At 51.8% G+C, this 69,189-nt stretch overlaps 2 protein-coding genes across 6 annotated transcripts; one reads left to right on the top strand and one right to left on the bottom strand.

The window, feature by feature from the left end:
• Positions 1-3,540: 3,540 nt before the first annotated feature.
• DSTN (destrin, actin depolymerizing factor) lies at positions 3,541-15,089 on the top strand. Of its 4 annotated transcripts, none has more exons than XM_039717032.1 (4): positions 3,541-3,681; positions 12,029-12,336; positions 12,578-12,654; positions 13,739-15,089. In XM_039717032.1, the coding sequence occupies exons 1-4, from the start codon at positions 3,679-3,681 to the stop codon at positions 13,846-13,848; spliced, it is 498 nt and encodes a 165-aa protein (XP_039572966.1). In that variant the 5' UTR covers positions 3,541-3,678; the 3' UTR covers positions 13,849-15,089. The 4 variants fall into 4 exon arrangements, with proteins under 4 accessions (XP_039572966.1, XP_039572983.1, XP_039572976.1 ...); XM_039717049.1 differs by lacking the exon at positions 3,541-3,681 and adding an exon at positions 4,015-4,029; XM_039717042.1 differs by lacking the exon at positions 3,541-3,681 and adding an exon at positions 4,250-4,264.
• Positions 15,090-18,800: 3,711 nt separating this feature from the next.
• On the bottom strand, positions 18,801-41,662 carry RRBP1 (ribosome binding protein 1). Of its 2 annotated transcripts, XM_039717018.1 has the most exons (23): positions 41,535-41,662; positions 35,601-36,302; positions 32,689-32,837; positions 32,366-32,488; positions 31,435-31,587; positions 30,836-30,954; positions 29,933-30,086; positions 28,158-28,296; positions 27,628-27,815; positions 27,427-27,464; positions 26,207-26,297; positions 25,540-25,632; positions 25,108-25,200; positions 24,928-25,008; positions 24,741-24,830; positions 24,227-24,319; positions 23,274-23,345; positions 23,030-23,125; positions 22,480-22,563; positions 20,863-20,946; positions 20,303-20,401; positions 19,633-19,776; positions 18,801-19,352 (listed from the first exon to the last, which is right to left on the bottom strand). In XM_039717018.1, the coding sequence occupies exons 2-23, from the start codon at positions 36,280-36,282 to the stop codon at positions 19,314-19,316; spliced, it is 2,904 nt and encodes a 967-aa protein (XP_039572952.1). In that variant the 5' UTR covers positions 36,283-36,302; positions 41,535-41,662; the 3' UTR covers positions 18,801-19,313. The 2 variants fall into 2 exon arrangements, with proteins under 2 accessions (XP_039572952.1, XP_039572958.1); XM_039717024.1 differs by lacking the exon at positions 19,633-19,776.
• Between the last annotated feature and the right edge of the window lie 27,527 nt (positions 41,663-69,189).

Raw genomic sequence — 69,189 nt, forward strand, 5'->3', positions numbered from 1 at the left:
TGCCTCCCCGATTTCCAACAGCAAAGCAGCAATTTGCCGACCAGCACAGTCAGTAGCCAAGGCTGCCCCTCAGGACTGAAACTATCAGGGAAAACAAACGATTTCCATGGTGCAAAACCATGGCTTGCAGGGCTTTGATGTAGGAGTTTGCCTAAGTAAGGCATGGAGCATGCAGCTCAAAACAGACACTAAATACTTCAGAGCGAAAGGCTAAAAAAGGAAGGTTTTAGAGGAGGAAATGAGTCAGTAGCTTGGAGGACGGGAGGGGGAGTTCAAATAGCTGAGGCATATAAAGTAAGCAAGTAGTCACCATCTCAAAAGCTACAGAGTCAGCAAAGTGGATGTATTGATCTCAGGTTTATGTTGATGTAGGGTCTCATTCGGAAATGGAGACCACGGGTGACTTTTTATATTGAGCATGCTGGATTTTGAAGCGATCCTTCATTGGGCAGACATTTGCCAGCTGCAGCTCGCACTGGTGTTTCTGACGGGAACCTAAGTGGTCACCACCAGCTACAGGATTGCTGGAATCTCTTAGGGTCCCTTCCTGGCGGAGGGATGGATTTTTGGGGGGACGTTTCAGGCTGATTGCAAATACCATTTGCCTTAAAAGCAGGAGGGGAATTCACCTTTCATGATGGTTCATCCAAACGTACAGCCTGAGCTTGCAGCCTAGATTATTTATAGCACTAACAGTATGGAGAAAAAGGGCAAAGCTGGTTCACTGCTGAAAAGCAGAAGAGCTAGTAAAAAAAAACCCTTCTTCTCCACCATGCAATTCCTGTCTGTCATTGTGACTACCTCGTATTGCACTAAGAGGCTGGGGACAAAGGGGTCTCACCCCAAGGCAGCTTCAGCCTCGCTCTCCACACACCAGAGGGTGTAACAGCGTGTGCAACACACTAAGCCAGGGGTGTTGGTGTCAGTGTCAGCAGCTTCCTCACCTCTGCCCGGGTCCTGGTCCCATCCAAAGGCTGGCACTGATAGAGAGGGGAACTCAGAAATAGAAACAAAATTTCCTCCTGCCCTCCCCAAACCAGGGAGCTCCCCCTGGGTTCAGGCACCAAGGCAAGAGATGTGGAACAGCTCTGACAGGACCCTGCTGCAAGCCTGGGCTGGGGGAACCCCGCACTACAAAGGGTCAGGGTGATGCTTAAGGCTCATGAGGACAGGACTGTGAGGTCAGGGAGCAGCACGGGGCTGGAGGAGCAGGCTCCCTTTCCCTGCAGGACCAGCAGCACAGGACTGGCACACAGCAGGGGATCCCAGCCGTGCCATACACGCTGGTAATGCCCAGCAGGCAGCTCCAGGGCAGGGCTGGAGCTCCCAGTGCTGGAACAGCAGGGCTGTGGAGCCCTGTGCTGAGGCAGGCTGCTGCCACCATGACCACACACTTGTCCGGGTATTTTGGTGCACAGATCCTGCCTCAAAGCACCACATCTGCGTTGTCTATCCTCACTGGGCTATGCTGTTTTGTCTTCTGGGGAATTAAACACTGGTGAGTGAGTGCCCTTCCCAGAGCAGGCACATCTTTCTCATGAGGCAGGTTAACAGTGAGAGTTTTCTCTTACTCTCCTGGTGGAGGAGTTCCTGTCCCTGCTGAATTTCCTTTAACTGGTTAGATACTTTCTCAACCTACTGCAACGTTTCCAAAACCACCTCTCAGAGCAGGCTGAGCCAAGAGGCCAGTTCCACCTCATTTGCCCTTATAAGTACACAGCATGAAATAGCCCCAGCCCCGTTCTCATGGCCTTGCATCATCTCCTCCCCTCCTCCCCAGGATGTCTCACTTCTGCACCCCCCTGTCAGAGTGAAACCCATCCACCAAGAGCGAGCCTGGAACAGCAACAGGCCAATTACCCACATCAATTACGACTGGAAAGCCCCAGGTTTCTGCTGCCCACCTCCAGGGATGGAGGTCTGCCGTGGCACTGCCACACGGCTCTGACCACCAGCGCCTTGGTTTCCTCTGCAAGCCACAATCACAGCAGGGAGGCAGGACCAGAAGTTGTCCAGAGAAACTTGCTGACAGGAATGAAGATCTCCCTGCTGCAAAGGCACTTTATCTGACTTGTTTCAGAACTTTCAAAAGGGGAAAAAAAAATCAGACACGTCACTGTTTATTTGTTGTTAATACTTCCAAAGTGAGTCAAGATTTGGGCAAAATTTAAGCATTCCTTGACTAAATGCATCAGAAAGGGGCCTAGGGAAGAATTGTCCTCTTAGGCCAGTTAAAGTATGAGTCGTGCTGGTAGGCCTTTCTGCTAATTTAATTACAAATCTGATGCAAGAGCTTTTGCAAAAAAGGAACCTCTGGCAGGAGTAAGTCACGCAGCACCAGAGCCTGATGAAACAGGATGGCTTTTTCAATGCACCCATCTTCAGCAGGGGGTCCTTCAGCAACTTCTCCCTCACGTGAGCAGGCCTAAAAACATCTACAAAGATCATCTACCGTGGTAGCCTCAAAAGAGGGGATAAATCAGATAAAAATTACACCCTTTTAACTGGAACAGCAATATGGATGAAAACTGTAAGGTGTGTAAGCATTGCCCACACCTTTAACAGTGGTTTCACAATAGTTGTAATGAAGTATTGTTCCCTCACACCCCAACCCTGAAAACGCCACCATCAAGTCTTGTTTTTGTTTCTTTCTAACAGGAAGGCACAGACTCAACAAATAAGCTTTTGACGCTGGGGGCTTTTTGCTCATCCACTCAAGCCGGGAGCATCACTGCAGCCAGGATTCGGTGATAAAACCCTAACTTTCTATACATTTTGTACCATCAGCAGATGCCTTTGTACTCTGATCACAAGCAGCCCGAACCTCGCCATAAACGCTAAGGAATGAGTATTTTGGTCAGGGCGAGCAGGACGGCCATGCACACGGAGCAGCAGCTGCTCGGAGCGGCGCGGCCCCGGCAGCAGGGTTTCCCGAGGGCCGCCTTTGTTCCCAGGACAAGCCCGCCCGTTGTTTGCGCCGCCGGGATCCGGGAGCCGCGGCTGCCGGCGGGAAGCGCCGGGCTCTGCCGCAGCAGCCCGAGCCAATCAGCACCGCCCGCCCGAGATCGCACCAAAGTAGGTAGTGAAAAACCCTCGGAGGAAGAAAAAAAAAAAAAAAGAAAAAAAAAAGAAAACTCCCACACTTCCGCCCGGCTGCCCGCCCCTCGCCGCTCCGGCCGCCTCCTCCCGCCCCACGGCCGCTCCCCGCTCCCCTCACGCCCGCCCCGGTCCGTTCCAGCCGCGCTCCCAGCAGCCCCGACCCTGCTCGCGCCCCCCGCGCTCTCCCTCAGGATCCCCGAGCCCCCCAGCTCTGCCCTCACGATCGGCCCCGCACCCCGCCCGCCGCACCTTGGTGCAGGTAGCCCCGCCCACCCGGCTGAGCGAGCGCGCCATTGGCCGGCTGGCACATCAATCACCCCGAGTCTCCCTGTGATTGGTGAGCTCGTCAGGGGCGGGGCCCCGCGTGGCGCCGCGGTTCCCGCCCCCCCGCCCCGCCGGCGCGTGCGCACGGAGCTGGGGCGTCGCCGCGCGGGGCTCCCGCCATAGCAACCGCTTCCTCCTCCTCCGGGCACGGCGGCCGTGACGTCGGCAGCGCTTCCGCCCGGCTCGCGCCCTCGCAGCTGCTCTTCCTGCCGCCGGAGCCCGCGCCGCGCCCAGACAGCCGAGCGCGCCGACGCCATGGTAGGCACCGCGCGCCGCCCGGGGCGCCTCCGGCTCCTCCGTCTCCCGCCTCCGCCTTCATCCCTGGGGGGAAAAAAGGGGGGAGGGGGGCGGCGGTACCGCCCGCCGCATCCCGGCCGGCGCTCTGGCTGGCAGCGCCGCTGTGCCCGGCAATACCGTGCCCCCCTTTTTCTCCTCTTTCCCTTTCTCCCGGTCCTTCCCGTTCGCCTTTGAACTTGACGCGGCGGATCCGTTCTCCTCCCTTCCCCCCCGCCCCCATCCCGCCATGAGGCGACGGAAGGTTACTCCCACCCCGCCTCGGAGCGATGGAACTGTCCTCCCTCCTTTCCCTCCCCCCCCCACCGTAAGGTAGTGGTGCGCTCCGCGCCGCACACAGGCGCTGGGGGCGGGCGCGTCCATTGGGCCCTGGGAGGGGGGGTTGGCGAGGAGCGAGGGCGCGGCGGGAAAGGGCCGTGTGGGGGGGCCGTGCGCGGCGCCGCAGGGCGCGGCCGGGAGGGGACGGGGCGGCGGCGGCTCCGCCGCTCCCCGCCCGGGGCTGGCCCGGAGGGGCCGCAGCCTCGCTGGAAGGCACCGGGCGCTGTTGGTGAGAGGCTCGGGGGCTGCCCTGCCCGGGAGGAAGCGCGGCCGCCGCCTCGGTCCCGGCGGGAGCCATCTTCCCGCGGCCCGGGGGTTCGGGCCTGGCCTAGAAACCGGCGGCGGCTCCGGGGCCGGCACGGGCCCCCCGCCGGCCGGAGCCCGCAGCGCTGGTGCGGACAAAAGGGGGAAGTGGAACCCGGTAAAAAAACCAGGGTGCCGCAGCGGCCGCCCCAGGAAGCTGAAATTTTGGGGTAGTTGCTGCAAGGACTTGGTTTTTTTTTTTCTGTTTTGCTTCTCTGGACAATGCTGAAAACGTTTATCCAAAGCGTAACGCTGGAAGCAAAGAAACAAAAAAGTATTAAGGATCCGCACCGGTTTGCTTGTGTTTCCTGGCTTTTAAAATAAAAAACAAGTGTTAGGGCTCTTCTTGTGTAAATGGGGCAGAAAAGACCAAACGCGTGTTCAGTTTCATGGTGGCTCATTCTGCTTGCTTTGCCCGTGCTCAGAGTTTGCCTCCCGGTTTAACTCAGGAGATGGAGGTTGGCAAATTTGCCTCAGTTATTAGCTCATGCAGTTTTAACTGCTGCCCTGTTTTTGCTTGAGTCATGCACAAGCACTTGTCCAGCAGCACACACTTGCCTGGGTTGTTTACCTGTATTAGAGGTGTTGAATATTGAGGCCTTCCCTTGGCATTTACCAGTAGTTCATTGAACACGTGGTGTATCCGGGAAATGGATTTTTGGTCAGTAGGGCTGGCAGACAGGATGTACCACTAATGTCCCTGCGTTCTCCAGCACCCAAGCTGGAGCATCTGTGGCTGCTCTGCAGCGTGGAGTTGCAGATGAAGCTGCTAAAAATCTGATGAGACTCGCAGCTCTTGTTTAAAAGAGGCTTGTCTCAACAAGCCAGCTACCACCTCTGCAGTATGCAAACCTAGTTACGTGTGACTACTCAGCATGTCAGGCTTCATCCTGCTTTGGAACCAGGGAATTCCCAAGTCAGTCAAAAACTACTGTTTCTCATAGTGATCTCCTTTTTGCAACAGGGTTTAGGTTGGCTTTTTTGAGAGGCTGCAAATGAACTGGGTTTTGGGCAGAGTGGAAGCCTTCTGGCAAAGTATGGTAGTGCCAGCAGGAGGGCATCCTTGCTATCAAAAGAGCTTGGATTTTCAGCTTTTGTGTCTGGCCACAATGTTCAGTTTCTTTTCTGCTGGATTAAATGAGTCCAAGGTCTTTGGAGTACCGTGCAAATGATTTTTCTTGGTTGTTAGTCAGTGCTATTCCCAGATCTGTGTAATTACAAGGTACATATGCCTCATATACAAGATAACAGCCTGATGACAATTGGTGCTGGTGATGTCTGGCGTGTTCCTACTCGCCTTGGCAGAATCTCTATCAAGAGGCTCCTGCTGGGTGCAAGGGCTGACCTAAGCAATCCCGAGTGAGAGAGCCTGACTGCAACCAGGACTTGCCTGTGAAGCTGTTCTGGGCCTTTGCCTCACCTGGTTGTTCAGTATTCACTGCAGTCTCCTCAGGAGAGGAGGATCCCTCAGGAACAAGTATCAGGGATGCCCGGAGCTGGCCTTCAGAGCCTGATTTTGAGGGTGGCATTTAAGATTTAGGTTGCTCTAGGTGCCTGGAGGGCCACAAGAAAATTCTTACAGGCATTTAGGCTCATAACAGCTGATTTGTGTGCTGAATGTGTTTCTGAGAAGCTTTGATTTTCTGCAAGAGTCCTGTTACACACCAGCTTCCACCTGCATTACCTTAAAAACTTCTATTTCAACACAGGAATGGGTGCTGCTCAAAACTTCTGCCCTGCTGCTACTGGCCACTGCAGTTCCTGTTTTTCAGTACTGTTGCTGGGATTGCCTTTTGTGGGTATTGCATGTTCTGCCTACCTTGATAATTTGGGAGTGAACTTCATAGTGGCTCAGAGAAGGAGATAATTTCCTCTTTGGCTAAAAGCTGAAGAAATGACCTTCAGGAATTCAAAGGATAGGTTTTTTTTCTTGATTGTTTGGGTTTTTTTTTTTAATAATTGCTTTCCTACTCCTCTTTTCTTGTCTTGTCAATAACATTTCTTCTTGGGGGTGGGGGAATAAAAGCTGAATAGAGTTTCACTTCTTTCCTGCACACCTTCTCCCTGCCAAAAGAGACCAAATAATGCAAAATAAAAACTTGAGTCTAGCTGGCAAGAGATTTCTACAAGTGATACGCAGATGACTCTGTACTTCTTGCTGGTTTATGGTGTGCAAATAATGGCCTCTTATACAACAGTAGTAAAAGCTGTTAGTTCTGTTTCCTGTCAGGCTTCAGATCCGAGTTGAAACCTTGGCCTTTCAGATGTACAGGCTGTACTCTGTAAACGGAGGTGTCTCTCTGTCCAGCTGTAGGTAAGCAGGGAATGTGGGCTTTTCCAGACTCCTGAAGTCACTGGTGTTCCCACTCTGCTGCTGGTCCCTGGGATGAAGTTAAAGTAGCTGCTCCTTGCATGTCCTCCTTGCATTGCTGCCATTCCTGCTCAGTTCAGTGGGGATGTTAACATCAGATGTGTTTTCTTGAGTGCTCAGATAACAGATTGAAAGCCAAGCAGTATTTAATATCTTTATGGTTTTGACTGCCTGCATTTTCAGTTGACTTGTTGGCCTTAGGTGACACCTTTCCAGAGGCCTCATTCGGCAAAACTTTCTTTCAGCCAGGCCTGTTGCTCTCCCTTTCTGCCAAGTGCTCCCACATCTACCTTGGCTTAGTTTTCACCTCAGGTTGCTGGTGGTGGCCCAGGACATTCCATTGTGTGGCAGTGCAGGGTTCCTGAAGGGTGCTGTCCTGTACCAATTGGGTGGAAATAGGTTTAATTGAAGAAGTATTTATTGCAGAGATGTGCATTCCATTGTGTGGCAGTGCAGGGGACAGCTCTGTTCCTGAAGGGTTCCATTGGGTGGAAATAGGTTTAATTGAAGAAGTATTTATTGCAGAGATGTACTATGACACATTAGTGAGTCAGAGGGAAATGCCACATGGCTCCACAGGCAGCTCTGGCGGTGGCAGGGAATTTCAGAGGCAGATAGGAGGGAGGGTAAGGCAGGCATGAGGGAAACAGGGTTTGCTGCAGAAATAAGAACCAAATACATGCCAGTAATGTGACCAGCAAACACGGGAGCACAGTGTTCTCACATCTGCCCTTGCAATTAAACAAGGCATGCTTTAATACATTCTTGGTGTCAGATTCTGGAAAAAATTGATGATGCTTTTCCAAGAAGCAAAAGTTTCCACTTGAGTAGCTGTGGATAGTTCACCCTGATGTGTACAATGTTTGTGAGTGGTTCCCAGACAAAACAAGTCAAGAACTGTATCTTGGAATGTCTCTGGAGATAATGCATGCCCAGGCACCACTACGGAGAGTTCTTGGGCTCTAATCACAGGAGGGAAAACCAACAGTCTGAAATTCTCAAGACATAAACTCAAATTTAGCCCTTCAAACTTGTCTTGAGGCAAACTAAGTCATTAGTTTAAGGTCTTTGCTATCTTAGAGTTGAGGAAAACAAAGACTCTTCTTAGGTAAAATGTTTTAAGTATTCAAGAAAAACACTGGTGCTCACAGTATTCACTTCCTAACAAAAGAGGAGTTGAATTTCATTGTGTCAAAGTTGTGTTTTAGTTTATCAGGAGTCTGTCATGTCTCTCACTCCTGAAATGGCTGTTCTGTTTGTGGGGATTTCCTTGAGAAAGCTTTGGCTTATTCTTCAGCCTTCCCCAATTTAGATTAAATTTCAGTTTGGCTACTTGGCAATGGAAGCAAAATGTTGGGAGCTCTTGGTGGAGGCAGCTGGGTCTGGTTCCTGCAGTTGGAAGCTTGCTGAACAGAAGGCTCCCTCTTGGGCTGCGTGGTGGAGGGAGGGCATTGTGCTCTCTCTCCCAGGACTCGTGCAGAGCTTTGCACTTCAGGCAAGAGCGAGGCTCTGAACAAGAGCTGCTGTGTTCCTGCAGAGCCTGCTGACAAGGCAGTGAATGCAGTCCCTGCCTCAGGTGCCTGCAGCAGGCTGTGTGACAGCCAGTGGGACACTGCCAGAAGTGCCACGGGGTAATGGGTGAGGGGCTCAGCCCCCAGCATGTTCTGTGTCTGCAGCAGCTGCATGGACGTGCTGGGGGACAACTCAGTTGTGCCGATTGCCTCAGAGAAACTGGTTCTGTCTCTTCTTTCCTGAATGTGCTATCCTGGCATCATTTTCCCAGCTGGTAATTAGGTGGCTTGCCTGCTTGCTGCTGCCTTGTTGCAGTTAAGGGTCTGTCCCCTGCAGTGAAATGTCACCAGCTGGCTGATGGTCACGATCCCACAAGTGCCTGCAGTATGTGCTGCTCACTGAACCAGCCCCCATGTGCCAGCCCAGAGCTGGGTAACTCTTCCATCCTGGAAAAGAAACAGGACCAGGCTGGCTGCTGGAGCTCTGCTGCGTTCAAGCCACAATGCACAAAATAATAACCAATGTGCTGTATTGAATCCTCTGAGCAGAGCCATATCTGGCCAAAGAGGGAAAATCCAGACTAACAAGTGTTTACTCTGTCATTACTGGGAGGGTGGAGGCTTCTCACCAGCTCTTCTTCTGGACAAGGCAGCAGACACGAGGTTAAAATGTCGCTTGAGGACATGTATTTAGAGTCTGGAATTTCTCCTTGTTCCAGTGCTCTTAGCAGTCATAGTGTTGCTGTTCTGCACAGAGTGGTTGCAGCTACCTCAAAACAAAAGCTGCCTGGGGTTTGAGTTTTTTTCCTTTTTAAGTATGTTTGTGAAGCCATTTGTGGCTGGTACAGGCCCAGGGTTGAAGAGGGAGCCCTGCAGTTAGGACAGTAGATCCTGTTTTCAGAGGGAATTGGTTTGTTGCACTGTCTCATCTCAGCCCATACTGTAACACAGCTATAGGGTGTTCTCAGATGGAACAAATCTGCATTGTCCCTGGCAACACAATGGCTGCTAAGGTCAGCTTGTGGGATGAATCCAGGGGTTGTACAGCAGCTGTGAAAAGGAGTAGCACCAGCTACTAACAGCCTTTTGCTTTAGAAAGCTTAAAAAATACAGTTGCCACTATTGTCCCTTCAGCTTCTGGTCAGTCCCAGTTACCGGCTGAAGTTTTACAGTGAATTTTGAGTTTTCAGTCTAAATACTTTCTGCTTTTTTGGAATCTGAACTGATTTGCCAGCAGTGTTCAGATTCTTTTTAAAGAAACAACTTGTCTCCTGACTTGGAGACGTGTTTCTGGCTGTGTAGTAGCACAAGCAAATGCACATGACTGCACAGTTTGCATCAACCTGCAGCTCTGTGGCTGCTGCTTCTGGCTCCAAGCTGAGCATTAACCTGTGCTTTCAAAGTTAACATGACTTGGTGCAGGGAAATTATTTGTTGTAGTGTTCGAGCAAAGCTCAGGAATTGACAGAGGTAGAGGTAGGTGACATGTACTGCTTTTTCATTATAAATAGCCTCATTTCCATGGCAGTTCAGACTTTTCTGTGCATTTTCTAAGACCCTTGGAGGACTTTGTGACTAAAACCTGAGTATTGCTACCCATTGCCAGCTACTGATGAAATTGCTGTAGTTGCTGCACTATTTGCTTTATTAGGTTAACTGTGTTATTTAGAGTCTTCTCAAAGAGCCTCTTGCCCGCACCTAACACAGGGACAGGAGGAGAAGGACCTTTATTCCTCATTAGTGCTCAGTCACACTCTGACAAAGTGCAGCATCTGTATGGAGGAGGTGACACTGGAATGAGTCACTTTGAGTCCATGTTTGCACTGTAGCTTGAATTTGTCCTGAAATAGGCTTTCTCCATGTACTTTCCTCACCTTATTGGTGACAGGCAGAGGGGATGGCTGCCTGCCACACAGCTGAGGCACGGTGACTGAATTGCTCTTCTGTCCCCCAGGAACTGCAAGCAGTCCTGCATAGGTTACCACTTACAGACTGACCATGCATTGTAAATCTAGAGGGAGATCCCACTGTGTTTAGGTAAACCTGAGAAAGCACTGCTCTCCACCCTAAAGAAAAGCTGTCTCAGATTGCTGATGTATGAGATTGTCCTGGTTTTCTGTGACCAGCACTTGGGAGCTCTAGATGCCAAACTCCATGGCAATAGATTGTGCCAGCTGTGCCACCTCTCCTCAGTGGGTTAGCTGGCTATGGCAGCCACCCAGGGTTACAGGAGGAGGGATGTTGGTAGAAAGAGGAGAATCTGGGCTTATCTGAGGTCCTCTGTGGTAGGCACTAATCAAGGCTTTAAAAACCCCCACACATTAAAGCAGGTGTCCATTCCATAACCATCTCTCAAGGACAGCCTGAGCACTGAGCAGGTCCCCTGCACCTCTGTCTTAATGGTTTTGCAGCTGAACTCTGCTGTTCCTTCAAAATGCAAAAGAAATCCCTTGAGCTCACATTTTGGGGCTGAAGAGGAGTTTAAAAAAACTACGAGCAGCCTTCACTCTTTTCAGTTGAGAGTCTCACCTGCTGTACCCGACTGTTGGTGCTGCTGACTGTGCTCACAGCAGTGACGTGTCGTGGTTTGCACAGAGGGAGGAAGGCAGTTTTCCTTCTGATAGATGGATATGAGTAATGTCATTTCAACTTGGAAGGCAAAATAGCAGTGAGGGAGGAAGTGGGATTCTAAAGGAATCTCATTGTTTATCCTGTGTGTAGCATTTTGAACAGATAGAGTTGTTCAGTACTGGACAGGCTTCAATTTGGTCTTTACTGCTGTGGCCATGATGTCCTTCCAGCAGTGCCTGCTGGCTTCCACATTTGCAGTATTCACTCTTGCACAGCTGCTTTTAAACTTTCCAGCTTGGTGCAGTCTCAGAACAAAACTCAAATGTAAATGTTTCTACTTCCCACTTTTATTTTCTGTCTTATTCCCAGGAAAGCATCAGACTGAAAATGCAGTTCAGGCTTTTGTCATTCTTGCTAGGTCTTGTCCTCTTTATTCTGTGCAGCTGCCTTTAACATCAGGTTGATAATGCTGCATGTGCACCTCTTGTTCCAGCTTACACAGGGGAATACGATACCACTCACTACAATTTCCCAGCTGACTCCAAGGTGGGGGAGAAATGTTGAGAAGGGTTGAGCTTGCTTTAAAAACTGCTGGAATAGGGGCTGAGAAGAAGAGACTTCAGCTGTTAAGAGTTGCAAATTCTGTTTGAAATACTGAATTCAGAGCAACTTCCCAAAGTTGGTTTGTTCAGCTAAAAAAACTACCATTGCAATCCCAGTACCCCACTACTTTTCCCTTGCTCTCTAAACTAAGTCCATGTGACAGATACGGAATTTGGCCAGTTTTACCTCTATTCCTAAAGCTCCTAGCAGGCATGCTGGAAATGGCTGGAAAACTTTGAACAGAAGATCCTTGTGGGCTTGTCCAGCCAGCCTGAAACGGGGAAGAAAATGAAGCTCCTGTAATGTCAAAGGATCTGCCACAAATGAATCTCAGAGAACAAGGGGTTGGCTTGCCTGTAAAACTCCCCCAAAACAATGTTCTGGTGTAAGTGGGATTGTGCCTTCTTTGGAATAGTTTTTGGGTTGGCAGCCAGCTGTGGGCAGCAGCGAGACTCCAGATTCTTTCCTTGGCTTTGGAAAAGAGAGGGGCTGCAGCCTTCTCTGATGAGACTCTCATGCCACAAGTGGCTATTGCAATAATCTGTTGTCTTCTAGCCTTGGATTTAAGGCAGTGCCACAATGTAGCTGGGAGAAGGAGGGGTGGAAGGGCTGAAGGTGTTTGCTGTGTCTGCAGGCCTCCGGAGTACAAGTGGCCGATGAGGTGTGCCGTATCTTCTACGACATGAAAGTGCGGAAGTGCTCCACGCCGGAGGAAATCAAGAAGAGGAAGAAGGCTGTCATCTTCTGCCTCAGTCCAGACAAAAAGTGCATTATTGTGGAGGAAGGCAAAGAGATTCTGGTGGGAGATGTCGGAGTGACAGTCACCGACCCTTTCAAGCACTTTGTGCAGATGCTTCCCGAGAAGGATTGCCGCTATGCCTTGTATGATGCAAGCTTCGAGACCAAGGAATCCAAAAAAGAAGAGCTGATGTTTTTCTTGTGGTAAGCCACCTTCCCAACTCTCTCATTCCTAGCACGCAGTCCAGGCTCTGTGGGTGAGGTCTCTGGGCATTTGTATTGCCCAGCCTGGGAAAATGGCAGTCTTGAAGTGAGCTGGGCAGCCTGATGGCTGTATTCTGGAGCCATGAGATGTTCCACTTGTCCATGGTGGGTAGGATACTGCTTCTGTCTGGGGTGGATAAGCAGTGTCACTAATTTCACTCTCTGTGGTGTCTCCCACTAGGGCACCAGAACAAGCACCTCTCAAAAGTAAGATGATCTACGCAAGCTCCAAGGATGCAATCAAAAAGAAGTTTCAAGGTATGTAATACAACTAATGTTCCTAACTCTGCTGTGTCCCTGGAGTACACAGCAAGGCTTAATTAGTTCAGGTTTTGGGGATTTTTTTTGTTGTTGTTGTTTTTTTGAGATACTAGTGAGACGTGAAATGTCATGTGACAGAGCTAAAATGAGCTCTAGAACAAATTTACATTATCTGGCAAAATTTCAGAGGCACTAGGACAGTGCTCAGGACAAGAGCAGGTTTTGCAATGTGTGATGGACCATATGGAGCAGCACATCTGCACCATACAGGCTAGAAACCATAAGGTTCATAACACAGCACTGGATTTTGTGCAGAGCTGCCTCAGTGGCAGAGCACTTTTATCCCTGTGTCTGTTAAAATGCAGTCTCACAAACTCACTATGCTGTAGTAAGCCAGTCTGGCTGATAGCCAGGTAGCACTCTTCAGCTCCTCAGGCTGCACTGGGCCAAAATCTTGCACTGTGCAAGACTGACAGGATCTTTGTGCAGCAGTGCCAGCCTTCACAGGATGGCTAACTGCCATGGGAAAATGTTGTGTGCTGCACATGTGGAATTTGAGAAAAAGAAATCCCGAGGAAATTCTGCTTTTCACCAATAAGGCAGACATGGGTTGGGCTTTCTAGCCTCAAAAATTAAAAGAAAGCACTGTTGGTTGGGTAGCCCAGCTCTCAGTCTCTGCCTCTCAGGTTTGCAGTGATGCTTTCAGCCACCTCTGCAGAGGCAGAGGGAGCTGGGTGAGCCTACTCCATGTGCTTGCCTGGAGCTCCCTCCCCTGCTGTATCCAGGGCAGCACAAGAAATGAGGGATTTGCTCTAAGAGCCTGCTGTGAAAGGCCAGCAGCCTGAGCACTGAGCTAGTGACAAATTTCTGCCTTCGTGTCCCTTCAGTGACATTTGGTGTGCAGCCAGATGTCTCCTGGGACCTGTCAGGGAAAAACCGTCAAATTCCCTAAGCTAAGGCAGGACTTGTCTGCTTGAGTGACTGGATTGCTTCTTCTAATATTACTACCAGGTATGTTTCTTTGATTGCTTATCAGCATGTTGAAATACTGCATTATTGAGTGTTTTGCCTCTTTTTTTAGGCATAAAGCATGAATGCCAAGCAAATGGGCCAGAGGACCTGAACCGAGCTTGCATTGCTGAGAAGCTAGGAGGCTCCCTAGTCGTAGCTTTTGAAGGAAGTCCCGTGTAGATGTCATACAGTGCCACAACTCTACAAGCATTCCATGTTTTAATAGATCAGTTATATAAAGCAACCATTCTAGGCAAGGGTTTCACTAACAGTAGGGAAGCTGTCTTGTAGAATAAAGTAGATTTTGGAGATGTAGCTCGTATGTAAAAATGACCCTAAATAAATCAAATTAAGGATTTATCTTGGTGTATTAATATTTGCATTGGTTGTCCAGCCCAGTACTATCCCCAATGGATTAACACTAAAGGTCTCTAAAAATTTGAGCAGTGTATCATGAAAGGTGGAGAGGTGAGAATGATCTGGTTCCTGTTCTTGCTTTTCCAAATAGTAACAAGCGAAATTAGAAAACTTTCCCCTGTAACTATTTAAGACAAAACTTAAGACCTGTAGTTTGACTTGAGCTGAAGCAACCTGTGAGCACCAAAACTAGGTTAAATTCTTGGTGCTTGCAGTTGCAGAGCTGTACTGAAAAAGCCTAATTATGAAGCTAGACATAAAACAGACACACTTTTTCTGGAGAAGTAGTCCTAATCCACTCTCTTGTAAACTCACAGTGCAGTAATAATATTTAAAGGTTCACTTGTTCTGTAGGTTCAATATTCTTGTTATGAAGTGTCTTGAGGTCTCTTTCCTCCTGAGTGATTCTATAGAAATTGCTTTTTCTGTTGACACAGTTTAATTTAGAACTGCCTTTCTCCAATATACACTTACTAGATGCTTCTGAGGCTTTTATAAATACAGATTCTTATAGCAGAGCTCTCCAGTTATGGGTAGTAAAATGAAAAGGAACCACAACTTTAAAAATGGTATTTTCAGCCCCAGTCTTTGGTCACTTGGTCCATTTGTCCATAATAACTATTGATTTAACTTAGTAGAACCAATCAGCCTGACTAATATGGCTTGATCTGGGCTTTTTGTCTGTTAGCTTCTTTAATTCTGTAGAAATGCATGGAGATATCACCTACTAGAAAGTTTGACCTGAAATGCCTTTTGTATGGGGGGTAGAGAACATTCCTGTGCCAGCTACAGAGATCTTAAAAGCTTCCATGTTTCATCAGTGGTTGATTAAAGCTGTTTCCTTTGTGTAATGTGTACATGGGAGTTGCATAGAGTTTTCTTGTATGTCTGTAGAGAAAAAGAAAAAAAAAAACCAAAACCCTTAGCCTCCAGTGCATTACTGTGATATGTTCTGTGCGTGCCAAATTTGAACAGCCTAAATAAATGGGCTTTCCCTCCCCTGGGTCAGTGACTGATTGCTCTCCAGCCTCGGGATCAGCCCTCCTGCAGGGGGCTGGCACTGCTGGATCTGGGTAAGCACTGAGGGAGCTGCTGGGCCTTCTGCAGCAACTGCCCTGCTCTGCTCTGGGGAGCAGGAATGGGGGGGAAAGAGGCTGGAAGGAAGAGCTGGTGAAGCTGGAGGGATCTGGGGGAAAGCAGGTTTGTCTCTGCAGTGTGTTCCCCTCTTTGGCTCTGCATCCCCCTGCTTGCTGCAGGCTCCAGCTCCCAAACAGCACCTCTTTCTGCCTTTAGGCTTTGGGCCCAAATTCCCACTGGCTGGGGGCTGTCCTGGGAGCCATCTCCCTGTCTGCAGGAGCAGACAGGAGCCCAGCCATGTGTTTTTGTTCTGCACTGCCTTCCCTGTGAGGACTGAGGGAGCTTTCTCTGGCCAGGCCCATGGAGCCGGGGCAGTCACACGATGGCCCTTCCTCCCAGCTGTGCAGGGACAGAAAGCTGCTGTGTCCCCCCAGCTCCTGGCAGAGCAGTGCCAGGGCAGTAATGGGCCATTACCTAACTCAGCATGTGCCCGCTCTGGCCAGGCTGAGTGGTTAAAACCCTTCATTAAAGACAGGCATTGACTGACTGCTCTGACTTGGCACCCACGCGGGTCACAGGGCTGCGAGCACAGGGTTTTCTGATGCAAAGGGACCCATTGGAGTGCAGCTTCCTGATACTGAGCAAAGCAAACTGGCCTGGATTCTGCTGGGGCTTCTAGCCTGTCTATCAGTCAACTGGGGCCTCACCCAAGTGTGTAATGATCCTCATAAACAGCTCCTCCTTGCCCAGGTGTCTGCAGTACTGATCTCTGTGCAAAGTCCACCGGGAGATAAGGAGACCAGTGTGACACACTGGGAGTGGTGCTGCCTGACAAACAGGCAACTCCTAGCCAAGATCCAGCTGATAGCTGGTGCCTCCAGGCTGCAGGCATCTTTATCTAGCCCAGGTGATGCTGTGGTCACTTCTGCCTGGGATTTCCTTTCTTGGTCAGAAAATGGAGCAGGAGACACTGCAAAAGAGGAAGGATCTCAGACCTGTACAGTAGGAGAGCATTTCCCACAATGTGAAAGCCCTTGGATCAAGGACTTGGGTTCAAAGTACCTTAGTCCCAGAGCTGAGTGATAAGAGGTGACACTTTGGGCCTTCGCTGGGTGTGGTGCTGTAGCTTCAGCCCGTTGGAGAGCTTTTAGGACCCTCACAAGAAGTCCCAAAGTATATTGATCCTTGTGCTCCTGAACTAACAGTAACTCTTAATCATCAGAGCTGCGGTGCTGTGGGTTTGCTGGCCAAACTTCCCCTCTCAGGGTTGTTCTGCTTTTCAAAGAGGTGAAACTCTTGTGACTGTTTTTAAGATTCCTCCCAAATCACCCAGACCTTCTGAGAAGGCAAGACAAGAAGGGAGAGACAACGTGGTGAATGCTTCCTGTAACTTGGCTGGTTGGTGGTGGGGGAAATCACTTCCTAACAGGGGCACATGAAGAAAAAGGTGAAGGAGTTGAGGTGAGGGAGGCAGCTCAGTCACACAAGCTCAGCAGTGACTTGCTCAATGAATTTTGAAGTACACATGCAGGCAATGGTTTCCCAAAAGCCATATTTTGTCCATTTGGCCTGTGAGAAGATGAGAACAGGAAATGGAGACTGATAATTCAAGCCTAAGTGTAAACAGCAGGCAGTGTAAATGTAATTTACGGGGAGGGTTAAATTGAATGTCTTCAACTGTGCCTTGATAAGCCCAGGAATCCAGGCTGAAAGGTAATTCCAGGCATGGCTGAATCAGCAGAAGGATCCAGTGTTCTTATTCCAAGTCACTCCAGCTGAGCAACTTCTTGATCTTTATCAATAAAGGTACCTGCCTGCAGTGCTGGGCTGCTCTGAGTCACGGCTTGGCAAGCACCAAGCCTGGGTGGCTCTCCCAGAGGAAAGGAGGTGACTCTGGGTGGGCATGTGGCAAAATCCCACCAGCTGTGGGCAAAGCAGGGGCTGGCCAGGCCTCAGCTCCGTGTGCTCTTGGGCAAGATGTGGCTTTCTCCTGGCCCCTCAGGATGTCCTTCCCCTTCCATCAAGCTGCCAAGGGAATTAAAACATGGCAATAGTACCATTCCAGGTGTAAAAAAGTCCAATGAATGTCTTTCCCCAAAAAGAGTTATTTTATTTCAGCTTTGCTTCACAAGAAGTTCTTTGCTGTGTTCCTGAAACAGCCAGCTGGGTGTTGTGTGCCAGAAGGGCATCGTGTGCCCTTGGGGCTGGGGACACTGGACCTGCTCTGGGGCAGCCTTTGGAGCCCCACTGGAGCCAACCTCCTCCGTGCTGCCCTTGGAGCACCGACTACTCTTCCTTCACTGGCTGTGCTGGGGTCTCCTGCTGCTTCTGTGGGCAGGCCTGGCTATCTGCTGTGTGCACAGCAGCTCACAATAAAGGAAAGAGTTGTTGCAAAAGCAAAAAAAAAAAACCTGCAAAACCAAAGGAACTGCGTCACTTCCCGGCACCTGCAGCTGCGGGGCCCTTCCTCCCGTGGCTCCTGGGGTGAGAGCCACCCTGCCATGCTGCACTGCTCCCTCCTGCCTCTGCGCTGGGTGGGGGTTTTGTGCAGTCCTGACACAAGGCAGGCATTCCCTCACTTCTGGGGAGCTTCCATCCAACAGGACAGGCGTGCTGGGCTGGGGCAGGTGACAGTGCTGACAGGCTGAGCTCACCAGTGGCCCTTGACTCATGTGTTCCTCTACATGTGCCACAAAGTCCAGCAAGATAAACCACAGGCTAACCCTGGCTGTGGGGCAAAGGTCTGCTTCCTGAGTTTGTCCCTCTAGGATGGGGAGAGAGCCCCCTCTGCCACCTGTGCTGGGACAGGGAGTGGGGACACACATCCAGGGGTGGCTCTCAGCTCCCCATTTTCTGGGCCCTTTTTCTTACCTGGTCCCGGCTGAGTCACACACAGCCCTCCCCCACCCAAAAGCCACAGTGCCGAGGGAGGGACAGGATGTCCCAGTCCTGTGGAGTCTCGGGGGTGCAGTGCAGGGCTTGGTCACGCACTGGCCTTCCCCAGGAACAAAATGGAAGCAGGTCTGCCCCTCATCCTCCTTCCTGGCCTTGGCTCTTTGCAGGCACTGGAGGGAGCGAGGGGCCTTTTTTCCTCCCCTCTCTCAAAGCCTGCTGATGTCAGCACTGGGCTCAGCAGCTTTATTGTGGGGAGACACGCACCAAGCTGTCACGTGGCCTCTGCCATTTCCTAAGAAACCAGCTGAAAATAAAAAAGAAAGGGAAAAAAAAGAATAATAAAAGAACAATTTTAAAAAAGGAAAAAAAAATAAAAAGGAAAGCAACAAGAAGGGAGAGCAGAGGGCTAGAGAGCCCGACAGTGACCAAGGGCCACCACCACCACACAGCACCCACAGGGACAGATTACAAAGGAGGTCTAAGGTTTAAAGCAAGTAGGAGGAATGGTCCTGTCCCCACCATGCCTCTACTGCCATGGCAAAAGTGTCAATCCCTCTGCCAAACCCCATACAGGGAGGCCAGCCCTGGCCCATCAGTGGGAAAGAATAGTTTCTCTCCTTTGCTTGTGAATAAAAATGGGATGGCTTCTGTGACACAGCTCCTGGCCAAAGCAAAGTCCTTCTTCAGTGACGCCACAGCCCACCAACACAAACCTCCAAGAAAAATAAAGCAAGAACAAGCTCTCTTCTCTATGTCATTTTAATTGCATCGACACCCAGAAGTACACGTGCCAAGAGCCACCCACCCGAGAGGGCATCCTTCCATGGTGGGTCTTACTTTCACACTCCTTTCACTCAAAAAAAAAAAAGAAAAAAAAATAAAAGAAAAAAGGAAAAAATATATAATTATAATTGCACTGGTTGATGTACAAGCACAGTCTTCCCTTTTCTCACTCTGGTGAGTTCTGCTGGAACAGGAGGGTGAAGCCCCAGGGTGTGCACGGCGTGGCCACAGCAGCTCCCCAGGAAACGAAGAGTTGTACAAAACAGTATGAAGATTTTCTTACAAACTGCAGTGTTTACTGGTTGGTTTTTTGGATTTTTTTTTTGTATGTTTTCTTGTAAGTTTCAAAACTAGGTTTTGGGTCACTAATGGCTTGTATCTTTTATCTACAGTAAATTTAGCATAAATTTTTATTTTTAGGAATGTGTAAGGCATTTTGGTAAGTTAACTGTAAGGTCCAAGGTGAAGACTCATCAAACTGAAGTCCCTTCCTTTGAACTGTCCTCTTTCCCCTGCAGAACAAAAAAAGAAGTGGGTTACCCAGCTGGGCCTCACCCTTATTCCCATGGCAGCTCAAGGCCCAAAGCATGTCACAGATGGGCCAGGTCCTGCCTGTGGGGCAGGGAGGACCTTGACCACCATCTCGTGTGGTCTCAGCGTTTCCCAAAAGCCACCCAAATGGTTTCTGGCAGCAAGGAATCACCTTGCCTCCACTATTAAACCCCTGCCTGCTGCACACTGCCCCAGGGCCTCCACCAGCATCAAAGGGAGGGACATGGCCACCACCAGTACCATTTCCTGAAGCTGTTCTTTCAACTTCTTCACCATTTCTCTCTCTTTGGCCAGTTGGTCCTGGGAAACCTTCAGTAGCTCCTGTAGTTTGGTTGCTGCCTGGCCCAGATCCTTTGTTAATTTTTTTTCTTTTTCAAGTCTTTCCTACATGGCAGTCAAAAGAAGGCACCTGCCTGAGCCTCCCTTTGCCAGCTGGTGACCTTCCCCCCTTGAAAACACCTCAGGCCACCTCAGGTCTGCATCAAGCTGTCTCAGTGACCACAGGCCAGGGGAACACCCAGTTCCTACCTCAACAAGGAGAACTGGCACCCCCAAAGCTCTCTCTGGCTCCCTGGAGATGCCGTGGGCTAGGACTGGATGGTTTCCCAGTGTGTGAAAAGCCCAGCCCGTGAGTGTTTGCTGAGGGCATCACACTGACCTCAGCCTGCAGGGATGCAGAGGCTGTGGCCCTGCTGTCCTTCAGCCCCACCAGAGCTCTCAGCCCTCTCCTGCAGGGGAACTGGGATGGGCTCACTCCCCCATCCTCCGAAATGATAACTCGTGCCCACAGTCCTGTGTTGTGGCACAGCCAACTCACCTTGAGATGCTGGGCCTCCTCCTTGTCTGAAATCCTCAGAAATGATAAATCGTGCCTGCAGTCCTGCTCTTTGTCATGGCACAGCCAACTCACCTTGAGATGCTGGGCCTCCTCCTTGTCTGAAGCTGCTGCATGTTCAGCCAGTCTCAGCTTTTCCAGCTCTGCCTGCAAGCTGCGTGCCAAGCTCTGGGCCTGGAAAGGACACACTCAGTGAGCACAGAGCCAATGGTGCCAGCATCTCCCACACATCCTGCTCCAGCCATCCCCGAGTGCCCTCTGCCTGTGTCCTGCTGAGGAGCTGGGTGGTGCAGACACACAGGGCATTGCTTCCACCAGGGAGATGGCATTTCTGGCTTGGAGCAGCAGGAAACCCAGCTCAAGCTCGTAACCCTCCAAGGAAAAAGCTGGCACAAGACACGGGGGGATTGGGAGAGCTGAGTTTGTGGGGCCAGAGATGCCACACGGCTTTAGCACAGCTGCTGTAAGAAGTCCTTCACATGTGGGAGGGCATGTCTCACAGTGATGTCTGAGGTGTGGACAGTGATGGGGAAAAGCCTTCAGATTAACTGTTCAAATTAATTGTTGGGCTTCATTAGCAGCCAAGAATCCAGGAGGGCTTTGCAGACCCTGGCATCCTCCTCGCCCACACCCACCTCCTCCAGCTCCCGCGCCAGCTTTTGCCGCAGCGTTTGCTCCTTCTCTGCCAGCGTTTCGTTCTGCTCCAGCTGGGTTTTCAACTGTGTTGAGAAGAGGGGAAAACACCCAGAAATAACATTTTAAAAAGATTCAAGAAATGAGCTAGCAGGGACATCACCAAGAGAGCTGGGCTGGACAGAAGAAATAAAAACAAGCTTTCCCCCCAGCACCGCAGGGCAATAGGTACAAGCATCCCCCCTCTGCAGGGAGATTGCTGATGGCAAGCCTGGGGCCTGGCTCAGCACTGCCCAATTCTGCTTGCTCCTCAAGCAGCACCAGCTGGGGTGTGGGTTGAGAGGCATTCCATAGAGAAAGATGTGCCTGGCAGGTCCCCATGACTGGGAGAAGGCTCCACAGTTAACAGGATTAAAGGGGAAAGACAGAGCAGTGCCACTGGTCAGAGGTGTCAGCCTGCAAGGGAACAGCTGCTGCTAATGCCCTCAGCCCAACTGCAGCAGCATTTATGGAGCCTCTGTAATCCTAATCCTCCCTGGTTGGGAGCATCCCGGCACAGCTCTGTCAGGGTGTTGTCCCCTTCCTCTGAGGAGACTGAACCCCACAGGGCAGTGCTGGCCCAAGGGCTCACAGCATCCCCCAAAGCTTGCCAGAGGGCTCCCAAGGGGAACAGCCTGCTGAAAGCCAACTGCTTTGGGAGAGGACACGTGGTTAATGCCTTCTCAGCATCCAGGATTCCAATAGGGGGTGCTGGGCTGGCTGCCCCCCAGCACAGGACAGGACACAACACAGCTGAGACAGCCCTGAGCAGAGTTGTGTGCAGCTCTCCATGCGGTGAGAGATGGTGACACAGGACATGAGACATGGTTAAGGGTCAGAGCCTCCCCAGGAGTGGCCTCAGCACCCTAACCCTGAGGGCTGCACTTGGCTCAGTTTATAACCCCACTACTCCTCCCTCCTGTACGTGGCTCTTTGCCTCACTCAGTGCTGCCTGACCTGAGGGATGAGCAGCAAGCCTGGCTCAGTGACACGTCCCTGTGCCACAGCTTTCCCACGAGCCACAGGGGCCTACAGAGAAAGCCTGCCAACTTTTTGGCTTGCACACGAGCTGGAATGCTTGGGAAACCACCTCAGTTTCTGCCAGAGCAGGACAGTGGTATCTGACCTGGGCAGCTGCAGGCTCAACAGCTCCCAGGGGTGCAGAGCAAATGATTCTACCTCATCTGCTCAGAGATGGATGGATGGATGGATGGATGGATGGATGGATGGATGGATGGATGGATGGATGGATACCCAAACCCCTGCCTCAGGGTGGTGTTGTGCTGACAAGTGTCCTGTGGTGGGGCAGCTGGGTGTTTCTGCTACACACCAGCTTGAGCAAGCCTTGCTGCTCTCCCTTCCTTCCCAACCCATCACAGACGAAAGAAAAGCAAATAAAAATCTCCTGCTGGGTCCCAGCAATCGCCTCTGAACGTGTGGTCCCCAGCAGCACCAGGTTAGCCTGTCAAAGGCTGTGCCTTCCTGCCCTCCCTCAGCCCACAGGAAGGGTGCTGGCCCCACAGATGCTGTGCAGGCCAGCCCCAAGGAGCCAGCAGGGCATTCCCAGGGTCCCTCCTTACCAGGGCCAGCTCCTTGCTCTGCTTCTGTGTTTCAGTCTTTGCTGCCTCCAGCTGCTCCTGGGACTCTGACAAGAGCTGCCTCAACTGCCAAGGAGGAAAAGAAAGAAAAAAAAAACAACTCCTTTTATGCACTTGGTTTAGGAACTCTTTGGCCCAAGGAAGCTTTTCTATGAAGCAACATCTTCCCAAAGAGGTCATGGTGTCATCACATGCTGATGTGCTTTCTGATGCCTGCTCAAGCAAATACAGCCGTGGGACAGGTCTGTGTCACCTGAGCCACAGAAACCACACAGGCCACCCAGGAGCAGCAGACAGCACCTCCACAGAGATCTCCCTGACCCATCACCTTGCCCTTGATTCTTGGCTTCAGGAGCCTACAACCCAGACTGGAGCAACCAGCTCCATTGTTTTCCTCTTCCTTTGCAAAGCTGCAGATCCCTGGGGCACTTCCCAGATGCCCAGGGCACTCCTCAAATCCTCAAAACATACATGGGTGGGAGTCAGGGTTAGAAAAAGCTGAAGAAGGCAGCAGCCTCCACTCCACACTTACAGCTTCAACTTCTTTTGTGTAGTTCTGGCGCTCGGAGCTGGCTGTCTCCAAGTGATTTTCCAGTTGTGTTTCCAGAAGAGAGGTGTATTCCTTTAGCTGCATTAAAAGAGAGAAAAGCAGGAGGGGGTTGATTGTGTGAGGTCCAAACATCCTATGGCTAAAGCCTGCCCTCCCCAAGGCAAGTCAGGAGAGGGGGCCTGACTCTGGCACCCGTGCAGAGACCTCCCCTCCCAAAAATCCTCACCTGATCTGTGCTCTGCACATCTGCTTTCAACTTCTCCACCATGCCTTCCAGGGATTTCAGCTGCAGGTGCGACTGAAGCAGAAGGATCAGAGAAGGACACTGAGCACCTCTGGCTCAATCAAAAACTGGCTGCTATTTGGCTCCCACCCTTCCCACTTCATCCTGTACCCATCCAAGGGGAGCTCCACGGAAGAGCTCTCCTTCCCAGGGAGGACAAATCTAACACACACAGGTCATAAATGGTGGAGCAAGGCAACAGCTGCTGTCTGCAGCATTTCAGGTGGCTGCAGTCAGGTTTCAACACCCGAGAAACCATCATGAGACTCAGCACAAGCTTCCTGCTGAAAGGTCTGGAAGCAGCAATTTTCCAATGAGGCGGCATGGACTTCATTATTAAGAGGCCAAGCTGCCAGAAAAAGCACTTAAACACTTCAGCATCTGAAGATGCTGAAGTTTTTGGAAAGGAGGAATTCACCTCCTCTCCACCGAGAGGCAGGATTGCTCTGGGAGCTGCCCTAGGCACCAGACGTTCTTCCCATCAGGAACAGCAGCAGCAGCCACGTCACCCTGTGCAATCCCACGCCAGCCCTCAGCAGTGCTGGCGCTGCAGGAGCCAGCAGTGGGCTGACAAATCAAACATCTCCATTACAACAGCTTCCCCCACCTCCCTGCAGTCCCAGTGAACTCCAAAACCCCACGTGATGATGGGGAGCAGCCAGACCATGGAAAACAGCTCCATCTCAGTTCTGCATTCAGGAGGGAAGATTCTACATGAGGTGGGCTTTTTGTCAGCTGGCTTGGGGACAGGAGGGGTAGACTTGGAGAGAAAAGGAAGTTCCTGGGTCTCAGCGTTCACAACTGAGGGCCACCAACCAATTTATAGCCAACAGATCCCCTTCTCCTGGAAGTCCAGCTGCAGGAGCACCAAACCCAGCTGTGTCAGCAACACCCACCTTTTGGAGCTCCTCCTCAGAGGCTGTGAGCTTTGCCTTCCACACCTGCTCCTCCTCCTCCACGCTCTTCTGCAGGTTTCTCAGCATCCCTTCCTGTGGGCAAAGCCTCAGCTGAGCCCAAACCTCCAGCAGGCTGAGCAGGGTAAGGGCTGGAAGCCTCAAAAGCCTCTCCAAGCATTTGGGCCAAACATCAGGTGACAGAATTAGAATCAGGTGGGGCTGGGGGCTCCTAATCCCTACTCTGGCTCAACCAGCCTGTTCATCAGAGCCCTTGCTGTGTCTCCTTCCATCACCACCAGCAAGGTTTCCAACACAATTAGGATGAAGAAGAGCTCTAGAAATTCACCTTTATCCTGTTCCTGTGTCTCACTGACAAACACTCCTCCACACAGCAGCTCCCCCAACACAGCAAGGGATGCCCACCCTGAACTAATGGGCAGTCTGGGCTGACAGGAGACCTCTCCAGAGGGGATTCCAGTGGGAAGCCAACACAGTGCAAAGGGCAGGAACTTACGGTCTCTGCGAGGATCGTTCTGTACTGCTCACACTCTGCCTGCAAAGTGCTTTGCGCTTCCTCTGCCTCTTTTAATTTAAGAGCTGAATCCTAAAAGGAGAGGGAAAGAAAGGAGGGAGAGATGAAAAGAAGAAACATGTGACCCTCCAGCACACCCTCACCCCTCCACCTTCCAGCCATCACTTACTGGTGGCTCTGTTGTGATCATCTGCTGCTTTAGCACACCCACGGTCTTCTCCTTAAACTCCTGTAGCCACGTGTCATAATCCTGAGTTTGGAATAAAAGAGAACGAGAAAGAAGGAGGATGCTTAGACCTCTCTCCCCACATGGAGAGGCTCTGGGGGGGTCTGAGGAAGCCTGTCCCACCTGCTGTGAGGACACGGTGACTCCTGGGAGGGCGGAGAGCAGCGTCTGCTTGGTTCGCGTCTGGAGCGCGTCCAGCTGCTGGGCCAGCTCTTCCTGAAAGAGGGACAAACTGCAATGGATGGACGTCTTGGGCACCTGCTGGCCAGGCTGACAACACTGGTCCTGCTTTTCTATGCCCACAGGGCTGGGGAAACCAGCCAACATAGAAAACTGCTGGTGCTGGGAACCACAAAAGCATCTCTTCCAGTTCAACCATGTCCCAGCCATGACCAGTGCCAGGGATGCACTGCCCTCAAGAAAAATTCTGGAGAAGCTTGCACGAGAGTTGGGCCAGCACTCTTCCTAAGCAGGCAGGCAACCCAGGGCAGGCCTCCCTGGTGGCTTGGGGAAGCTGAATGTTCCCTTCCAACACCAGGGCAATGCCAGGCTCACCTTTGCTTTCGTAGCAGCAAGCAGTTTCTCCTCACACGCCTTCTCCACCGTGGTCAGCGCTTCCATCGCCTTCCAGTTCTTTTCCCGAAGGTCCTGTGGAGACCACACAGAGAGGGCAATAAGCCACACGCCATGCCAAGGGCCACAAAGCTGCTCGATGGCACTGCAGGGGATTTCAAAGCCACTGCTTAGGGAACTGGGTTTGGTCAGGAGTCTTCCATCCCATGTCCATAAGCATTCCTTTCTCCCCAGTCTTTCCAGTGGCTCCACACACCCCACTGCTCTGGCAGTGCCCTGCATGGGACAGGAGCTCCAGGAGCAAGCTCAGGATGCCTGCAGGGGACACAGGCCTTGCAGGGATGCAAGGTGGCCTCCACACAGGTGACACCACCTTGCAGTGGAGGGATAAGGAGCGCAGGAAGTGTGAGGGAGCTTTCTCAGAGTTTGACTTGGCCCTGCCAGGGTAGGATCTCTCTGGCTTACCAGGTCCTAAACCTTCCAAGAGAACAAGGGACAGACATGTCACCTCAGGCAGCCCACCAGGGGTATTCCTGCTCTCTGGCAGATGAGGCAATGCCTCCAGGGCTCCGTGGGGCTGGAAGAGCCTCTGGCCACACCCTGGAGCCATCAGTAGGTGACCACGATGGGTTGTCTGTCACTCACTCACGTTGTTTTTCACCTTCTGTTGCTCCACTGCCTCCCGCAGCTGTGTGGCTTCCCTTTCCAAGGCTGAGAGCTGGTTTGTCTTCTCCTGGAGTCTGGAAGGGCAGGATGCAGGAGTGAGCCTGAGCAGCCACCTCCCTCACGGGCAGCAAGCTCCCGAGATGGAGACACAGCCCTTCCTATCCTGGTCTGCTCTGGGATCTACACACAGCAGGAGGAAGAGGGAGCAGGACTAAAAACCACAGCCACGGCAATGCTGGAGTGGGATCTGGTTTTCTGCCCCCTTACCAGCAATAAAAAGCAATCACTTAACTGGCTGGCTGCACACACACAAAAAGAGGAAGAAGCAACCTGATGCAAAGGCCAGGAATTCTGGCTTGCACAACTGGGGCTCATTAGGCTGAGAGAGCCCACAGCTCTGCATTTTGAAACTATCATCCCACTGCCTTGAGCAACCCTAAATCAGGGCTGCCAACCAGACAGCAGAAAGCTGCAGGTTCCCTCCACACCCTCAGATCGCCCATCTGCCCTGAAGGGACCCTCAGTGTGAGCAAACCAAGGTTCAGGTCCTTGAGAAGGACTACACACATCTCCTGGGGTCTCAGGACAACTCAACAGCTGCCTTCTTTAGAGGGATGCTGGATGCTTGCTGGCAATGGGGGCATCTGAGAAATCTTCCCCCCATGCAGTGCCTTCTTGGAGGTGCCCAGCACATGGACAAGGAACAACAGGCAGGACTCATGACATGGGAAACTCCAGTTAAATGCCAGGAAACCTTTCTGTGCTGTGGGGTGGGGGAAGAGGTTATCAAACACTGGAATAGGAACCCAGAGCGGTGGTGAATCTCCATCCCTGGAGATACCTGGAAACATCTTTAAAAAACTTCCTCTGGCTGGCCCAGCCTTGAGCAAGGACTTGCACCAGAGACATCCCACACCCAGCACCAACAGCAGCAGAACCTCCTGTTCTGCAGGAATGGTCAGACTCCACGTGCCTGCCAGCAACTCAGTCCTACTTCAGGCTGTTATATGGGGCCAGCACCAGAGCCAAACAATATTTTAAACAGCACTACTGGCCAGGATTGACCTTGACTTCCCAGCTGGACAGCCCCAAGCCTGCCTGGAAGGCAGGAAGCCCTCAGCCACAGGCTCAGTGCTCAAGGAAGCCTGGGACACATGGACAGCAAGCTGGAGGTGCCACTGCAAGATGTGCACCTGGACCCACCTTGACTGCAGCTGCTTCATTTCTGCTTCATTGGCTGCCTGGAAGAGAGAAAGCACTTTGACGACCTGCCCCAGGCATGTGATACAGGTCAGCCCTTCCTGTGGCATCCCAGAGAGGATCCCAGAGCAAGGACAACTCGGGGATTGAGTAAGCAGTGTCACCCACTCCCCTCCTCCCAGCCCAATTAAACGAGCACACGACCTGCAGGTCTCTGTCTTTTTCTGCCTCCCGCATCTGGCCTGCCTCCAGCAGAGCTTCGATGGACTTGATCCTCTCCAGGAGCTTTGCATTCTCCGAGCTGGCATCCTGCAGTTTCCCTTTCACACTGTCCAACTCCAGCAGCTTACTTTTAACCTCTGCCTCGGAGCTCAGCAGCTTGGCCTGCAGCTCTGGTGGAGGGAAGGGTGACAAACACAGTAGGGCAGGTGCAAACAAACCTGGAGACTCCACACCCTGCTCTGCCCACGCAGGATCTTAGCCAAAGAAGCCTTCCTTGGCCAAGGATGCTTTGAGGAGGCACAGAAAGGGAAGGCAGGCATGCAGGCCAGCACAGGAGAGAGGCCTTGGAGTAACACCCTGGGACAGAACCACGGACCAACCCATGCTCACAGCAACACCAGGCAGCCTAACTCATCCCTGGATCTATTTGGTCTGCCCCAACTGGTTCCTCCAAGCTCTCAAAGTCTCCAGTCGGCCCTAGAGCCCTGCCCATGCTGATCCCAGTTCCTCACCAGCAATGCTCTGCTGCTGCCCTTTGGTCTTTTCTGCATCTGCCAGCAGGCTCTTGTAGCTGCTCTGGGTTTTGCGGAGCTCGTCACTGACCTCATCCAGCCTCTTCTGCAGCATCACCTCTGCCTCCCGTTGGTAAGCCTGCAGGGCAGGAAGAGAAGGTTTCCTGGAGCCTGGCAGACACCCCAGCCAGTTTGAAGCAAGGCTTCATGTGTCACGTGACTTTATTTTTAAGCTGTGTTTCGGGGGATTAAAGTCATCCTCCCACCAAGCTCCCCCTGCACATGAAGCACCCCATGTTGTGCTCACACTTTATCCTGTGCCAGCCCTCACATTGGGAAGTAAACAATACCCAAATGCCTCGGTCCTGGGCCAATTCCATGGCCAACCTCTCCTCTGGAGAGCTCTGAAAAACCTCCCAGAGCCCCGGTTCAAACCATCCCAGCCCAGCAGGGAGAGGTGCTGGCACGGGGCTCTGCAGAACACAGACACCCAAGCACGTTTCCACAGGAGGAGGAACTGTCTGTGCAATTTGGGCCAGGGAATACTTTTTATTTTCCATCATGGAAAGCAGCAAGGAAGAGGTGGCAAGGGCAGACATTTTGAGGGGGAAGGCAAAGGAGGAGGAGGATGAGTTGCAGCTTTACAGGTAAAAGAGGCATTCTTGCAGAGGGAGAAAAATTGCTTTGCATGGTGGGGACAGGAAAAGGTAAACCAGCAGGCCTGTCTCTGTCCAAGGGATGCTTTCAGCACCACCAGGAGAGCAGAGCCACTCTGGTTTTTGAGGATTTGACTCAATATCCTCAGCTCAGAGCTCCAGGTGTTACTGTGGAACACAGTCTCCCTAGCACCTTAAGCACATCCCTGACTTTAGTGTGATTTATTTAATTAGCATTAAGGTGTGCAGTGAGCTGACAGCCCGGGAGTTCTCCCAAAAGTATGTCTAGGAGCTCCTGCTTTGAGTCAGAGAGGCAGCTCCTGCCTTCACACCAGCTGTGAGCTCACATCACCCTCCTTGCCCCTCACCTGCAAAAGCAGCAGGAGCCAAATGCAGCCCACCAAAATGAGAGCTACATCCTTAGGCACACAAAAAATTAAGAGCAAGGATATGGAAGGCCCCTTGCTCTAGGAATTCCTCTACAAAACTATTTTGGCATGTGCAGATAAAGGTCTCTTCCACCACAGCCCCTTCCTGAAGAGGCCAGAGCAATTCAGAGACATTCCTCACTCTGTCTGCTACACGGGGATTAATGCTCCCAGCACACAGCTTAGCAACATCCCAGCAGGATCCCAGCAGGAGCACTGCCAACATCCAAGAAGATGCTCTTCCCTGTGTGAGTACAGCCTGCCTGCCAGCAACACACCTCCGTGTGCTCAGAGGCTCTGCTAGGGAGGTGTCCTTTCAACACCCCTAAAACCCCAAACCCAGCCACTCCCTGCAGGCAACCCAAAAAGCCACAAGCTCCATCTCCTACACCAGAGAGAGAGAGAGCAGAAGCTTAAAACCATCTGAGCTTGAGAGAGAGAGGCCCTGCAGAAGAATGGCTTCAACCAGGGCATCCTGCTCCCTGGGCTCTGACGGTGATGCTGCACAAGGGACACAGGGAATGTGACAAGCTAACAGGGGTGGAGAGCAATTAGCAACCCTGCCAGGCAGCTTCCTTCCCAGCCATGGACACTGATGTCCCTCCTGGCCCTTCCCATGGCCAAGTGCATGGATCCCCTGCCATTCAGCACCCAGCTCTGCAAGGGGAGGGTTTGCCAGTGCCTGCCTGACCTGCAGCTGCTCGATTCGCTTCTCCGAGGCCGTCGCTTTGATCTCCCAGCTCTTCCTCTGCTGCTCCTCTTGCTGCAGCACCTCTGACTTCTCAGACAGCTCTTTCATCAGCTTGCTGCACTCCTGCCTCAACTTGGCCAGCTCAGCATTTTGCCTGCAGCAACAGAAGCAGGGTTATTTCAGCTCACAGGCCAGCCAAGCCTGCCTGGTGCTGGTCGGGGGAAACACATCCTCCTGTGGGCCTGATACAGGACTTGAAATGGTGAACTTTGTTTGCCTGTTTCTAGGACACTCCTGGTCCTTCAGGGAGGGGGTGGAAAGAGCCAACAAATCACTTTTTAAAAGTCCTGTTTCAGTCACAGGAGACATTCCTTTCTTATGAAGTAGAGGACACATGGATCTGTGTTCCCAGACACAAGAGGAAGCACTACAGCTGGAGCCCACTCTGTAATTATTTGCCTGCTGTTAATCACCAGTCATTTCAGACTGTCTATAAAAAGGAGTGTGAAATTCTTCTACCTAGCTCCTATTTGTTCTGTTCTCTGCAGCATCACTCCCATCAATGAGCTGGCTGCATTTCTTCTCAAGTTTGAAAGTATGAGCTCCCCTATGGGGGAAAAACACCACAGTGCCTTCTGATGCCCTCTCACCCCTCCACTGCCTGTTGGATCTGGCATCAGCACAGGTGACCCCAAAGGAGAGAGAGATTCCCTGCCCTGTCACTTGGGAAGAACACCCTTGTTTCTCCTGGTGTACCCCCAAAAGCCATTTGGCACAGCTCTTCCTCCCTCATTTCCTCCTCCACCTCCATCTAACTGGGGTGCCTGTGAAAGGGAAAGGGGGTAGTCAAGCCAGGGTCTGCCAGAGGGCAGCCCCAGGCTCTGCCCCTCCTCCCAGCCTTACTTGCTTTCCATCTGGCTGGTGGCCTGGTTGAGGGCATCCCTCAGGATGGAGTTCTCCTGCTGCAGGCGAGCCAGCTGCGTGTTGGGGCCGTTCTCCAGCTGTTCCTGCAGGGTCCGGATCTAGAGGAGCCCAACAAGGGGTTAATGCCACCACCAGCCCTTCTGCTGGCCCTGTCAAAGCCCAGGAGATGAGCAGGAGGCACTGGCAGTGCAGGGGACTGTGTGCTGATGCTGACAGCCCTCAGGGTGTGACATCCCATGAAGATGCTCCAACGTGCCTCTTCTCCAAAGAGGTTTGGAGGGGGCTTAAAGGGGATTGGCGGGGTATTTGGGGATATTAAGTGGGTCTTAGAGGGGTGTGGGAGTACCTGAAGGGGTTTGGGAAGGGATTTGGGGGAGTTTAAGGGATGTTTAGGGGGGCCTTAAAGGGGTTTTGGGGGGAAATTCAGCACCATGGCTCAGGAGCACGGCAGGGTCTCACCCCTTCCCAAGCTCTGGCCCCCTCCCACAGCTCAGCTTTCTCCAGAATGTCACACATGTGCCACCAGCAGCCCCCTGGCAGAGGAAAGAGGCAGGTGCAGAGCACAGCCCGGGGCTCACCTTGCCCTGGAGCTGCTGGGTCTCGCTGACATGGTCCTGGTAGCTGGCCTGCATCCGTGCCTGCACGGCCACGATCTCCCGCTCGCGGGCCAGCAGCTGCTCCTTCAGCTTGCCCTCCACAGCCACCGCCTTGGCCCGCTCAGCTGCCAGCTCCTGCCAGGAAAGGAGACCCCCAGTTAGTCCTCAGAGCACAGGTCTCCCCATTTTAAGAGGATGTGGCCTCCTAGCTCAGCAGAGTACAAAGTTTAGCCCTTTCATTGCTACACCCACGCCCAGGTACATTTAGCACTTACATTTCCTCCTGCATTTTGTTTTGGGCTCTGTGGCCACTGGATGCCACTGTTGTTCCATGTTGGGCCAGCTAAGAGAAAGGAGTAAGACAGCCTGGAATTTTGTTTTCCTTCCCCAGGATAAGTAACATCACACAACGTTTGGGGCAAAGCAGGAAAATTAAGCAGATGGACTTGACAGCCACAAGTTCAGCGTGGCAGGGATCTGCTCTGCCTTCAACACCCAAAAAGAGGTGGGGACAGGGGGCTGAGTCAGAGAGGGGCATGGTAAATAGGATCAGGTTCCTTACAAAGGCATCATCTCAGCTCAGGAGAGCTGAAATGAGGAAGGATTTGCCTTTCTCCCTACAGAAGAAAGTTGCAATCTCTCACAGAAAGGGTTTTCCCCTGCTTTTCCCACAGCTGCCAACAGGCACTACCCTGTGGTTCTTTGGGCTGGCACCTTCCTAGACTGGAGCAGGCCCAAGAGAGGAGAACGGGGGGGTAATCTCCTCTGCTTTTTGGGAAGAAAACAGCCAACAGGTGAAGGGTCCAAAGAGCCCCATCAAGGGGGCTCTGAGATGTGGGAGCAGGAGGCACATGGAGAGCCACCATGAGCAGAGGCCACACCGGGGACGCCAGGAGGGCCACCCAGGGCTTACCTTGCTCAGCTCCCGCAGTTTGTTCCTGGCAGCAGCTGCATCCTCCTGCTCAGCAGAGAGCTGCTTCTCCTTCTCCTCCAGCTGGCGTTTCAGGACAGCAACCGGGTCACCCTTCTGCGTGGCCTGCCAGCACGGGGTGGCACATCAGTGGGGACCACCACCTCCAGAGCCACCCCCTCCACCCCACACACACACGACATCCTGCCCTCTGCTCCAGGGGAAAAAATTCAGCTCTGTTCTCCCAGACACCCTCAGGGCCAGCCTGCCTGAAAACGGGGTGCCTTTCCTCCCCCTTGCACTTCCTGAGCTCAGCAGAGCCCTACCGTGTGCCAGGTGTCCTGGATGATTCCTGCTTTCTCCGTCAGGATCTCGATGAGCTGCTGGGCCTCCCCCTCACTGAACACCATGCTTCTGACTGTGGACACCAGTGTCTTGTAGGGCAGGTACAGGGCCCCATCCGAATCTGTAGGTGCTAGGGAGGAGAGAGGAGAGATTGGGACTTCTGGGGACAGCAGCAGAAATATTGTATCATCTCAGCTGGCTTCAAGCCCACAGCTGCCATCTCAAACCATCAGCCACCCTGATTTCCAGAGTCACATTTGGTACCTCTCTGAGTGAGAACAGTAAGAAAAGTGCTGGAGATGACACCACACACGTGCTCCTCGAGTCAGCTGTCACCTCTGCCTGGCTCAGCAACTGGTCCCAGCACCTGCCATCACCCTCTACCAAATGGAGAGACTCTCAGCAGGAGCTGGGAGTGCTCTGCCCATGCCAGGGGGCTCAGACACATCAGGCATCAGAAGCTGGACCACAGCAAAACACAACCTTGCTGAAGGATGTCACAACACGCAGTGGTGCTGGTGACAGCAAGGTCATCTCCCACCTTTCACCAGCCAAGCTGGTTCCAGCTCTTTGCTAAGGGAGCAACATGACTCCAACCCTTCCCCTGCTAAGCTGGGAAAGCCAGGGAGCATCAGGGACCATGATGCTGTTGTAGGACCTCAGTGCACATGGTCATGATACACAGAGGCAGTGGTTTAGGGGTTCCTGCCTGTATCTATGGCCCTGTGGGCTCCTCTTCCTAGAAAACCACAGAAGGAAAAGCAGTTTGGAGTCCAGTAGCTCCAGAGACCCTGAAGTCATTAACACCAGAGTCTCTTGAACACAAAGCTTTGGATGCCCCAAGCAGCAAGGTTCAAAGAAGGAGGAGGAAGTGCTGGAGCAGAGATTCTCCTCTAGAGAATGGACCCCATGCTGGACAAGGCTCCTCCCAAGGACTGCAGCCCATGGAAGGCTCCTCACTGGAGCAGGGGAAAGGTGTGAGGAGGAAAGAGGTTGCAGAGGGTGGCTGTAACAAACTGACCACAGTCCCCATCCTCCTGCACCACTCAGGGATAGGAGGTAGAGGAGTCAGGAGGGAAGTTGAGCCTGGGAATAAGCGCTGCGGGGAGGGGAAGGCATTGTTTCCATTTCTAAAAAAAAATCTGTTTCTCATCTATTTTAATGGGGGATAAATTAGTTTTCCCCAAGTTGAGTCTGTCTGGCCAGTGACAGTAACTGCTGAGTGATCTCTGGTAGATCCATTTGGAACGGCAGCGCCAAGCCCTGCCAGCAGCCGTGCCTGTGTCCCCAGCCACGGCCACTTCCCAGCAGCTCCACCCCCTTGTGCCACCAGGACCCGGGGCTTGGCTCACACTTTACCCATGCTGGCAAACTGCAGGGCTGCAGGACAGCACTTGGCATCCCCTGGCTCAGCCCTGCTGCGTGCAGGGACACACCGAGCAGAATTCCGCCCCTCTCCAGGTGGAGTCGCAGGAGAAAAATACCCCAAGCCACTCCTGTCAGGCTGGCCATCTGCTTCACTGCTGAGGATGTGTCCTGGAACACCCATTTTTATCTGCCACGGAATAATTTGTTCCTTTGCATTTGAGGAGGAGAGACCACAGCTGCTGAAAACACGTTGGTCAACCTGCAGTTGGCTTCATGGCACAAATCCTACCAAGAGCTTTCCTTTGCAGAATCCCACAGGAGCAGCTAAGACATCACTCTTCACTTTCAGGACATGCAGGACTGGCACTCCATACCCAAGGGAATCTAAGTTTGGAGCACCCAAAAACCTCCCAACTTAACACATGCTAAAAGGTCATCTCCCAGCCACATTCCCTCAGCTGTTACAGCTTGGATTTGTGTGTTTTACACATGGGTGCACACAACAAACCAGTCACCTCCAGTTTCCCCAAGCCCACCATCCCTGCAATACCCTCCAGGAGCAGCTTCTCCAGTCATTCCAAACCCCATTACCATGTGGAGATGGTCTTTAGTAAAATCCTTCCCACAGAAAAGCAGATTCAAGGGGTTTAACCCATCTTTGAAACTCAGCAGCTGCAAATGCCCTGCTGAGTAGCAGGCCCTCTTCCAAAACGTGGGTGTGGAAACTGCCAGGCTGCACAGCAGGTTTGGATGTGCTGCAGAAGGGCAGCAGGAAGGGATGTCTTTTAGTTTGGTGGGTTGGGTTTTGTTTTTTTTTTTGGTAAAGAAAGAAAGAAATCCATGCACATCACATGACATCTTTGAGAACACCTGAGAGATTTCTGCCATGTGTCCACATGGGAACCCTTCCACAGGTCTGAAAGCACTCACATTTTTAGTGCCTGTAATTATCACTTAACCAAAAATAAATCCCAAACTGTTCCCACTGGTACAATGAGAGGCAAGAATGCAGCAAGAGAGCTGATTTTCCCCTCCCTACACCTTTTTTATACCCTGCAGAGCTCAGGACCACCTGATCTTTTCCCTCTCTGAGTCAAACAAGTAAGGCACGACTGATGATGGGTAAGTTTTCCCTTCCCTGTGAGAGACCCAAAGCCACTTCCCTCTAATTACTCTAAAATCAATCCCCTGCAGTCTGAAACTCCATCAATCCTCTCTGCTTGAAGAATCCTTCTTCACCTCCACCACAGGAGGAGGAAATGCTAGCAGTGACCCAGCTCCACTGAGAAGTGTGGGAGAGCTCCTCTGTACTTTTAACAGTCAGGATTCCGTGGGGAAAACACCTCATCCTGGCTTCCCACCCAGATGTGCAGCACCTTGGCAGCTGTCCCCCTCCCAGGACAGGGACACGCAGCTCTCATTCACTCCCATCTGCAGAGCCCACAACACAAAGCCCAGAGGAACCTGGAACTCTCCAACACCCGTGCTGGACCAAAGGGATACAGGCAGAGGAATTTGGCCTCACCTGGCTCGCTCTTCTTCTTGGATGCAGCCTTCTTCTTGGCAGGGCCATCATGCTTCTGGTCCTCCTGGGCTGGGAGAGCCTCGCTCTTCTTGACAGTGACAGAGGTGATGACTGGAGCGCTTTGCTGAGTGCCAACTGGGGGCACTGCCACAACGGGCACCTCCTTGGGGGGCACCTCCCTGACGGGAGAACTTTTGGGGACGCTGACAGGGGGCGGCGCCAACACCGGGCTAGGAGCGGGCTCTACCTTTGCCACCTTCTTCTCCTTCTTCCTCTTCTCCTTAGGTGATGGAACGGGCTTCTCCTTTTCCTGGGGGACAACTGCCACCGCTGCAACTGGAGTCTCAACTGCCACAGGCTCGGGCACCACAGCAGGCTCAGGAGCCACCTCCTTGGGAGGGTCTGTCACTTCCTGAGCAAGCTGCTGCTCTGGGATCTTTCCATTCGGTTTCTCTTCCTTTTTCTTCGCTTTTCCCTTTTTCTCAACCGGTTTCTCTTTCTTCTTTTTCTCCAATTTCTGCTGCTGGGTCTTCTCAAGCTCCTTGCGTTGCTTGGCCAAGGCTTCCTCGTAAGACGTCTCCTTCATGGAGAAGGTGGACACCAGGAAGATGCCGATGGCTGAGATCACCATGAAGCCTCCAAAGACCATAACACCCAGCGTCTGAGGGTCGTACACGTCCATCCTGCCTCACTCTTCTGTGCCTGCAAGACACCGGGACAACAGTTAGGGGCAGCAGGGGAGGAAAGAAATGCAATGGCTTTTCTGAGAGGGATCTTCACATGGGCATCTGTGCCTTCCAATGGCACCGTGCACTGGGAAGAGGAACACTCCAGATCCACATGGCTCAGGCTGACCTGCCTGCACAGCCCCAGGTTTTACTCCTCTGCTACACTGCCCATGCACGGGGGTCCAGTTGTACCTCAGTGACTAAATTTCATCTCCAGAATAACCAAAGTGAAGGAAATAAAACCAGGGATGCAATCACAGACAGCCACGAGCCTCATTCTATGTTCAGTGGGGTGGTTCTGTACGACCTTAAGCCACACCTGAAGCAGTAAGAGAGCCCACTTTCAGACTGCTGGGAGCAGGCTGGCCAAAATCTGGGCTTTCCCTGGAGCACCTGGCTTTTTCACTGCCCCCAGATGCATATCCAGGTGTCATCTTTGGTATAAAATATCCCCTGGGAAGAGAAAGCTTTGCAGCAGCCCTTCCCACTTCCCTTTCCCTTTCTGCAGCAGCAGAGACCACACTGCCTGCTCTGAGCTCTGGCAAGCAGGGTTCAGCCACATCTGGGGAAAGATGCTGCTATCTCCACTCCTCTTAATGGCTACTTGAACCTATCCTGGTTCCAAAGCCAATTTTTGCTGGCCCATGCATGTGTTCATCCACCAGGGCATCACTTCCATGCGGCTCTGAGGTGGCTCAGAGTCCCCCAGATGCTGGTGTCAGGCAGTTAATCTGGGAAGAGACATTTTCCAGGAGTTGCCATGGCTGTGGCTCCTCATCACTGTTACTCAAAACAGAACAAGCAAAATGCAGGAAGCCCTCAGCTACCAGGAGTTCCCATCCCCACGATTAACTGCTGACATTATCGAATTTCCTCTTTAAGGGGGTGTGGATTGGTTGAGGAGGGAGGAAGGGAGGGACGGGCTGGAAGGGGAGGAGGCAGAAATAAGAATAAAACTAAGGAGATCAGCATCTTTTCAAACCTCAGTGCTTGCAGGGAGACACCTCGGAGGCCCTTCCTTTCTAAGAGCTGGAGCAGCAAACTTGAACCTGCAGCTCCAAGTGGGGACAGTGCAGTGAAAACTCCTCTCCAGCACCCAAGCAGGGGCTGCAGAGCTGGGAGGAGCTGCAAATCTCCCACTGGAGATACCCAATCTGCCTGGGAAAGGATGTTCAGCAGCCCAGCTCTCCCTGCCCACCTCTCGAAGGTAAAGCAGCAGAGAGAGAAGCTGGCAGGCAGGAGGGCTCTCCATGCCAGCTGGAACCAGCCAGCCCTGTCAGGGCCAATTTTCTACCCCAGGGCACTGCTGGAGATCCCAGCTGATAGTGCAGGCATCACTTATTACTATTTCACATCCACCCTGGCCATTTTGCACTTGAATGGCCTCAGCCCACTCTATCCCAGCACATCTGGTGCCAAGTCAGTGTCCCCTGACTAGGGAGCATTGCTTTGGGATGGTCCCAACCAGGACAGACAGGTAATTCCCAACCCACAGTGTGAAAAGGACTGGAATTCCTCTCCCTGTCACTAAATAAAAAGCAGGGCTGGAGAACACACACCCACGATCTTGTGCTGGGTTTAGGGCTATACCAAAGCACCCAGGAGCTGTTTTAGGGCCAGAACAAGGTGACCTACATTCCTCACCCAGCAACCCAAACATATTTGTAAAAATAAGCCCTTCCTGACCTCACAGAACCACAGTTTCAAATCTAGATAAAAATCCACTGCTCCACCTTGGGGCAAGGGCATCCCCAAGTGCTATAAACACACTCCAGCCCCACCAGCTGGTACTGCCACCCTCCAAAGCAGCCTGATGGAGCCCACAGGGGATGGGAACGGGGCAAGAAATCTTAATCTCCACGAGGGAGGACGGATGAGAGGACAGGGGTGGCGAGGTGGGTGAGATGGCAGTGCTGGATGTGGCATCGTGGCACCAGAGCCGTGTGCCTGCCCACTCCTCACCCCGCAGGACTGTCCCCAGAAGCCCTTCCAGAGCCCCATACCCTCTGTGCCTCGCAGAGAGCCTCACCCAGCTCCACGGGCTGCAGTAAAAGCTGCCTGTACCTTGCCTCCTGCTTTAAAGCCAGGGTGAGATAAGGATGTAAATGAGCACTAAAGTCCTTCCTAGCGAAACAAAAGCACCCCAGCAACCCCCTCCAGACCAAAAGCAATACAGGAACAAAGCAGCTGAGAGCACCCAGGAGCTGTGGACCTGCAAAAGAGCCCTGGCAGCTGCCAGAGCTCCTGAAAGCAGCTGGGATGCTCAGACAGGCCATCCCAGCTCCCACTGCTCGACCAGGGGAACGCCATGCTGCTCCCGAGGACAGAAGTGCCAGCAGAACATCCACAGGAAGGAGAGAGAGGTGCCAGCCAGGAACTGATCCCTGCCAGCAGCACTCCATGGCAATCCTTGGTGCTGTCCCCGTGCCCTGCAGCCCCGGCACTGACTCCGAGGAGCCAGTTCTACCTGTAGGGTTCCTCCTGTGGTCGGGACTTGGCACGACCAGCCCAGCAACCTGTTCAGGGAAGAGCCCATCTCTCCAACGGGGCACAGACAGCCTTAAACCAAGCCAGGCTGCCCTTGGCATTTGGGGGATAAGGAAAAGTCTTCCTACAGGAAGTTCCTGGGGCGGAGATGCCAGAAGCATTTATGCCACGGTGCTAGCACCCAGAGAGAAGCTCTGCTTTGACATTTCCTGACCTTGCCACCTTTGCCCTTCCGAGGGCTGGAAGTTTGCTCCTGGATTTGCACATCCCCCTCGCAAGCACGTGTGCCCTCTGGCAGGAAAACCCTCCGTGCTTCCCACCTGGACAAAGTCTCAGCCAGGACATGGCAAAATAGGGCACCAATGGTAATCTCACGTGTTCAGCTTGACAGCCAGGCTTTGGAGAGGCTCAAAGACTTCAGGATCCTCCCTCTGGCAGCTTCTGGTCCTCCATGGGGCATCATTCTCATGATGGCATTTTTCCATCTGCCTGGCAGAGGGCTGTGTGCCCAGGAAGTGAGTGGACACCAGCAGTCATCAGAGTCCATGCCCAAAAAATCAAGTTCACATCCAACACTGAGCACATTTACTTCCATGACGTTTCTGGAGCATCCTCCGCTCCTCTCCCAGCCAAAACAGCAGAAATCATCTCATATCTCCATACACAAACTCCTTCCCCAAAACAGCTGCTCCAGGTAAAGCCTTTCCCCACCATCAGAACAGGAATGAGGTGAACAACTTCACTTGGTATTCACTTGGCCTTCTCATGCAAAGGAGCTGGCTGAAATGCTGTGCTGACTCTTTCACTCCTGTGGCTTTTTCTGGTTATCCATCAAGCTTCCCAAAATCCCAGACAACAGCCCAAGAGACCTGACCTCCCTCACCTCCCTGCACATGCAGCCACCTCTGTTTGACACCTAAGCCAAAGTCCAACTTGCCCTGAGGAAGCAGAACCAGAAAAGCACTCAGCCTTCTGGTTTTTCAGCACTAAACAATTTCCAGGATGAACCAACCCCCAGACATGTGACACGACAGCACCAGGGCCATGCTCAGTGTCTTGTGGTCACATTTGTCACTGACAGCTGTGTCAAAACCAGGCTGGAACCGTGCCACCTGTTCAGCCTGTCCTCCCCTCTGTGACCACACATGAAATCCACGGGAACTCAGCATCTTTAAGACCCAGCCCTCCACCAAACCCTCGTTTAAATCACCCAGGCCAAACAACAGGTGGGGAGGAGCAATGGAAGAGTCAGGTTGTGCAGTAACTACAGAGATCTTATTTCTTCCCACAGCCCAAGGAAAATACACGTTATCTCCTCCTGGTGTCGGCAGGTGCTGCAGGCAGGAAAAGATGTTCTCTGCAGGCAGGACACTGACCCCCTGCAGCCCAAGGCTTCCACTCTGCCACGGTGTGAAGGTGGCATCTCAGTTTAGAGCAATGCAGCAGGGGTGATGAGGGGCCAGAGGGCAGAGACAGAGCTGGGTTCACACAGATGGGCTCTGCACAACCCACAGCAATGCCTGCCTGTGAAGCTCCTGCAGCATCCCTTCCTCTACATATCCCAGCAGCTTAAAAAAAAAGGAGGGAAAGGGCAAGGATGAGGGAACTGGGAGGCCTGATCAGCAACAGCACTGCCAGCAGATAAAAAAACAATCGCCAGATACTTCTCCTGGAGTTTTTCTCTCCACCCTGTTGCAATAGAGACAAAAATTAAAAACAAAGGAGAAAAGCCTGCACGCCGTGAGCAGATCCTGCCCACGTTGCCAGCAGCCTCTGTTTAAATACATTTTCTGTGTAAGTGACTGTGCACTTCCAGCCTCCCAGCAGCATGTGCTACTCCACACAGCAACTCCAGATCAGCCCATCGTCAACAGTTATAGCTCGACTTAATTGAACGTGTCTTAGTGCTCCATTAGCTCTGGCAGCAGCAGCCAGCTGGCTTGTGCTTGCCAGCAGCGCTGCCAGCTCCCTTCCTCAGCCCAGGAGTGAGAAAACAGGCAGAAAATACATGTATATATAGGAGAAGAGTGTAACAGCACCACAACACAGCTGCAGCTTGACTGTTAGAAATTTTCTCTCCCCTCCCTGCCCGAAGAGGCATTTCACCGCCGGTCCCCATCAGCTCCTCCCTGGGGCTCACATCCCAGGTATCCTCGGCTCCTTCCAGCCATTCCCCGCTGGCGCAGGGCTTCGACGAAGGCGAGAGCCGGCACTCCAGCGCGGACACTTCTCCGGCGCTCAGCCACGTGTGCAGCACACGCTCTTCCGCCGGAGCGCTGCCCCGGCGGGGCGAGGAGCGGGCACAGCCCGGCGAGGCTGCTCGCGTCCCGCCGCCGCAGAGAGCCGGGCGGGCGGGGGTCTCCGCCTGCGGGGTCTGCCTAAAAGCCCACAGCCGCCGGGGGTCTGCGGGCGCCAGCAGAGTTTCGTCGGGGGGGCTTAGTTAAGGAAAGAAAGCGGACAAGGGACAGCGGCCCGAGCGCCGGGACGTTCAGCGAGCGCGGTTAATCAGATTAGCGATTGTCATCCGGCCGGCGCCGGGGCCGGGGGCAGCGCGGGGCCCGGCCCTCGCCCTGCCCGCTCCCGCCGCCATTCCGCGCCCGGGGCCATCCATCCGCCCGGCCCCGCCGCACGAAAACTGTGGGGTCCCGCCGGCAGCGCGGGGCGATCGCGGAAGCGGTGGCCGGGGGAAGGAAGGGCTGCTGCCGCCGCCCCTACCCACCCGTGCCGGGTCGCGGTCCCTCCTCGCCGCCGCGGCCGTGTGGAGTCGTGGCACTTTCCGCCGCTGTCTCGCCGGGCTCGGCCGCCGCGTCCCGCCCCGCCCCGTGGCGTCCCGCCCCGCCGGCCCGCTTGGGGTGAGGTGCGGCCGGGCAGCCCCGCGGAGCTTTGCCCCGGGCTGAGCTGGCGGGGATCGGTGCGCGCCGGCCGGGGCTGCCCGCCGGCCTTGGCCCCGGTGTCAGCGCTGTTTCTCTGGGAGAGCGGGGCTGCGGGCCGGGCAGCGGTAGCGGTGCTGCTCCGTGCTCCTCAAGGGCTGGGTGTGAGCGCCAGCGAGCAGATTGGAGCCGAAAGGTGCCCAGCCGCAGCGGGAGCCTTTCCTCGGGGTTTGCAAAGGTTGTGCGGTTAAACAGCGCCGGGGTGGTCCGTCACCCAGCAGCCTGCAGGTCCCAGGGCAGGCGGAAAGCCGTGGCCACGATGGCCAGTGCCACGCGGGATGGCGGCTGTCCTCTTGCACATGTCTTCTGTGTGACTCCCAGCCTGGTTGTGACTCCCAAGATTTATCAATCAGATGCCTGCTCACACCAGAGGGAGTTTTCTATGTGGAAGTGGGTCAGAAAGGACTCCCTTCAAGTCAGAAGCAACCACTATGCTAAAGTATTGGAGAGGAGCCAGAGCATCTTCAGGAGGTGCTGCACCCTGCCAGCCTGTAAAAAAATATGAGAACTATCTCAGCCCCATCTCCCCAGGAACCTCCAAAACCAAGCAACACCCTGACACCCAACCGAGCGAGAGCTGAGGGTTGGCAAAAAGGGTTGGTCTGACAGGGCAGATGTTTGCTGCCTGCTCTGTAACACACGGGTGGCATTGGCTACACTTTTTATCCCAAAACTGACAAAAGGTCTGGTCTTGAGTGGGAATACGTCTCCCGTGCCTCCATACCTTCAGCCAAGCTCAGAGTTGTCTCCTTCCCTACCCTGCATTCTCCTTGGCCACGTTGTGGTGCACAACCAAGCTTCTGCACTGGCTGTGGAGTAAGAAAGGAATCTATTAAAAAGTGTCTGTGAAGGAGTGATAATTCACCATCACAGCACGGGCTGCTGGGACCTTCCAGCCTCCTGGCTTGGCACATCAGCGTTACTGTGTTTCAGTGGCCACATCTTCTCAGGGGTGGCCACTGGGGCTGCTCTCAGTGGTGTTCCTGGGATTTACATCAGCTGCCGCTGGATTGTCCCCCCCTGCACGGAGAACAAGCCGTGCTATTGAGGCCAGGCTGGGCAGCAGCTCCTGCCCGCAGCCTGGCACATCTCGACACAAGGGCAAGGGGAGAATGAGCGACTGTTTCATGAGGGTGATGCGGTGGGAGAAGAGGAAAAATACGTTAATGGAGAAAGATTTCAGCTAATTATGATAGCACAGCTTCTGCAAGGGGACCTGAAATGGACACAAACACTTCTTGGCACTCGTGAGGACTTGGAGGCTCGTTTGGGTTTTCTTTTGGTGCAGGGCAGGGCTCCCCACTTTGAGCAGGACCTGCACTGGGAAAACCCATGATGGCCATGATGCCTCCAGGCAAAGCCATAAAGATTTGGGATCCATCCCTGCCTCAGTCCACCTGGGACCATCAGCTCATGGGACTCCCCAGGGACCTTCTCCAAACCAAAGCAGCTGGATGCAGGAACGCAGGGGCTGAACAGCACCAATGTCCCAAGACCTGTGAGTCCCCATTTCCCTGGCTACTTTGTGGTGGAGCATGTATCCAGGCACCCTTTCCAGCCCCCCATGAACATCCTGGGAGACCATGGGTGCTCTCTCACACCTGTTGGGTGTGAGAGACCCGAGGCTGGGCTCTCTCACGCTCTCTTAGCAAGGCACTGAGCACTTCACTGGGGCAGGGACGGGCATGCACAGCCCCAGCCAAGGGGGTCACGGGGTGCTGGGCTCGCTCTCACCACCACCAGCCAAGAAACAACTGAGTCTGCTTCAGCATGGAACAGTAATGAGGGCAGAGCAATGGGGAATGCTGAGTGTGGGGTGAAACCCCAGGCAGACAGAGCTGAGTTGTGAGCCTGGTTGTCCTCTGCCACCATGGCACAGATGTGCTCAGGGGAGTGCTCCCTCTGCTCCTTCCCCAGCTGTTTTTGGGGTCTGTAGAGAGATGTCTGAAGCCCTTGCTTGCCCTCAGTTTCCCAGCCCCAGCTGGGGGCTGGAAGCTGTCTCATTCCAGTGTTCTTCCCAGCACCCACAGTCACCGTTGGTCTATTCTTGGGTCTTCTGCCTCACTTTATAAGACAGAAGTGGATGCCTCCCATCATGGTGTTTACCTCTGCACGTATGCTGCTCATCCAGACCACTGGGATAACACATTATCAGTGTAATTTGATTTCACCTTCACAATGAAGGCATTCTCCTTAAATACTGAATTCTCCTTAAGTTCTCCCAACTCCTGCCCAGAGGCAGAATCCAGCCTAAATCCAGAGGTCTGTGTACCCTGTTGTTAAAACAACCAAAGTGCTGACAATTTTCCATGGTCGTCTTCACTACTAGAAAGTTTTTTTTGGGTTCAGTTTGAAAATCGCTTGCTCCAGCTCAAGTTTTTCAGTTTCTAGTTATTTTTGCATCCACAAGTCCTTGGCTGTTGGTGAAGAAGCTGTTGTTTAGCCCTGGAATGGCTCCAAATCTTTCCACTGGGTGTATTAGTTATCCTGAACTCCTAACCATAGCTGGGGTATTTTTAGCTCTGCACAGCAGTCATCAAACAAACGCTGCCACAACTTCTACAGGACTCCCTGAGGTCCCCTGCAGCCCAGCTCCTTCTGAAGCTCCAGGCTGTGTTGTGCAGAGATGACCATGAAATCCCACCTGGGGAGCCACCCAGGACTGTGACCAAGGGCTTTGTGCCACCCCCTGAGATCCACATCCAGGCTGTGGCCGAGCACACGGGCAGGCACAGCTTGTGCTTCCTTACAGGAGAGCAGGGAGCTCTGCCTGGCCTTGGTGGTGCCCTCGTGGAGGTGTAGAGCTGCTTGCCCCCCCTCACTCCCACCATGGAATTCTTCTGGCTGCAGAAATGCACCAAAAATCTGGTAGGAACAAGAGCAGGGCAACCCCTTGCTCCAGACTCGGCTGCTGCCTGCTCTGTGGATGTGATGCTGTCTCCTGGCCAGGCTGATCCTCCAAGCAGCATCACATCCACACTTGATCTTTTTGAAGACTCTGGAAGCAGCCTCCCCTTTTTCATAAGAGAAGGAATCAGTCTGTCTGGCCTCCCCCTGGCTCCCTGGCGGTTCCTCCCAGCCTGGGTGCCCTGCCAAGCCCTGCTGGTCTGGGTTTAATAAGCAGCAGCTCTGCTCCAGGGATGGAAATTAGAGGTGGATGCTGCAGCAGAGCAAAGTGCAGGGACATGGTGGCAAGAGCTTCTGGATCCCTCCCCGTCCATGTTTCTGCCATGGCGCAGCCAAGGCCTGGCTTAGAAAATGCACTGTGCACAGCTGGATTTGCTTCTGGAGCAGGGTGTACCTCCTGCATGGCCTCCTTGTTTTTCCACCTAACTCCACATGGGATTGGAAAATACCAGTGGAATATGAAATATGAACCAGGACCTGCAGGATGACCCCACGTCAGCGGGCTGGCAGCCAGAGCCCAGTGGGACAGCCCAGTTCCCAGCAGACACTAATTCCCTGTGTCTCTGCAGCTGGGCTTTGCCCTGGGTGTTTGTAAAATAACACTTTTCCAGGAGCACTCCTGGGGTTCACGCCTTAGATCTCTGTTCTGCTGTTCCTCTGTCCTGACAGCTCTGCTCTGTGAGGTGCCCCAGATGCTGGCAGGAGGAGTGCAAGTCAGGCAGTCAGCAGAAGCCAAAAGTTCAATGAGTTCATCTTTGGGTCCACCGACAGTGGAGGTGTTGTATAGAGAAGTAGATTGGTAAGGAGCTTGGAGTTCGATCAGCTGATGAAGGGTTTAAGAAGGGAACCTCTTTTTTTCCTACTTCCCATGTTGCCCACTGGCCTCACTGTGGCATCCTTGCTTCTGCCCTCGTGGCCATAACTGTGCTCCCATTCAGGTGGAACCCCATCTGAAACTGGTGGGATATTGCTCTGTGCCATCTCAAGGCATGAATAACAAATGTGGTTTGTGAATGGGGCAAGGTTAAATATCCATGTGCTTCATCCGTTCCTCCATCCCTCACTGGAGATGTTTGAAGCAGAATTTAAACCTGTTCTCTGGGAGGATTTACTTAAACAGTTCATCTCCACAGAGGGAGGGTTGTGAAGCCACACCACCCCTGTAGCTCAGCCAGGATGAAGGAGTGTTAAAACCATCTGATTTCAGACCCCCAGATGCGTCTGCTGTGGATAAGGCTTGACACCAAAGAGATCTCCTGACCAGTAGCTTCACGCAGGCAGCTTCTGCTCTCCATGGCACTCAAGAGTCATTAAATCAGAGTCCCTGATTATTTTCTCTGTGTGTGTGTCTTGTTTGCACATGGAAAGAAAATATTTTGCATTTGGTCCCTGATTATTTTCTCTGTGTGTGTGTGTGTCTTGTTTGCACATGGAAAATATTTTGCATTCTCCTGTCAATTCTTTCCCAGAACTTTGCATTGTTTCAGCTGAGTACGATTCCTGGGAGGAGGAAAGCAGGAACAGGTGAGTGACTGGCCAAGGATGTGCTGGACAGGCTCAGACCCCATTTAGGATGGCTTGAGGTACCACGGATGTGCATCTTAGCCTGTGCCAGAAGTTAACATTCCTTCTGCCACGATGAGAGGGAGAGGGATGCAGCCATGTCCTGCCTGCTGCTGGTCTCCATCCAGCACATACCACGGTCCCCCCAAACATCCCAAAAAAATTTTGGGCTGTTTGGGGTTTTTCATGCACTGGTGGCCTGCAGGGCTGTGGACCAGCTCTCTGTAGCCTCAGCATCAGCCTAAGGTTACTCAGAAAGGGCAGCTGGTGGACTGAGTGTGGCTGGATCTGTCCAGATGTGAGCTGTGATGCTGCATTGGAAAACTGTATCCCCACGCCAGGGCAGGCTTGTAACAGGAAAAGCCAGCCTGAGGGCAAAGCAGGAACACGAGCTAATTTGGGAACACAATGGTTATGCTAATCAAAACACCTTCCAGAGGAGAAGGGAAGGAAATTACCTAATCCTTCACTGTGCAGAGTGATGTCCCTGTGCCCAGGCTGAAGGACCAGGGCTGTGCACAGCTTGGAAGAAAGGGCATTTCCATCTGGGCAAGGGAAAAACCCCTGGGACCTATTCCCTCCAGGCCCTCTCCATCCACATTGGATGGAGGAGAGTCCTCCTCTTCCCATCCCCAAACTGGCTTTAGGTCCTGAAAAATTCAGGCTTCTCTTGAAAGTTTGGCTGGACACAAACTTACGTGACTCAGGAGCTTAGCAAGAAACTTCATCAGAATTTGGCAAATCAGCTGAGAAGGGTTGAAGCAGTTCAGGGAAGTGCAGCCTGCCTTGCTCCACTGCCAGCAGACTGGGATGGGGCAATCACTGGCTCTGTCAGGGGAACTCTTCCTGTGTCCCATGGATGATCTTAGCAGGGTTCATGCTCATTGCCTGACTCAACATCTGGAAACTGTACTCCAACTGAAAACAGCCCAGGAAGGCTCTCCTAACAAGCCAGGAACAAGCACAGCTCCCAGCTTTGAGAAATCCTGGGCCATGGCCCCAGAGAGAGAATTTAAGTTATTTTGGGGGATGCTGGTGCTACAGAGCATGAGTAGAGGACAACAGTGCACTTTCAGCATTCAATGACAAGCCACAAAGTGCCTCTGGCTTACAAGAAACACACCTCAGCTGAGGACAGGCTTCCCTGGTTGAGGCTGTCCTACATTCCCAAGGCTCCTCTGCCTGCTGCCCCCACACCTCCAGGTAAAACCTGTGCAATCCCTTTTCTCACCTGGCTGAATCCAGGAGCCAACAGGGAGAAAGTGTGAGCCACGTCCAGAGTCAGAGGTTTGGATGCACTTGGAGGGACTGCAAAATACAGGCACAAGAGCCATGGAGGGAAAGCCAAGAGCTGAAGAGGTTTTTCTTCTGTCCCATGAAAAAATACACTCTGTAAGTGGCACTTTTTTTCTGGAGAAGAAGAACTCATTAATAGAATATGTGTTTTTCTTCTCCCTTCATCACTCCAAATTTTATGTGGGGAAAAAAAGAAGTAACTTGCCATTTTTTTCCCTTTGTCCTGTTTGAATCTTTCTCCAGCCCACAGACACCAAAGGGACACCCATGGAAGGATTTTGCAAAGAGCCAATAGCCCCTCTCTGTCTCTGCAGAAAAACACCTTACTTTGAATCTCCTGGGATCTGCCACATCAGCATTGAAATGTGTCAGAAGGTCTCTAAAACAAACATACCTAGGAATGTTTGTTTGCCCAGAAAAACAGGAGAAAAAGAATAAAAAAGAAGGTAAGAAAGAAAAGGATAATTTTTTTAATAGTAATTTTTAAGCAGTTTCTTTTCTAAAAAATGTAGCTGGAAACCTCAGGCTTGGGGTTAAATCTTTGTATGAGGTGGCACTGAATAATGCCAAGGTAAATCCTAGCTCTGAATTAGTCTCCTTAGAGCAGAGTCGTGTACCTGCACATTGCTGTCCAAGAACACGCTGTGCTCTCTGGCTGCACACAGCACTTTGTACTCAGAATCCTGTCTCTGAGCAGAAAAGGGATTTTTATATCAGCAAATTTAAAAAAAAATAAATAAAACAGCTCCTGTCCAAGTACATATGCAATTACACCCAGGTGCCAGGCTGGCATTTTGGCCAGGTGAGGAACTTGAACCTGCTGCTGAATGCCCCAAATCTTGCTGCAGCAGCACAATGTGAGGCTGGTGTTGGAGTGTCAAAACCTGGTGTTTGGGACTTGGGGAAGGTCTCAGGGTGTGCAGGGGGGAGCTGCAAGTTGTGGGAGGAATTCAAAGTCCAGTTTCAGGTTTGCCAGAGGTGTCTCTGCTGTCCCCCCACCGTGACACAGGAGACTGGTGTTGAATTGACACTCCAGGGTGGTTGCTTGTGCCACCCCTTTGCTTGGCTCACTTATTCCTCATGTTTTCAGCTCCCTGGATACTCCTGCACCACCTCACACACCAGTGACTCCAGCTTGGCCTGACACCTCACTGCTATCCCCTTGTTTTTCAGGTGTGGGGGAACCAAACCTGCCCTGGAGGGGAAGGCACATCCATCCCCAGCCACTCACACCTGGGCTCTGCTCTCCCAGCATGGCCCTGAGCCCTGGAAAACCTTCAGCTCACATTCAAAGAGGACTTTTGGCCAGCAGTCGCCTTGGCAAGGGGCAGTGTTATTCGGTGTTTGACAAGGGCCTTAAAAGTAAAACTGGAGCAAAGGAGGCTGAATGGGAAAGCTGGGAATCAGGTCACCATGACTCTGGTCAGTTGGAAGTGCTCTGACACAGCAGAGCTGTGCCGTGGACAATGGCCTTTGGCATGCTCATTCCTCCTGGGAGCTGAGCATGGATCCCTCCCATGCAGCAGAGCTGCTTCCCATTTCCACTGCCAGGGGCAGAGGCTCTTGTAAATCTCTTCATACAGCCTAATTAACCTCTGAGAATGGCTTATAAAGAACAACATGTTGTAAAATCCAAACATTTAGATGTGCCATAAGTGCCAAGATTATCTTTAAAAGCCCCTGCAGTAAATAACACATTTTGGGGTCTCTCTGACATTGCAGCACATGCTCAAAACTTATCAGAGGGCAGGGAGTTACACTTCTCAGACTTTTTCTCTGCTGTCCTGGTTAGACACACACATGTATATTTATACTGCAAGCTGTACTTTGGCTCTGTGTACTCAAGAGAAATACAATGTAAAGCTTGTCTGCATTGCTGCCTCCACTCCTATTTATATTTTAAAGACCTGTTTTGACTCCTGGATGAGATACATTCTCCTAAAAGTGTAACATTTCCATCAATGCCTAAAAAATCAAGAGCAGGTACTTGCCAGACTGCCCTAGTTCAAGTGGGAAAGCAAGTCAGAGAGACTTTTTCCAGTACCCAGGTCTGTAGGTATTACTGAGGGCACTGATCATCAAAGCCTTGCTCAACCATCAGCACCTCTGCTGCTGGGTGGAAGGTTGGTGTTTCCAGTGATGCCTCTCCATCCAAGGTGGGGGATCCACAGGCTCCACAGCAGCTCAGACCTATCCCTGCACCAGCCTCTGCTCTCCAAACTGCCCCCTCACTTCAGGTTCCTCTGTTTTTAAATGTCAGGCCATGTTTTTCTGTTCTTCAGAAGGTGCTGAACACCTGCAGCCAGGGCTTTCACTAGAAAATTTTCCTCCTTTAAAATAGCCAACCAGAACATTTGATTTACCAATGCTTATTTATTCATTGAGTCTATTGATGAGGCTACATTTGTTAATTCAGCCAGTTGAATGTTGTGCCCTCCTCATGTGACCAAACAAATAAAGAGGGAATAAACTCAGAGCAAACATCTATTCCAGGGAGTTCGTGTCTTTGTGAAAGGCTGTTGGAGGCTCAAAAAGAAAGAAAAAATATTAACAATGCTGCCTGATGCTGCTGAACCTTCTCCAACTGCACCAAATAATTTGCAAGGGGCAAGTCCACGGTGAATCTCGTGAAGTTTTAAGACTGATCTGGGGCCAGCTGGAGAAGGGGACACCCAGGGACGTGCACAGCCCACTCTGGGAGAGCGACGCCGCTCCTGCACCAGCAGCTGCCGGGAACAAAACGTTTTTGCAATCGGCCAGCGGGAGTTAAAGAAGAAAGCAGCCTGGCAGTAAATATACTTAGCAAATTCAAACAGTGAAAGAGTTCCAGGAAACTGAGATAACCCTGCAGGCACAAAGATCCTGATCCAAAGCCCACGGAAGTTGGTGGAAAAGAAAATCCTGTTAGCTTTTAGATGAAGCACAAAGAAAGTGAAATAAGAGGTCTGGTCCAAATGAGTCTGTAATTCTTCCCAATGAAACAGCCACCCAAATCTCACACACCTTCCCTGGCAGCTGCTCTCTTGCAGCTTGGCCCCCACAATGGGGATTTCTACTCACGTATGTACCTACACATACATTTTTTACTTACAGACTGCTCCTGGGTCCTGCTCCCCTGGCAGCTCTCAGGTGTCTGTGACCTTGTCACCAAACTGAGAAGCTGGTGTTTCTCCTTGAGCTTCCTGTAGTTACAGGGATATTTAAAGATATCCAAAGGCAGGAAAAAAGCCCCTAAGCAGCCCCAAAATCAGCACATGTAACCCCAGAGTGCTAAAACAATGGTGTGGGATCCATGGGTCACTCAGTGGGGACCAGCATCCCACAGCACAGAGGGGACACCTGAGCAGCAGCCACAGAGATGCCAGGTTGAAGAAGACACACTTTGCACAGGGGTGCAAAACCCTGGCTTAAGTAGGATCCTTGTTTTGGCTGCTCAGCAGGCAGCGGACCTGGCTGAGCACTTCTTTTAAAATAAAATGTGGGGGTTTTACTTCATTCCTTTTAACTGCAATTGCCTGGAATAAAAATTAGCAGTTACACAGTGCCTGCTCCAGAGACCACTGACATCAACAGCAAATTGTTCCTGCCTTCAGTGGGCTTTGAATCAGATCCTAAAAATGCAGCCCAGCCCATCCACATCTGCAATACCACAGGCAGAAATGAGTTCAAGCATCCTAGCAATCCAGGGAGGCGGGGGGAAGAAACCCCCAAGGTGACATCTAGGAAAGGAAATGTGCCACAAGCCAGCAGCTGCCTTGGAGCTCTGAAGGGGGATCAGGAAAATGGGAGGGGATTGCTTGGCTAGGCCAAGTTAGAAAGGTAATTGCCCTCTTAATACCAGCATAACCCAGCTCCAGCCTGGCCACTCAGTTTCTCCATGCTGACAAATTTTACTGTCAAGGCAAAGCTAAGCAATGGTTTTCCAACAGAAAGACGCTTGTCAAAGAAGAAAGTGTCTTCCTGAGAGCTATATGTTTATATGAGAAAATACAGACTTTTTAAGCATCTCCTTCCTCCTCTGGATTTATAGCATTAAAATTAACCAGAGAAAAGATAAGACTGCTGGGGTTTTAATTACAGTCTTTATCAAAGAACAGCTTTTATGACACTGGAAAGGAAATCAAGTTGAGACTTTGGATAACTTTTCCTGGAAACAAAAACTTTTTTTTTTGTGTGTGTGTGATTTCTTAAGGCCATTAAAACCAAAGCTAGAGCTTCATCTGCTGAGCATTTCCCCTCTTTTAACATTTTATCCACCTGAGCCGTTTCAAACAGATTTTTTAAAGAGTGATAGAGTTTTCTGAAAGGACTCAAGAAGAGCTCCTACAAAGCCTTTCTTTCCAAGCAGAGAGGCAGCTGCCTTGGGAGGGCGTCCAGCGTGGCACAGCTTGGCTACCACAAGGCCAGCGTGTGATCAAGGACAAAAGCTAAGCCTGCTTCAAGGCAGAAGTGCCTCAGGTTTTCCATGACTGCCAGAGGCTCTCTGGAGGTCAGGTCCCCAGGGAATGAGGCAGGCAGTGGTTTGCAACCCACGAGTTTCCCACTCATCATGCTTTCACCTCATAGCAGCGCCAGTCTTGCCCTGCTCACTCATATTCCCCCATCATGGAAAGCATCCCTTGGCTGGCAGCAGGGAAGGCCCTGGCAGATGCTCTGCCCTGGCTGGGTGTAGCCACTCCTGGCTGCTGATATGAAGAGGATGTGAGCTACAGCTCATCCAAGGGGACAAGCAGCCCTGGCAGATGCTCTGCCCTGGCTGTGGTAGCCACTCCTGGCTGCTGATGTGAAGAGGATGTGAGCTACAGCTCATCCAAGGGGACAAGCCCTGCTGCAAGCTCACCTGCCTCCTTCCCACTGTTTTTCCCCCACCAAGTTCACCCCTCACCAAACCAGAGGCAGCAGGTCAGATCTTGTTGCTCTGGCCACGTCTGCCTTGTTTCAGTGTTCCTGGCCACTCTCCATCAGCACACAGGGATATCAGTAAGGCTGCTGTTTGTCACCCACCTCAGCCCTGGCCCAGACCATGTGCCTGCCAGAACTTCTCTGAAGGCCAAGGGTCCCATCCCTGAGGGAGACTACTACAATTCCTTGCCAGAAGAGCTGACCATGGCATCTCCTCCAGCTTTCCAGGCTCACATTTTCTATTGTAACCACCGCAGAGGCAGCTCACATTTAACAGACGTTCAGCTTTGATGCTGCCTTGGTGGGGTCCTGGGCTCCCTCTTGCTTTTTGAGCACATTCCTGCCTGAACACAAAGGTTTCCAGCTGCTTGCAGCCTCTCAGGGAGCCACAGCAGTAGGTGCTAAAAATCCTTGGGCCAGACCACCTGCAGCTGCATCTCTGCCTCTCTATAAGCTGATGTGCTTCTGCTCATCCACCAGATCACTGAGGAGGGCCTGGTCTGCTGTGTTTTCTTACAGTTATTTCCTCTTTCCCATAGGATTTTGAAGCATCAGGAGTTTGTTTGTTTGGTTTTTTTCTCTCTACACAAAATGCTTTCCCCCATCCTTGGGCAGCTCAACACCTAAGAATAATCCTTTTACAGAAGTCTTGTGGGTTAAATTATGTGGTGTCTGTTCTGATTGTCATTACTAATATTAGATTATTATTGCCCTTAATATGTCCCTATGGAGATTCCCATCCCCTGGGGCTCTCTGCTGAACTCATGTGCTCACAATTTCCTTCTGGTAAAATCAGGACAGGGATGTAAAAAAGGTCTGAGAGAAAAACCCTTTCCTCCTTGCCAGCTAACCAAGAGGAGTTGGCAATAAAGACCAGTTACGTCTGCTCCCCAGTGCTCCATTTCATTTGTGTTTCCAGCATGTGGAAGGAGACTTTTGGTGGCACAGATGTATTTTGAAAGGCTGAACTTACAGCCCAGCAAGCAGGCACTGTTCAGAGTTTAAAAAGAAATATCAGGAGTGTACAAAAGGGAGGGATTTTATATACTCCTGAAATATCAGGAGTGTACAAAAGGGAGGGACTGACTGAGGTCAAGCTGCAGCACAGAGCTCTAGATGGGGAATAGGAGAAGAAGAAGAAGAAGCTGTATTTTCAAATACAGAAATTAGTCATCTGTGGACTTCACATTGCTGTGTTAAATTACATTATTTAAGCTGTTGTCTGAGACCAATCACATCCAAAGCTCCTGTTGCAGGTTTTCCTCATTCATGTCCAGCCTGAGCCCAGCTGTTCATGCAGATACACCAGAAAACACTGCAGAGCATTGCTGCTCCTTTCTCTGACAAGTTCCTATATTAAAAATAAATCCTGGGGAAAGGATGCACCCTCTGGCTTTGGGAAGGGTGTTTGTATGAAAGCAGCACCTCAACAGCAGAGCATAAAAACAGCTGAATTCTCATCAGCACTGCCAAAAGCCTTGACCACCAGAAATGTGTTAGCATGTTGCTGGTAATTCCCAGCTGGCACATAAAGCAAGAGCCTTCACATAACCACACAGCCAGCCCAAATCCTGGCCTCTGTCCATATCACTGACAGCTCAGTGATAGCAATTTGCCTTTCTGGAAAGAGGAAACAGGAGCTGACACAAGGACTGCATCACTGCTGGTGGCTGCAGCCATCAGCAGCTGCAGAGCTCATTCCCTTTCTCTGCCTCAGAGGAGCATGCACAGCCAGGCTGGCCAAGAAAGGCAGGACCAAGCTCAGATAAGCCTGTGAGCAAGCAGGTTACCAAATCAGCAAGGCCACCCTGCAGAAGAACTGTGGCACCCTGCCCAGAAACAAGAGCACGTCAGGCTGGGGAAGGGAGTCCTGGGGAAGAAGAGAGGTCTGGGATAAGGGGAAGCTTCCTCAGAAACACAGAAAGAGATATTATCAGGAAATAGTCCAGTCAGCAGTGCAGCATTTAGGCAGTGAAAAGCACAGAAATGATGCTGCCCAAATAGCCATAAGCCTGGGAGTGTTGCCATAATTAACAAGAATTGCGGGTTACACTTGATGAACTCCAAAGGAAACAAACTCATTCCCACTGAGAATCAGCCCCCAGGAGAAACCAGTGCTGAGAAAAGCCTGTCCTGTACCTCACCACAGCCTGTGCAGAGTGCAGCCACATCCCTGAGGTGTGGAAGCCTCAAACTCCCCTTCTATAGCACAGAAATGTGTCTGAAGGGCAGCCACCTTTCAGGGAAAGGGACCTTTACTGTGACAGCTCCTCCCCAGTCACCCCAAATCCTCCCTGAGGGCCAAGCAAGAAGTCTGAAGGGAACAGAGCTGTTCACATCAAGACACTCGTGCTTTTCTTTCACTGGAATGGCAAAGATGACATTGGCTTCAGTAAGGAGAGTCCAGTCTCTGCTTGCTTGCAGAAAGGGGATGTCCCCAGAAGGGATAAACCACTGCTCCCCACTGGTGCTCAGTGACAGCCACTCCTGCAGCTGGCAATGGGGATGGCCAAGCCTGGATCATGCAGAGGTTTCCCTGGAACCTCCTCTCCTCAAAACAAATCTTCTGAAAGGAAAGAGTGCTGGTTGTCCCCAGGAGAGGGGTGGGCAAGGAGCTCTTCCATCGTGCCCTGCTCTTGGCCCATACTGGAAGTCCAAGTGGCTGCCAGCAAACCTGCAGCCAGAATCATGCCCATGATGGGAAATTCTGAAGGTCAGAGATGCAAACAAATATTTGCTGAGTTGATAAAATGCAGCCTTGACCAATGCATGCCCAGCATCAGGAGGGACCCCCCTGTGCCACGGCTGCGTGTGAATGCCCTCCAGCAAACCACCCACGCTGTGTTTGAGCTGCCCTGCTCTGTGCACACCGCTTGCTTTGTTAATGTTTAGACTTCCCCCAGAAGGCCTGTCTGGGCTCAACGAGCAGAAATCAGCAGCATGAATTACCAGGAGACAAAGTGGCCCCAAATGCTGCTATTGTCTCTCTTCTCTAGGTGGAGGAGCCACGTTCCTCCTGGCCTTGTCTAGGTCACCTTTCCCTTCTTAGCTCTCCCTCTCCTGGGATCATCTGACCCACGTTTCACCCACTCTGGCCACCCAAAACCCACCTGGCCACCTTATTTCCAGCCCTTCTTCTGAGCCTGGCCAGCCACAGCCCAGCTCCTGAAAGAATCTGAAGGGCACTGAGGGGGAAAAGGCATCAGTCCCACTGTGATGAATCTGCCATGCTGGTGCAGGTGTGACTTTGCCCTCAGGATGCAGGAGACTGCTCACAGATGCATGAGGGTCCAGAGCATTTGTGGGTTAAACTTGAATCACTGCTGCTGTAAAACATGGATTGTGTCCCTGTAAAGTCGTACAGGATGCCAGGAAACCTGATTTTGACATGCTCAGTAACCTGTAACCTCAGTCTCTCCTTGTACCCAGCTCTCTGCCTCTCTCCATCTTCGCTTTGTCTCTTCCCTCCCTTTTCTCCTTCCCATTTCAGTGGCATTTCTTTCAGCCCAGCTCCAAGGACAACCAGCAGCCTTGGATCCTGATGCAGGGATATCAACACTTTGGGTGTGCTTTTTGCCTTTTGCTCCCTCAGGACGTGCAAAATGGGGAAAGTTTCCTCCCCTCTAAATTTTGTTGTGGGAAGCCTACAAATTGTCTGTCACAGTGTTCTCACATGAGGGAAACCTCCTTCATGACATGAAGAAGAAGAAGAAAGCATTTTTCTGAAAGAAGAGGCTTGGTGGGATGGAGTTTGTATCTTGTTTCCTGACTCTGAAAACTTGGGTGAACCCAAGTGTGGATGTGCTTCAAGCAACTGCTTGCTCTGCTGGGAGTTTTGTGGAAATCTAGGAAAGGAAAGTTTTAGGGTTGCTTTTCTCCCTGTTCCTTGTAAATTTTCATATATTAAAATAAGCCTGGCCATCCCCCAGGCCCTGCACCCAAATTTCCTGCCCCCTCACAGTGTGGAGACAATGAGACCCACCAGCTTCCACCAGCTCCCCACCCAGCACCTCAGCACAGCTCATCCAACCACGGCACAAACTCAGGGCTCTGCTGTCCAGAGGGAAATCCAGTTTAAAAGGAATTAAGAGGATGCTACAGCATTTTTAGAGGATTAGTTTAACTGGTATCTGTACCTCAGACAGCAACAAGCCCCAGAGCCCTGGTGAGCTGTAATACCCCTTGCTGCAGGACATAGACATTTATTCTCACTATATCCCCCAGCACAGAGGTGCAAGAGCAACAGAATGCCCCTTGGACCATTTTTTTTTCCCCTGGCCCTGCCTCACCTTCCCAGCAAACCAGGTTTGCAACAGATTGTGTTTGAATTCCCCAGCTACATGGCTTTTTTTTCTTTTTTAATGCCTGGCTGCCCAAGCACAGCTGTGGGGCTCAGTAAAGCAGGCTTGATTTTCAGCCTTTGTGGTGGTTTCAGACCTAAACCACCAAAAACTCAGGTGCTAAAAATACACCTTGGCACTTTCAAGAAATTTAAAAAGTGGCTAGTAGTTGTGTTAATTCACCTGTTGCCTGGTTTTAGCATCCCCATATGTCTGCAGGGAGCTATTTCCCATTCTGAAGGGGCGTGTTCTCACCTTTTTCACTTTTGGTATTAGTTTGCAATCTGTGATGGAGGGGCCATTTAAAAAAGCACCCTGCTCTTCTGCAGAGGTTTCAGGTGATCCAGCTTCTCCAAGCCATGCAGCTGCATGGGTTTCTGGGCAGAGGCCCATGTATAAGAAGTATTTTTCTTGAAAGCTTCTCAAAAAATGCCATTGGGCAGCCCAGCACCAGGATTTCCAGGCTGGTAAATGGGTGTGATCCCAACCTGCCAGCCTCAAGCACTCTGGGGCTGGTGCCTCCTGTCTGGGTTTGGGGCAAGCCTTTCACTTATGGACCCTGTCCAGTCCAAAGCCATCAGGACTGAGCTGAGAGAAGCAATTCCCAGCTTTCCCTCTGTGTAACAACCTGCCTGTACTGCCTGGTCCAGCCAAGGCTTGATGCCCCCAGCTGCAAGGAGGATGTGAAACCTGGCTCAAGGGCTGGATTTGTGAGCAGGAGTATCCCAGCCTGCAGACCACCAGCACCTCCCACCCCCACCTGGGCACCAGCTCAGCACCAGCAGGCTCTGCATGGCTGCTGTAAGCACTGCTGCTGTCACACAAGGCTTGTCACAGCACTTGGCAGCCCCGTCTTCAGGGTCACTGACGTACCTAGAAGACAAATTATTCAGTCTCAGCTGTTTCTACAAATTTAGGCCAAGTTCATCCTGCATCACTCCAGGATTTGTGCCATGGGAATGCCCTGCAGTTACTGAGGTGACACCACAGAAGTGATGGAGCACTAAAATAAATTGGAGTTGTGCATCAAGGGCACTGGCCTGGCTGCAAACAGTGTTTTAACATTCTTGTCTTTTAGCTCCTTGCCTGGAGGGGGGATTCAAGCAAAATTAGACAACAGTTGCAGAAGGGACATTTCCCAGCCCTACTCTGCAATAAACCCCACCAACAGGTGGGAATCACCCCGACATGGAGCAGCAGAAATGTGGAGTAGCTCCCCTCCTGGAGATGCCCTGGCGCTGTGCAAGGTGGGTCCCAGCCTTTGCCTCTGCTCTGAGGTGGCCTTAAGGGGCAGCTGAGCTGCAGGAGCTGTCCCTGTGTTGGATCACCCCGGCACGGCACCGTCTGGAAAAACAGCAGCAGATGTCTGTGTGCTGAGCTGAGGCAGAGATTAACGTGCTCAGGGCCAGGCCAAGGCAGCAAGGGGGACTCTGGGTCTCCCAGCAACACGCCTTGCATGAACATGTGCACCCTGCCAGCCGGGCAGAGGCAGCAGCAGAGAGCAGAGAGCATCCCCGGCTCGTTACCCACTGATGGAAATGGGGGAGAAACCATTCAGCTCCATCGAAGTGAAAATTGATATTTTGAGAGACAAATGGTAAAAGCAAGGGCTCCTACAGATGTCCCTGTGACTGAGAGAGGAGGAGGCAGCTGCAGAGGGTTTGGTGGGGTTTTTTTGACGTGAAACCAAGCGGAGGAAGTGTGAATCAAAACCTTGCAGAGCCGAGATTTTGCATATTTACACGGAATTGCAATACACAAGGTGTGCCTAAGTATTCCCCCATCTTTCCTGGGACCTCTGACCCACCAGCTTGGAAGAGTCTTCAGCAGCCAGCTATGCTTTTGGTGACTCTAAGTGACATCCAGGGACCACCACCAACTCAGGGCTCAGTCAGATCCCTGGCACACCCTTAGGGTACCTACCTCCCCTGGGGATTGATCAGAATCAGGCACCCCGGGGTGTTGCTTCCCTGTCCTGGCTCTTACCCTCTCCCAGTCCCAGTCCTCTCGAGGGACCCTGCCAGCAGTGCTGTTCCCCACCTCCTGCTTGGCTTCGCCTCCACCATGTCACCACCCACAAAGAAGGGCCTGTGCAGGAGCTGGGGCTCATGCTGTGCTGAGAGGAGTCATAAAGCTCCTTTTAAGATGTCCAGCACAAAGCTGAGCCTGTTCAGCCGCAGGTTGGGGGCTGCTGCCTCCCCTCCCTGCCTCTGCCAGGCACTGAGTCATTGCCCTGCCGTGGTGCTGCCAGCCCAGCACTGGAGAGAGGGCCAGGGCTGGTGGCAAAGCTGCCCCACAGCCAGAACCTGTGCCTCAAAACACTGCTTCTTTCCAGAGGTGCAAATAGGAAATATTATGGAAGAGACCTGGGGAAAGGGGCAGTGACGTGGAAGGGGGGTCACCCGTGGGGAAGGGGTCATGTAGAATATTCCTGGGGTTTGTGTTTTCCACCACAAATTGCCCTTGATGCTTTGTGACACAAGGAAGGAGGCTAAGGTTTCTACCTGTGTCCTTTTACAAGGCAAGAGAGGGAAGGTTGCAGATATTTTCCAGCTTGCAAGACTCTTGTGGTGAGACTTATGGAGTTTGTGGTGTGGGCTTCTTCCTCAAAGAGCAGAGCCAGGATTGCAAAAAATCTCTGACGTTGTCTAAAGCAGCACAAGAGACACACAATCTTCTGCCCACAGAGAAAAAAAAAATGGTTAAAAGGTGGATCCCAGCACTCTTTCAAGTGTTCAAAGCACTTTCTTGGCTCTGTCATTTTTATGACACTCTGAGCTGGCAGGAAATCTCACAGATCAGGGATTTTACTGGTGCCCAAGGAACCGAGGTGCTGGTTCTTTAGCTCTCTTGAAAAGTAAAGTCTGGTTCCTTGAAGGAACATGGAGATCTCTGTAGAGATGTCATGCCTATCATGAGCAGACAGGAAGCAAAGCTAGAGATACACAGAGATTTCAATCTGCTGTTAAGTCACAGAAATACAAAAAATAAATAATTGGCAGGATAAAGCTGGGAAAAGGGTCCTGCTCAGGGCCAGCAATTTGAGGAGTGTTGGAGAAATGCACTCCTGACTCCTTTACCCTCCCATGCCTGCAATCCAGGTACACACTCCCTTAAAGGCCAGTTAGAAACAGCAGGAAAGTGCAGCAGCCAATTTAAATTGAGGGAAATTAGAGCCTTGGAGAGAAAAAAAAAAAAAAAAAAACTCCTTGAGCACCTCACCTGTGCCCAGCTGTGCAGGCTCAGCAGCTGGGAGCCTTGGGCACTCGCTGTTGCAAAGGCTGAGTCACACTCCTGAGAAAAGTCCCAACTGCCTGCTTTCACTGAGTAATTGCCTTTTCAGATCAAAGAATTGAACCAGGAGGTGAGGGGGGAGACAAGCCAAGCAGCTTAGAATCTGCAAGCTGAGGGAAAGTAACTTCAGCACAGCAAAAAGGGAGACTCGATGCCAGGCAGGAGATTTATCCTCCCCATTCATGTTTGTCTTCCTGATTCTGCTTTTCCTCTCTCTTTCTCTTCCAAGTTATTTAAGACAGGAGAGTCTCTGCCAGCATCACCCCGATGTCCTTCTGAAAATCTAAAGGCAAGCCCCAAGGACCAATTTATAAATTGGCATCAGTGCTGATGAGCTGATTAAGAGTTTCCACCCTCTGCCCTGCGCTGCATCCAAACCCACACCATTTCTGGGTTCAGATATCATGGGTGCTCTCTGACAAAGAAGTGGGGGTCTGTCTGATGCCATGATCCTGTCTGGACCCAAGCACAGGTCCTGTTCTTCTTTCTTAAAATCACAGATTTTAGTGTTGAGCTCCCTGGTCACAAGAGGTAGATAAGCCTTCACACACACCCCTTCTTGTATTCTTAACTGAATTAACTGATTTTTAAACGATTTTGCATGGACGCAGGCTGGAATAGGACTCACCCACAAAGCTATTTTAAACCAGGCTTTCCTCTGCTTCGCAGTGGTCAGCAATTCCCTCCTCCCAGGAGGATGCTCTGCCCACGCAGCCCACAATGCACTGGAGCACCGAGGCACAGTGGGGAGGGAGGGCTGGGAAGCCACTGGACCATGCAGGGCTCCCAGCAGCTCTTGGCTCAGCCCCCAGCTCCACTCTCTGCTCAGAGCCCTGGGGATGCTGGCCCTGGCTGGGGATCTCAAGCTGCAGCCATGCCAGCAAGTCTGCCTGAAGATCCCTCAGCCCTTCCATCACAGCCAGCCGGGAATGGTCTCCCCTGAAACACATCTGGCAAATCCAAGCTGGATCCTTTCAGGTGAGCCAAAGCTGGATTTGCCATTCATTGAGCTCCTCCAACGTCAGTGCACAGGGTTGCAGACAGTCAAGGGCAGAACAACCAGCTGAGTCACTCCCTGCCACCCTCAGTTTGCCAGAGGGCCAAATTAACCTCACTGCAGTCCTTCCCCCTCTGCAGCTTCTGGAAGTCACTGCATCCTGCTCCCTGAGCCCTGGCATCCACCTCTCCCAGGCCTCCTCTCAAAGGGCATTTCCTTTCAAGGAAAAGCCCAGACAAGCCATATCCTCTCCCTTCCTTTAAACACACTCCTGTTTAACTTCATCACCTTCTTGGGGCTGGCTGTGCCCCACAGAAAATCCACGTGGGTATTCCCACCTCTGGGCAGTGCTTCACCCAACAGGAGATGTGTGAGATTTTGTGGGGTGGTCTGTGCTGCTTAGAGCCAGACACTTGGTGGGGAAGAGAGAAAGAGACAGAGGGTGGTTTCTCAGTTGGTTCCAGCTTGCTGCAGGTCAGCACTTGGCCATCAAGTGTACATTAAAAGCTACTTGATTTTGGTGGCAATCCTTTCCTTTCCCCCATCACAAAAAGGGAAGCCAGCCCTGCTGCTCATGGCAGTAACTTTGAAATTCTTTCCTTAGAAAAGAGCTTGAGTATGTATTCCATTCCAGGCACACAATAAACACACAAATCAGATGGGAACCTGCTCAGGGAACCTCCAGGCACTGATGTGCACAAAGTCCTCGCCTGGCTGAGCCCCCTTGTGAGGGCCTGACCTGCAGCCTCCATCCAGCAGCTGCATGGAAGCTCTGCCAAGCATCGGGAACTGCTCCTGACAGCCTCCAAAAGTCCTCCTCGGGGTGCCAGCATCAATTAGTGAGCGTGCAGCAGCCAGAGCAGAGCGCACTGCCCACACGGGTGGGTGCAGCCTGCTCCCAAGGCACCTGCAAAGGGACCAGGGGACTGTGACCCTTGGGAGGGGCTCCAGCAGGGCCCTTCAGCAAGAAGACCCTGTTCTGTCACACCCCCCTGAAGTCTGCACTTTGCCAGCAGGCAGTGGGCAAGGACCTGCAGCTTGGCTTCCCACGTGTGACCGAGTTTTGCAGGGTAAGAGCCCCCAACAGGCACAGGTCTGATTTGGAGATACTGCAAAATTCCTGTCGAGGCACTGCCAGAGAATGAGCTGCCCGGGCTTGGCATTTGCAGAAGGTACTGAGGTGAAGAGCTTAATCCTTACCCTACAAAGGCAGCTAAGGAGTGACACTGCCCCACCTCCCTGCCTCCCCAGTTTCTCTTCAGGAGTCTTCCCTGGAGCCCTTTCCCCAGTATAAAGGTCCAAGCAAAAGCAGCCCTGACTTCACGGATGAAGAAACTTCTGCATCTCACTCACTCAGAGAGTCCCAGAAAGTCCCAGAAATTCTGCCCAAGGGAGATAAGAAACTGCCACCCAAAGTGACCAAAACATTCTTACAGATCCCCTCCTCCACCCCCCGTATCAATTGTTTTCCTTCTTCCCACACTTTATCCCCTAACCTTCACTTTTCACATAGTCTCAGCCATGCTCACTAGGGATGCTCTGGCTGACCACTGTCATGGGAGTGGGAAACTCCACCCCAAACAGGACCAGGATCTGAAAAGAAGCCACAAGCCCCCCGCAGGAGTGTGGGGTCTGATGGGGCAAGAGTTCAGAGTAGTTTTCAGTGGTTTTCAGAGTAGCTGGTATGTGCTGCCTGATGGGGCTCCTTGGCCTACAGACACCTTCCTGCTCATCCCCTAGGACAAGGAAATCCTCCTGGAAATCCTGCTTTTGGGCAATGAGCCCAAAAAACCCCCAAAAACAGGGTGCACCTCTGTCCAGCTCTGATCCATTTGGGAGGGGGAGGCAGTGATCCACCCACCACGAAGGAGTGCCCCTGTGCTGCTCTCATCTCTTGCTGGCTGGAGATGGGAAGGAAGGACCACAGTGTCTGTCTGCCAGGGATCCCTCCCTTCCCCATCCCGCTGATATTGGCAATCATCTTAATCCCCGCCCCTTCCTCCCACCTTAATTACCTTAATTTTCCTTTCACTTTTAAAGATTTTTCTCAGCCCCCTCCCTGCCCTTCCTTCAAGCCCCAGACTGCCTCTGTGACTCATTGCTGGGTGCCAGAGGTGGCTTTTTTCTACGTGGAGGTAATTTTGCAATTTTGCAAGCCAGCCCTCCCATGTGTTTTGTAAGTGGACAACAGGCACCAGCAAAGAGTGCAGTGAGTGCCTGCAGTCCTGGCCCAGAGAGGACAGCACAGCCTGGCTGGCTGCAGGAGGATGACAGAATGTATTGAAAGAGCTCATGAAACTCACTTTGGTCACACTCCAAAGCACGTTGAAAGTCAGGAGAGAGTCCCCCATTGACAGGAACAGGGTTTGGATCAGGGTTAATTCCATTAACCAGGGTGTTTGGTAGCTGCTGAGCCCAGCTGAGGCCTGGGGTTATTACTGTGCATGTAAGCTGTCCCTAATAAAATAAAGACAAACTGGCCACCTGTGTTTAATAATCTGTGCTGACTTATGAATCATCTGTGTTTGTTAAGACCCATCTCGTACACAGACTCATCTTTCACTGGCACACAGCTCACCCTTCCCTATGGAAACCACAGCCAGCTTTCCTGCAGGAGATGAATTCCTTTCAGAGTTGCATTTAATCTGCTGCAAGCTACCCCTTTAAATCCAGGCTTTTACATCCAGTTACTCCAGAGAATATGAGGAATGCCTCTGCTGGCTTTTCACTGAGCCTATTTAGCCTTTTTTGGACAGAAGGAAGCATCTGAGAGGGAGGGTGCATTTTTCCCTCTTTAAATCACAGAAGGAACACCACAGCTCATTCCTTGTGTCCAGACTGCTTAACTCTTCCCATATCCTAGCAGTGCTCAGCTGCTCTGGTGGCTCTGGAGCCCCTGGCTGTCCCTTTGCCTGCTGGCACACAGCTGAGCTGCCCTGGCAGACAAAGCTGTGGGGTTTTCCATCCTTTCAGCTCTGCAGCCAAGACAGTTGTCCCCATCTTGATCCTGCCACTCAAGCCACAGCCTGACACGCAGCCCCGCAGTTCCTTGCACAGCAGGGCCCCAGGCAGGAGAGATTCTTCTCTCTCTGAAACAAGGAAAGAGTGTTTTTCCCTTCCCACTCGTTTATGCGCTGCCACAACAGCTGCTCTCCACGGGCTTACTGTAGAGCCCTCAGGCTTAGCTCGGTTTTCAAGAGCACTAAATTTGCATCCACGCCACATGACCCAGGCTTTAAGCCTGCCCACATGGCTGGCAGAGTTTAAGTTTGGCTGCAGGGACCGACTTTCTGATGACCATAGCATTACTAAGAGATTCCCTCACCCTCTTCTCCTCCTCATGCTCCCATGGGATGGAGTGCCATGCCAAAATTCTGGGCTGGAGAGCACAGGGAAGGGCAGGGCACCAGTTGTGGGGCTCCCATTTTATGTATACTCAGAAGGTGTATACATAATTGTTTTATATATATATATATATATATATATATATATAATTTTTTCCCTAGTGTTCGAGTAGATGTTAAATTATCCATACAAGCAAAATTAAGGGTGAAGACGAAGCAGATCACATCTCTCTGCTGGGGCCTGAAGGGTGACAAAAGCTGGCCACGTTCTATAATCATAGATTCTGGAGGGGTCGAACACCATCCTTAAGTTAAAGCATTCCCCAAGATGACTTCAGGTAAGCTTGCTTTTTTAACTGAGATGGTGACTGAGATGCTTGTTTGGTAAAAGCCCTGCTCTTAATAAATAGAAAATCCCACATGACAAAGCACTGACAACATGAAAATCTGACAGATGTGCCTGTTTGAAAGGCTGCAAAGCGAAATTGTGTAGCAACAGATTTACAGTGAAAGAAACAATTGATGTCAGATGCTGCAAGCTGTGGGGACTTAAAGAGTTCTCACATCTCAGCTGTGCCACATCAGCATCTGCACCTGCACTCCCAGCAGTGGGGAGGACCCAGGGATGCTGTGAGACACGGTCACAACCAGGCTCCCATGCCAGCAGGCTGTGCCAGGACTCAGGGACAGCATCCAAGTGCCAGGGCTGACTGTCCCCCATCAGGAGCACCAGAGCATCTGTGCACCAGTCCACTCAACAGCATACATTCCATCTCGGTCTTGCACAAGCAGAACACTCAATTTCTACCCAATTAGCCGTGGTTCATGGAGTTTGTGTTGGCTCTGTGCAGGAAAACAGGCAAGCCGTGGTGCAGCCAGTGGGACACGGAGACAGGCAGCTCCTGATGTGGCACAGGGCCTTCCAGTGAGACAAAAATATTCAACAAATCTGAACCAGAGAAGTGGGTTTGCATTGAGTTTGCCCCTTTCATCACGGGGCTGGGGTATTTTCTGATGTGGTTCTCAGGAGCCTTGAAACCACAGCCTGCAGCTCAGGGAAGGAGCGTGGCAAAGGGCAGGAGGTGGCACAGGATTCACCACGGGACAAAACAGGACGGCTGTCCTGGCTTCATTCTGGAGGGCAGAGCCTTGGAATGCAGTTATGGGAGGAACAACCAAATTTCAGCTCCTCCAATGTGCTTCCAGAAGAGCCAAAGAAATTTAAAACAGTAAAAAAACCAGCAGGAAAAAACACCTTCAAGGTTAGAGGTGGCAGGACAGCAGATGTAAAATGCTTCTAATCTGACCAAACCTCTGCAGTTGTGATGGTTTCTGCAGGTGGCCAAAAGGACAAGAATAGTCTGTTTCCCTTAGCAGCTTCATTAGCCCAGGGCCAGCACTCCTCCTCTGCAGGGACACTGAGGAGTTGTGTGCTGAGGGAAGGGGCTTTCCCAGCACTTTCCCTTTCAGGAATAAACCAGGTGTCCTACAAACACTGACCCAGTGATGTGAGATGCAAGTACCCAACAGGTTTGTACCTCCCCAGATGCCACTATTTCTCAAGGATGAGCACCCAGCAACCAAGCAGAACAAGAGGAAGAAATGTGACCTCCAGCATAGTCTGGAATCTCCTCTGGAAGAGGAAAACCTGCTAGAGAACAGCAACAGCACTTCCAGCTCTTCTCAGAAGTTTCCACACTTCCACAGGTTCTAAATAAAGAGAAGCTGGAGACCAATCTCTGGCAGAGGCAAAGATGTGGCTGTAGCTGCATGTTCCAGCAGGCAGGAATTGTCCTGAGCACCTGAGCATCCCACTGTGCTGCTGTGGCCCTAAATTACCCACTCCTCAAATCATGTGAAGGCTGCAGCCCTTCTTGCAGGCAGGTTTGATTGCCCTGTGTGGGGTGTTCATCACCCTGAGGCTGTCACACGTGTGCCACTCCCCTGCTGGGTGCCACCACCTCCAGCCACACCCCAGCTGTGAGTGGCAGAGCACTGCTGGGCTACAAACCAAGCCCCATGGGCAAGCAGGCTGGAGAAGGGCTGGCCCTGCCTTGTTTAGCAGGACATGCAGACCTGACCTTTCTCCCACAGGCTGGGCTGTCCCTGCTCACACTGAGGAAAACAAAACCAGTTCCTCACCTGGGTCGTCCCAAGGTGAACCCACAAGGAAGGTGACAAAAGGGGAGAACTAAAGGAAAAAATACCCTAAAAAGTTTTCCTCCCAGTGCCCTGAGACAGGCAAAACATATGGGCAGAGTGTGGCTGGACTTGCCAAGGCAGGGCCAGCAGCTGTTCTGCACTGAGCAAAGAAAGGTGACCAGCCACTTCTGAAAGAGCAGCATCCCTCCTGTCAACCCAGAAAAGCCATTAATGAAACTTCTACACTGAAAAGAATGAGCACTTCCTGAGGAAGTGGGAATACACTGTGTGAAAACGTGCAAGTGGAGGAGGCAGAGACTCACCAGTAAAAACACCAGCTGCCTCCTCGCCTCCTCACACAGGCCAGCCCCTTCTGCTGCTGCCTGCCCCTTCCCTAGGTCGAAATAGAGTTTTTGACTCTGTCACAGTGTTATACCCCTCTAACCAGGGCAAACATCTTGCCAACAAGATAATCAGAAAATGGAATAGTGTCAGACTCCACCTGGTGCATCATTCACACTCATTTTGACCAATTGTGGGTGTAATGTAGGGATTGGGGATTTTTTTTTGCCCTGAGATGTGCTGTCACTACCTTCAAAAGCTGACATACAAATAGACACAGCTGCATGTTTCTCCAAACCCTTCTCTGAGACCACATTTGTGGCTTTTCAGGCAAAATATGCCTGTACCCAAAAGTCTTAGGAAATCCACCTAATGTCTCAGGCCATGGCCACAATCTCTCAAGTGGAGTGACACTCCAAACAAACCATCCATTTCACCGGGTTCCTTTTAGCCTGGATCATTTCCCTGTTTCACTCCTGGCCTCACAAACTGGTGTTGTGGATATAAAGTGAGGCAAGAAGAAGGAGTTAAGATTGTGTTGCTGCAAAGAGAAACATTTGGCAAATCTTTCCCAAAAAGCTTCTTTTGTTTGAGTAGGGAGAGGGTGGGTGTTCCTGAACAGCACCAGGAAAATGGCTGGAAATTAAATCTGGACCCCAGCAGAGGTGAGTAGTGCATGAGCATCCACGGATGCTTCCCTCTGCTTCCTCATGGGAACAGCCATCCTGCTTGGGATGCATGACATGCTCCAGGCTGCTGCAAGGAGCAGTCCACACACCAAAGGCTACAATGGAGATGTGCCCTAAAGGTGCATTTTACACCTTCCACAGTGATTGCAGCAGTTTAGAGACAAGAAATTAGGGTAATGATTTTCATTGTGCCTGGCTTGTCTGCTGATCCCTCCCCCTTCTTTCGTCTCTGAGGGGGATGAAGACACCATGACAGTTCAAAAACGATCAGACACTTTTTTGGTAGGATGGAACAAGGCACGTCTGGGTTTTGTGAGGATGGTGAAGGATCCATCAGGAGGGAAGAGGGTTTTAAACTGGAGCAGATCCCTCATCCAATCCACCAAACAGCCACTGATGGGGCAAGGGTGGGCAGAAGATCACATGGGTGACAACCCTGATGCAGTGGATCCAAAGTAATGCTGATTCACCCACACACAGGGAAGGGAGGGTGGCATCCAGGCAGGAACTGCCAAGCAAGGTCCCCACAAAGTTAAGGCTGCTGAGCCTCAAATCAGAGCCCCACCATGTTCCTTTGCTGCACAGAAAGCTGCCTGTAGCACTGGGAATGTTGCTGATCCCGGAGGGGCCATGGCGCTGCAGGAATGCTGGCAAGGGCTGCCTGCTCACCTTATCCTTTTTCTGGGCAGCTGGGCTACCACAGACCCCTGGTGAGGCTCAGAAAAAGAAACTGTAAATCTGTAACCACTGGGGCTGGCTGGCTGGGAAGGCAGCAGGAGATGAGAGATTAGACACGTTATTAGCAAGAGCCCTGCTCTTTGCAGCTGCCTACAAACCCTTCAAGCCTAAAGCAGCTCCTGGTTTGCAGGCAGGTGATAAGCTCAGTGCTCCATAAATCCCCGAAGGAACATTGCTGAGACCTTGGCATCATTAACAGCAGAAGGAATCATTGCTGCTCCCTCTGCTTTGTTATCCCACAGTCCCACCAAGATGCCTTCCTGCACAGCTCCTGTGAACGGGCTGCACACAAAATTAATTCTTAAATGCCCGTTGCCTTCTCCCTGTGCAAATACCAGGCATTTGACCAGGGAAGGATACAAATATTTACAGACAAGGTGAGGGTGGGAGCCCTGCCATGCATTGTGCTTGTGGCTGCAGCTGGGCAGCAAACAGAGCTGCCAGGGTTCCTGTGGCCTGTGCCTGCTGCACAGACAGACCTGGCAAACCCCAAATTCAGCAACAAATATTCCTTTCTTGGACTGATTTCAGAGCATTTGGTTTAAAGCTGATATGAATACAGCTGAAGTGGGAAAACAATCCCATTAACGTGCCAAACAATGACAGGCCCTAGTGATACACGAGGTTGTCCAGCACAGGAACCTCACCACAACACCCCACATCAGGCATTGGGGCCTCAAGGAGCCTGCTGCCCAGCAGGAAAAGCTGGCACCATTGCAAGAAAGATGAGCAGCCACAGGAATCCCACCATCACCTCCCAACAAATGGCCCAAAAGACCCTCCTTTAGTTCAGTCTTTTTCTTGTCCAGGTTGTCTTGGAGGTTCACTGCTCTCCAGGAGGCCTAATGGAGTGGCCAGGCAGGGATACAAGGAAAGGTGGAGCCCATGGG

Source organism: Passer montanus, unplaced genomic scaffold (assembly GCF_014805655.1).
Source record: "Passer montanus isolate IOZ18808 unplaced genomic scaffold, ASM1480565v1 scaffold102, whole genome shotgun sequence".
In the NCBI taxonomy this organism is placed as follows: Eukaryota; Metazoa; Chordata; class Aves; order Passeriformes; family Passeridae; genus Passer; species Passer montanus.

Bases quoted from the DNA above. Each gene is read 5' to 3' on its own strand.
- DSTN (XM_039717032.1), top strand. The intron at 12,337-12,577 runs GTAAGCCACCTT...GTCTCCCACTAG, and splicing joins GAGCTGATGTTTTTCTTGTG to GGCACCAGAACAAGCACCTC. The intron at 12,655-13,738 runs GTATGTAATACA...CTCTTTTTTTAG, and splicing joins AATCAAAAAGAAGTTTCAAG to GCATAAAGCATGAATGCCAA.
- RRBP1 (XM_039717018.1), bottom strand. From the start codon at position 36,282: ATGGACGTGTACGACCCTCAGACGCTGGGTGTTATGGTCTTTGGAGGC. The intron at 27,465-27,627 runs GTCGTGTGCTCG...TCTCTCTTCCAG, and splicing joins AAAAAGACAGAGACCTGCAG to GCAGCCAATGAAGCAGAAAT. The intron at 20,402-20,862 runs GTGGGTGTGGGC...TGTCCTTTCCAG, and splicing joins TGGCGCGGGAGCTGGAGGAG to GCCCAGAGCTTGGCACGCAG.